The sequence below is a fragment of the Fundulus heteroclitus genome, chromosome 8 (genome assembly GCF_011125445.2).
Source record: "Fundulus heteroclitus isolate FHET01 chromosome 8, MU-UCD_Fhet_4.1, whole genome shotgun sequence".
NCBI lineage: Eukaryota > Metazoa > Chordata > Actinopteri > Cyprinodontiformes > Fundulidae > Fundulus > Fundulus heteroclitus.
Genome location: NC_046368.1, coordinates 27,922,809 through 27,993,344, shown reverse-complemented (window position 1 = coordinate 27,993,344; position 70,536 = coordinate 27,922,809). Strand labels below are relative to the sequence as shown.

The 70,536-nt window shown below is 42.6% G+C and overlaps 4 protein-coding genes across 8 annotated transcripts in view; 2 read left to right on the top strand and 2 right to left on the bottom strand.

Moving 5' to 3' along the window:
- LOC118563969 (calponin homology domain-containing protein DDB_G0272472-like) overlaps positions 1-1,142 on the top strand; it is a 3,581-nt gene extending 2,439 nt beyond the window's left edge. Inside the window, exon 2 of the mRNA XM_036140509.1 lies at positions 1-1,142. This exon is cut by the window's left edge and continues 819 nt beyond it. Coding sequence (XP_035996402.1) covers positions 1-821 — 821 coding nt within the window. The 3' untranslated portion in view covers positions 822-1,142.
- Positions 1,143-11,611: 10,469 nt separating this feature from the next.
- LOC105931110 (glucosaminyl (N-acetyl) transferase 4) lies at positions 11,612-27,274 on the bottom strand. Its single transcript, XM_021320095.2, has 2 exons — positions 26,849-27,274; positions 11,612-13,345 (listed from the first exon to the last, which is right to left on the bottom strand). The coding sequence occupies exons 1-2, from the start codon at positions 26,884-26,886 to the stop codon at positions 12,046-12,048; spliced, it is 1,338 nt and encodes a 445-aa protein (XP_021175770.1). The 5' UTR covers positions 26,887-27,274; the 3' UTR covers positions 11,612-12,045.
- A 6,784-nt stretch (positions 27,275-34,058) lies between these two features.
- LOC105931109 (3-hydroxy-3-methylglutaryl-coenzyme A reductase) lies at positions 34,059-42,983 on the top strand. 2 transcript variants are annotated; one of them, XM_012869642.3, is made up of 20 exons: positions 34,059-34,202; positions 34,480-34,683; positions 34,777-34,888; positions 35,070-35,157; positions 36,193-36,277; positions 36,367-36,472; positions 36,581-36,687; positions 36,781-36,900; positions 37,040-37,173; positions 37,284-37,558; positions 38,560-38,693; positions 38,779-38,973; positions 39,124-39,282; positions 39,369-39,526; positions 39,609-39,714; positions 39,938-40,108; positions 40,215-40,355; positions 41,613-41,771; positions 41,973-42,121; positions 42,198-42,983. In XM_012869642.3, exons 2-20 carry the CDS (start codon positions 34,522-34,524, stop codon positions 42,247-42,249), a joined length of 2,613 nt encoding a protein of 870 aa, XP_012725096.2. In that variant the 5' UTR covers positions 34,059-34,202; positions 34,480-34,521; the 3' UTR covers positions 42,250-42,983. The 2 variants fall into 2 exon arrangements, with proteins under 2 accessions (XP_012725096.2, XP_021175749.2); XM_021320074.2 differs by having other exon boundaries at positions 34,189-34,276.
- Positions 42,984-44,556: 1,573 nt separating this feature from the next.
- On the bottom strand, positions 44,557-70,042 carry LOC105931120 (ceramide transfer protein). Of its 4 annotated transcripts, none has more exons than XM_036140506.1 (18): positions 69,367-70,042; positions 66,252-66,386; positions 57,956-58,072; positions 57,725-57,790; positions 53,848-53,955; positions 52,949-53,084; positions 51,144-51,227; positions 49,318-49,466; positions 49,120-49,212; positions 48,949-49,040; positions 48,764-48,857; positions 48,240-48,335; positions 47,985-48,117; positions 47,832-47,902; positions 47,618-47,746; positions 47,402-47,531; positions 45,208-45,344; positions 44,557-45,089 (listed from the first exon to the last, which is right to left on the bottom strand). In XM_036140506.1, exons 1-17 carry the CDS (start codon positions 69,475-69,477, stop codon positions 45,217-45,219), a joined length of 1,872 nt encoding a protein of 623 aa, XP_035996399.1. In that variant the 5' UTR covers positions 69,478-70,042; the 3' UTR covers positions 44,557-45,089; positions 45,208-45,216. The 4 variants fall into 4 exon arrangements, with proteins under 4 accessions (XP_035996399.1, XP_012725112.3, XP_035996400.1 ...); XM_012869658.3 differs by having other exon boundaries at positions 48,764-48,856; positions 48,954-49,040; positions 69,367-70,041; XM_036140507.1 differs by lacking the exon at positions 57,725-57,790.
- Positions 70,043-70,536: the final 494 nt, after the last annotated feature.

The window sequence follows — 70,536 nt, the reverse complement described above, 5'->3', positions numbered from 1 at the left end:
GGACAGAGATAGTGTCTGATCAAATTGCTGAAATAAAACGACGCAACGCTGAGAGAGAAGAAAAATCCTTAGAGTTTGTTAAGAGTAAAGGCACAGAAGGACAACAGGAAAAACAAAGGGCAAGTAATAAATCAGAAACAAAAAAGCTGGATTCAGACCAATGTGAAGCAAAGGTTCTCCAGTCCCAGTTTTTAAAGTCTGGATTAAAAGACCAAACTCTGAGGATCTTTTTTGACTCAGAGGATCTTGCCGAGGAGACTTGGAATAGCAATGTTGATTCGCATGATTTCACCAAACTGTTCATCTCAGTGACAGAAGCCCAAGTGGGACACCCCAGTCCACCAACTAGGTTACCTACAAATGTTCAAACAACAAATTCGCCTTGTTCATCTGTTTCAGAAATCAGTGCCCAAGGGAGAGTCCCCAAACCTCCAAGTGGTAAACCTACATATGTCAATTCCAGAAAGTCTTCTCATCGATTAATTCTAGAGACAGATGCCAAAGTAACAGCCCCCAAACCTCAAAAACTAAAACCTATAATCATCCATAGCAAGAACTCCTCTTATCCATTCACTTCAGATAAAGATGCCCAAATGGGGCCACCAAAACTTCCCAGCATTAAACGTAGAAATGACGAAGGCAGAAACTCCTATCTTCGATATAATTCACCAAGAGATACCCAGGAGAGAAGCACAGAACTTCCAGCCATTACAATTAAGAAAGACCAAAATTTCCTTTCTTACCCTGTCAAACCCCGATACCTTGTCCTCCCTCCTATTATTAATAAGGTTAACATCATTTTTTCCAGCCAGTTCTGCTAAAAACTAAAAATTATTATTTTATTTTTTTCCTAATTCAAATTAAAGAAACACAATAATAGGCCAATATAAAAGCTAGCATGCACAGGTTCACCCTGTGTGTGGGCGGGTTCTCTCTGGGTGCTCCAGCTTCCCCGCAGTTCTCTCAGCTCAGCTCAAATTAGCAACACAATTCGAATTAAAGAAACACAATAATATCAGTAGTATGGAGACAAATTTCTGCCAAAACGTTGCACACAAAAAAAAGTTTTGCACACAAATAAAACTTGTTTTGCACACAAAAAGATGTGTTTCACACACAAAACAAATTGTTTTGCAAACTGTTCGCCAACCTTGCACTCAAAATATCATTTATAAGTTTTCCTCGAGTACAAAACGGTCTCTGCTCGAGTACGAAACAATCCCACCCCCGCTGCGGTAAATTTGTGCCAAAAGTCACGTGATGCATTGAGTTGTTGTTGTTGTTCAGACTTCCCGACAGCAGGGGGCGCACCCGAAAGAAACTGAAACGCGCCGGTTTGGCTGAGGAAGAAACGTGTGGTGTGCAGGAACCACTGAGCTATATAATACACTGGAGTGCTGATTTTGCCGAAAAACTGAAGTCACTGGTCGCCATCTTGCTCCTCCCTACTCTCACGGAATCCCATAGGATTTGGTTGCAACAACAAGCAGTTTTCTGGCTGTGTGAAAACGTTTCACAGGTAATTCTACAGTCAGTGGATGTACTAACACTATTAACTACTAGGAAATTAGGTGCTGAAATATTTTACATGTTATTCATATTAAATATATATATTAATGTATATATAAGTATGTGTATATGTATATATGTATATATATGTATACACATATGTAAATATGTTTTTGTATATTGTTATTTATATCTTTATAAATGTTAAAGATATATATTTAAATGAATAAAATGCAAAATATTTCAGCACATGACTTTCTCAGTACTTGATATTTTTAGAACATAACATAAAACTATATATGAAATTTGACATTTTAAAAGTCTTAAGCCCCCCTAAACATGAGAAAATCCTCGTTATTCGATGCTGTAGCGCACATATTCCCTAGTTACTGGGGGGAAATAGGGAGTACCAATATGGCGGCTGGTGGCTTCACAGCGACTCGTTCAAACAGACGGCGATTAGCACTCCAGTGTATTATATAGCTCAGTGGCAGGAACTAGCATATACAACAATGTGCTGCACTCAGGAGAGGACAACACTTTGCTTGACCTGTCAAACATGTTAGATAACTTTTGTTGTCACTATTTTTTTTGTCCTGAGACTACAACTAAGTTTTCACACCATCAGCAGTGGCTGGGATGACAATTCACTCAGAACTGAGGGGAATCTAACACACAGTCAGTTATGGGAGATGGGAAGCATCCAGCATGCTTGAAAAGTGCCTCAAAAAAGGGAAAAACCTCAAAGGTCACAAAAGTCAGCAGTCAGATTGGCCTCCTTCAGTCACCAAATCTGGGCCAAAACTGAACTTTTGACCAAAAAATAATCTTATGCCACTTTCCATAGGTTGGTGACACTATGAGTGGGTCATTTCTGGGCCTCCAACCTGGTCCTAGCAGGTTCAGAGTCTAGATGGCAAATGTCTCTCTCGGACACGGAGGGAACCCCTATTCAATCTTCTATGCATGCTCCAATAGACCCCTTGCATCTGACGTCACAGTCACGTGATCGGGGGTGCGCGCCTCCATCTCGGTGGGCACGCTAGCGTGACAGCCCACCACTGCACTGGCAAAGTTAGCTTATTACTCGCATGGCCGGCGGAGCGATTGTTCAATATGGTGTAAACCTGTTGCATTGTTGGTTGCGGGAATCGTGCTGGGAGGGACAAAAAGTCGTTCTATAGATTGCCTACCATAATAGACTGGCAGTGTGCTAACAACGGAACCGCAGGGTTTAAAAAGTTCACCGCTCACGATCTGTACGGCGCGACGCTCGGACGCGACCGGACTGCTCACACTGTACGTCGTGCCCCCTCTGGGACTGCTCGCTGTGGTGGCAGAGGCAGGCGAGCGACGGTGGGTGAACAGGGAACCAGAGCAGGGGGTCAAGCCCAGCTCACGCACCGCACCGGCAGCCGCGCGGCACGGCAGGTCGCCCTGCCCGCCCCGCGAGCGGAGGCGTGCCGAAACAGGCGGCCAGTGCGTCGCGCGGACCGGAGCGCTTGCCCTCCCCAACCCCTCCGCGAGCCGACCGACGTTCGGGTCCCGGGCCGGGGACGGAGAGGAGCGGAGGTCGCCCCCTCTTAGCTCTGCTTGAACAGCAGGATGCGCTCACGAAAACCTCACGACGGCCGACTGAACAATATTAAACTCACCCTTCCACGGACAACTGCTACATCATTCAGGTAACAAACAGACAGTTCACGTATCCATCCGGCAGTGAACTGTTTGTGCGCTTCCAAACTCTTGTACGCCTTCATCTGATCACCACTGTACGTTGGGGTGGGTGACAACACAAGGTAGTTCACCAGATCCGCATAGCAAACTGATGGCCAATCATCGGGATTGCTAGAAAAATCCATATCAGGAAGAGCCAAAGGGTCCGCATTACCGATCCTTGTACATTTAGCATAGTAAAATGCCTTATCAGAAGGCTGTAACTCATCCACATAAGGCTTGGATTGCATGTTGGTAAGGGTGGCTGCCAACCAATATGGCCGCCACGCAAGGGGTTCTGGGTAACGGAGTCACGTGGTTGCAAGGGGTCTATTGTTTGCATGCTGCCTCTCACTCTGCCCCAGAAAAACATTGCTTTTAAGCTTTTGATGAAAGAGAGTATTTACTCCCAACCTATGCCTAATAGAAAGCCTGAAAGGCCTCAGTCGTCATGTTAGGGTTGAGTTCTGGCACTTGCCAACAGGTTATGGAGAAAGGGGAGGTCTCGTTTTAATTGTTTATTCAGGATTTTCACAACTGTAACATGCACATCCAGATCGGAGCTTCCTAGCCGTAGCAGCCGGGTCAGACACACTCCCATTTCTGGTGTGTCAGTGAAGCACAGGAACCTTCCTACAGCTACTTCAGGTTAGCAACATGAAAGTCCTTAATGGCTAATGCGGTTGTATTCCGCATTACTAGGAGACACTACACCGTGAGATTAATCAAAATCCTCAACTGAGAAGTGCCTCGAAAAGGGGAAAAACCTGAAAGGTCACAAAAGGTCAGCAGTCAGACTGGCCTCCTTCAGTAACAAAAGCCTCACCAAGCCTTAGACAAAACTGAACTTTTGACCAAAAAGGGATCTAATGCCATTTTCTACAAGTTGGTGGCGGGTGGGTCATTTCTGAGCCTCCAACCCGGTCCTAACAGGTTCAGAAGTCAGACGGCAAATGTATCCCTCTGACATTGAGGGAACCCCTATTCAACCTTCTGTGCATGCTCCTATTGTTCACTTGCTGCCCTCCACTCAGCCCCAGAAAAAGATTGCTTTTAAGCTTTTGATGAAAGAGAGTATTTGCTTCCAGCCTATGCCTAATAGAAAGCCTCAAAGGGCTCAATCATAATTTTAGGGTTGAGTTCTGGCACTTGCAAATGGGTTATGGAGAAGGGGGAGGACTTGTTTTAATCATCTAATCAGGCTCTTCACAACAATACCACGTTTATCCAGATCCGATCTTCCTAGCCTTAACAACAGTGTCAAATACACTCCCATTTCTGGTATGTCAGTGTAGCACAGTACTGGACCATTCTGCAGGCTGTAGGATATAGTTAAAATGTCATGTATGAGCCAGTCTCTTTATCAACTCTTCCCCTACAAATGGTACAAGGCATTCCTGCAAAAACCTCTCCCACCTGCAGCAGGAAGGCAAAACAAGTGTTTCAAAATGGCAGATTTTCCCATGACTCCATTCAAAGATCTTGCTGGTATCACTTTAGGCCCTATATAAAATGACCTTGGGGACCAATTAATGCTTATTATGAGCAGATATTTAAGAAATCATAGTATATCTTGTTCCCTTCCTGTAAAGTAATAATTTTAATTTTGGATTCCTGAGTTTTAAAATTTTGGACAGTAGATTTCGCTGCTGTTTAAAATATGTGTAAAGAAGAATTGCTGTTATGATGAAATATATGACAGCCTCAGTTAAAATTATGACAACCCTTTTTCAATAAATTAATCAAAATGGGCTTTTTAGGACAGTACAACATGTTTATTCTGTATAAAGAAAATATTTTATGCCAATGATAACAACTAAATAAAAAATAATCTCACAGAAAAACTAAAAAGGAATCCTAATCAATATGCCCCTAGAATAAAAGTGAGTGCAAAGTCATGCCTGTTTTTACAGAAAACATCTCAGGCTTAAGTCTGAGCCAGCAACCACTGAGTGACCCCTCCCTGACCCTCAACTTTGCAACATTCACAACCTGCAGATGGCCCATCAAGCTATTATCCAATCAGAGTCATGCATGTGGATTCTGTAATGTGCAAGAGTAATTCATGCTGCAGATTAGGAACAACAGTTGTTAGGCTCTGCTAATGTCCACAAAAAATGCGTTGTTTCTAAAATAAACATTATTCAAAGTACAATGGATTATTTTGTTAAAATTATTAATTTATCAGGGGGTAATAAATCAGAGCCACACAACCTCAAGCTTTCATTTTTAGTACAGCATTGGTTTATTCTTCCGTGCCTTAATCAGTAAAACGTAAAAAAAAAAACATGTTTTTTTTTTTATCTTAAGTACATTTACTTCTTAATTACTTAAAATGTCAAAAAAGTTGGTTGAACTCCTCGATCCTCACACTGATGGTAAAAAAACTTTTTTGGTAATTTAATTCTCTTGCAAAATCTGAAGTGGTGTATTGTGTGTCACTCACTTTGTGAGTACTTTTAACCGTCCCTCAGTCCGTAGGTCTTACACGAATGTGTGTGTGTGTGTGTGTGTGTGTGTGTTTGTGTGTGCGTGTGTGTGTGTGCGTGCGCGCATGCATGCGTGCAAGGTAGCCTCCAAATCTGCCACCATTACATCAGGAAAGGGCAAATCAAAATTCCAGCAAATCATTGTAAGCTTGTGGATGGATGTCCAAAATATCTGACCCAAGTTTTATTGTTTAAAATGGGATTCTACCAAAAGTAGAAGAAAAAAATAATCTAAAAAACACCCCCTTAATTCTGGTATTAACCAAAGAGAAATAATTAAGGTAATTCTAATTGAACTATATGGGGAAAATGAATATAAGACATTGAGACAAATAAAGATTGGGTTCCAGCTGCCGGGCAATTTCATGAAATTGAGATCAGAAATCTATTAATGGAAGAGATACCTAAACGCTGCCACTCATGTATCGCCACCAAGTTTTATATCAGTGTGCCAGATACGCAATGTATTATTTTTATTTGTTTATTGCTCATTGGATATCTTGGGCCCGTTCTTCGTACGTTGCTAACTCAGTTAGCTGGATTTGATTGTTGACGATTTGGCATGATCTTGGATCGTTTGGTTCTTCGAAACTCATCTTGGACTTGTTGTCATAGCAACATGTGCGCCAGCTTAATCCTGCTCACGAGCAGGCTTATTTCATGTAAACAGGATTAGATCGCAGCTTTATAAGCGGAGGAGATAGGGAAGTCTGTCGTAGCCATGTCCATTTTTACGACGGTAACCTGTTGCGGAAGGTGCAAGAATAATTTCTGAGTTTTTCTAATTAATTGCGTATTGCGCAATAGACAAGATCCTTTAGCGCAGCGCGACAGTGTAATTGTAGAAAGATTTTTCTTGGTGGCTGTTATAAACAGACAAACATCATTTAACAGTGGCTTTTAAAGAGGAAAAAGTTGTGTTAGAGCCATAAATAGAAAATATTTAAGTTATTTGTATGATGGTTTGCTTTTTATTTTTATCATATTCAGTAAGAAGATTTGTTCAGGCCATTTTATTGTGAAGTTTAATTTTACTTTGAAAGGCTTGCTTCCTGTCAAGCCGTATATTGTATTAGAAAAAACTATGGATGGATTATCTAGACACGGAGCAATACAGTTTTACCGTGTAAACTGTGTACGACTTGGAAAAGGAAGAACTTCATTTTTTATAGATAAAGAATTTTTTTTTTTATAAAATTCCCAGTTTGCACGCGTCCTTTACTTCCAGTGTCTAAGGAATGACACCGAAATTTGGATCTCTTGACATAACAAGTGCCTTTTTAAAATAAAGTATAATAATTAAAGGCTACCATTTTGTAGAATATTCTTGTATTTCACTTTTACTTGTCCCCATGTTCTAGTGGGTCCCGTGGAGCCTCTGATATAAAAGAACAAAGTAAATATGAGATTATTAAAATGCAAAAATTCATACTGTAGAAAGTGATAGAAACATCTATCATGAACAGTATTTACGCATTAATTTGTCTGCTGCTTTTCCCCAGCCCTCTCTCCTGGCTTTAGCAGACTTTGAGGTGTTCCCTGTCGTTTTAATTAATGATTCAAATTCGGCATAACCTTTCATTAAAAGCTCGTGTTCTGCTTGAGAGAAAAACTGTGGGCATTCTTTGGCCTGGCAATGCTGAACAGCCAATAGCAGCGCTGCTGATCAATGTTTCTACTATCAATACATTTCCCCTTTTAAACAAACGCGTGAACGCGCAGTTGTCTCAGATAACTCAATCCAGCCATACTAATCGTAAACAACAGGTGTGTTCGAAGAACCCAATTAGCCGGATCATGATTAGCCGGATGAAATCATCTTGGATGTGTCATTTGATCTCAGATGTTTTGAGCAACGTACGAAGAACGGGCCCCTTGTCTTATAGTGCTGTTCACAGTAACAGTAAAAAGAGAAACTTCTGTTTCTTCACAAGTAGCTGGTATAACCACAACCAGAAATGTAGCACACACTTTCCATAAAAACTTTGATCAGGTCACAAAGAGGGTGCAAAGAATCAAACCAGACAGCGCTCAATAGGAGTAATATACTGTATGCATCCATATTTATTTGGGAGCAATAATAATAATAATAATAATAATAATAATAATAATAATAATAATAATAATAATAATAATAATAGACAGCTGGAGATAGGCACCAGCACCCCTTGCGACCCAAATAGGGAAAAGCATGTTAGAAAATAGATGAATGGATGAATAAGAACAATAATAATGATAATAACTAGGTTAATCAAAGTGCTTTACAGTGAGGAAAATAAAATAAATAAAACACTAGTAATAACACATTAAGATAAAAAACATAGCAATTAAAAAATACATGTAGAAAACATTACACTACTAGGTATTACAAATATCATCCTATGTAGATATGTCTTAGGTCTTGACTTGAAAAGGGCCACGTCATGGATACGTGAGTTTTCATTTAGCTGGGAATTTATTCCAAAGTGTAGGAGCTGCCGCAGCAATCACTCGATCCCTCCAATACTTATATTTAGAGTTAGACATAGACAGCCTTTATTGTCATCCAACATTCAATTTCAGTCAATGCACATTTGATCGAAATGTCATCGCACGGCTCAGAGCAAAAACAGAAGACAATAGAGAAACAAAGTATTTGTCATTTGTCAGGGTGGCAAACCAAAAGTGTAATTTTATATACACAGAAAAGTTGTGTGTTAGAACATATGAATAGTGCAATGTTGCAGCAGTATGTATCGCAGCAATGAACAAACCGTATGACCGTGCACAGGTTCACAATGTCCATGTGAAGTGACTAGTTTTGTATGTATGAGATGGGATGGGGGTATTGGGAGTTTAGCAGTCTTATGACGTGTGGAATGAAGCTGTTGTGGAACCTGGTTGTTCTGCATTTGAAGCTGCTGAACCAGGGTGAACAGTCCATAACGGGGGTGGGAGGCGTCTTTTCTGGTTGTGTCAGCCCTGTTTAGGCAGCGTCTGTGAGCGCTGTCATGGATCAAAGATTCGCTCCACTGTTCTCACCACTCTATCTACACATTTCCAGCCTGAGGCATTGCAGGCCCCAAACTGGACAGCGATGCAGCTCGTGAGTATGCTTTCTCTTCTCCTCAGTAGAAGTTGGTGAGGATCGGAGGGGGAGATTAGCTCTTCTCATCCAACACAGAAACTGCAGACCTGGGCTCTTCTAACTGTCGCTGAATTGAGGCAATCAAGACTCGGCCATACACACGAACAACGATCACACAGTTACAATGGAGCCAAACCTTTAGCTTTAAAAACAAGCATTAAAAGTTTTAAATCAACCTTAGACCAAACGGGGAATAAGTGAAGGGATTTAAGTACCGGTGTGATCATGTGGTCATGTTTTTTAGTGTTTGTTAAGGGAGCAGGGAGCAGAATTCTGTCTGGTTCAGAGGCGACATGGGTTAGACTCAATTTACTCCGAAACACAGGGAATAGCAGAAGTTCAGATGAGAAATTATGAAACATAAACAGCCTTTTCTAAAAGCATTACAGTTTAAAAACCTTTTGGCTTTCACTTACCCCGTTTACACTACCCTTTTTTAACCGAGCCGAGACCAGTCCGAGCTCGGTAACCGAGATAACTCTCGAGTGTAAATGGTAAGCAGACTGAACCGGACCGAGCTAGACATAACCGGACCGCGCTAAATGCAGACCAGTTCCTGGGTAGGTCTCGGCCTGTTGTTTTTTTTTGTCCCGGTTATCTGATAACGAAGAGCGCATGAGCAGACCGTGTCATCCCCTTACAGTCAGCTGACTGTCCGTGGTTTTTCCGGCATGTCTGGCTGCACGTCCCGATTCATACTCCATTCAGACAAAATTCAGACATTCATAATAATACTAGCTTCCTTACCATGCTACACGATTTCCAGAGATGATTCTTCTTAGCAGTGTGATGAACCTCAGTGTCTGTTGTTGCTTCCTGCGTCTGTAAATCCTTATTAGACGTTTGTTTGGCTTGGTTAACTGATGCAAGCTCGGACTGGTCCCGGCTTGGCTCGGTTTAAGGGTAGTGTAAATGGGGCTACTAAGTGCTGTAAGTAAAATAAACTCCTCCAAATCACAATTTTACCAAATTGAAAGTACATGCAAAGCGTTATTTACAAATCTAGTAACATGGCTTTATGTAAGCAGCTCATCAGAAACCAAATTACCTCACTAGCCACGACTCTCTAAGCACGACTGGGGCAGGTCAAGCTGAAAACCTACTGGAGTGCGATTCTTTTGGATCCAGGCAAATCTATTCTGTTTAAAAGATTGACATGAACCTTTGAAAGGAATGTTGTTGGTAAAATACGGACAAATAGCGCTTAAAAGGAGTATCGAAACTGCACTGAAAAGCCCGGGATGCAAGCCAACATTTCCGGATTGTTTTGAATGGCAGGAATTTTGCCTAATTTGCCTTTGGATATAGGGGCATATTTGCTGAGGCCAACAGCCGTTTCTCTTAAACCTTTTAAAGTTGTCTCCCTTCTTGTTTCTGATAAGTACTAGGCCAAAAAGACAAATATTCAGGGTGCATCTCTATTCATGTAAAAGACAAAAAGAAGTATATAACAGTTACTTTTCTCTTGACAATTATTGGTACCCCCAGGGTAATGATATGTGAAGCATGTGCAGCATAAAATGCTCCTACACTGAAGCATTCCGGAAAACCCGTTCTTTAATTTGACTACATTTACCAATAGGAGGAAAAAAAAAACTTTTGTTAGGGAAAACTCATCGTTGCCACAACAATTAGCATCGTTGAGAGTTCCTATAAAACAAACTGGAATTTTTTACTTTCTTACATTACTTTTATAAGCTGATCAGCATGATAACTTTTCCGTTAAATGACTCCCCGTCCACCCTGGGTGTAAATGTGAAGCAAAAAAAAGGCCCATTTCTGCTAGTTGCGCATCAAAATGGGAAAGACAAGAGAACGCGCCATTTGAGCAAGGCCAATGTGGTATGATCTAAGTGAGTCACGACAAAGCTACAAGAAAGTATCTACTCCCCTAAAAGTTCATTGATTTGGAACTGCAGCAAAAGGTAGCCTCTTGGGACACATCTTTACTAAGGTTCCTAGACTGTAGGGGACAAACAATAAATAGGGCCCTGTGAGTGCTGTGTGGTGGTAAATGTAGACTAAATCGCAGAATTCAACAAAGGAGAATCTACGGAAAAATAACTGACTCTTATAGAATTTGCTCATTTTGGTGCGAAAAGAAAGATATATAAAAGTTTCTTATGCATGTTGGCTGCTGCAGCCTCCTGTGTCTGTTGATACCCCTTCAGGCCAGGCTTAGGTGCTCTCTACACACAGAATTAACAATAAGTCAGTTAAGGCAAACAGGTTCACGGAAATAGTAAAGTCCTACCAAAACGTTTAGAATTTCAAAGATTAGCACAAAGTTTGGACAAGAATAATATACCCACTTTTTTTTTATTAATCTGGAGAACAACTTCTCTCTATGTATTGTCAGCAAATGATAAGACCATCAAGAACCACTTACAATCAAAGGGTCACATCAACAACATAGAGGAGAAGAAAGAAGCTAGTGTGAGCATGTCAAATTATATTCATTGGTAGCCACTAAATGTAACTTAATTTTAAGCTGTTTAACAAAACAATTCTTGTTATTTTCATATAGGAATTTTTGTTGCATAAGAATATTACCTTAAACTGTATTTGTGGTCTTTGCAGTCAACAGGACTGCAGGAAGCTATGTTCAGTTCTTCTTAATGCTTTCATAGGTCACAAAAGTACATTTTTGATCCAAGTACTGTATGTTGGATAATCTGATTAGACTAATCCAATTTCTTAAATATTAAGGCAAGGCACGTTTATTTATATAGCACTTTTAGTAACAAGACAATTCAAATGACAAAAACACTTCAGAACCAACTAAGATACTTTATTCTGATATTCATTAGTTTGCCATCACAGAATAATAATTTAAAGTTTTAAAATGTTTTTAAAACATTGCAAATATACTTCTGCTCAATCACTGCTCAGACTCATTTATTTAGAGTTCCTTCACTCTGTTATAAAGGTTTTTTTTTTATCTAAAAAGTTACAAAGTCCAAAATCACAATGATTTTTCTCTCCTTTGTTAAACAACAAATTCCTGAGTCATCTGAACAATTACAGAAACTTATCATTTAGGCAGAAAGGGTGGAGTGTTTCTTAAAAAAAAAAAAGAGGAACTACTTTTCTGGAGTCAGAAAAGTATAAAAGAACTAACTTAGAGTCCTGTAGTTGCATTTTTGCATATATGTCTAGGTTTCTGAACCCAAGTTAAAGAAAAGTCAATCTCCAGTCCTTTAGCTAACCTTTTGGACAAGTCAAACGTGTCCCTTCTTGAAATAACTTCTGTTTCTCTTCTAGTTTCTCCTCAAGGCACTGAATAAGAATGGGATCCACTTTGGGATCAAGCTTATTGGCAAACCAGTGACCATAGTTGAGCAACCAACGCAGTTCGGCTGCACCGAAAATGCAAACGCTGCGCACGTGCTGTCCAGAGCACGGTGGGTAAAGGTTCTCCTCCAGGTACTGCCATTTCACAAGCCTCGTCTTGCTCATCAGGTCTGTGATATCGGGCTCAGAGCTGGACACCTCCCCTGGAACGCCCGGCAGTCTCACAACTGTTGCCCAGAAGTGTTCGTCCGGTGAGTAAGTGTCTTCCGACCACGCCAAGATCTCCCTCACTACAACTGACGAGTTCATGAACTGAACAAACTCCCGTGACAACACGAAGTAGGCATTCCCAACAAAAATCTTTATGTCATACGGCGGTGGACTCTTTGGCTGCTGCGTTTTAACCGGAAGTTTTTTATACTCGAAACTGACATCCTGCAGCTCATGATGGAAAAGGAACCTCTGCTTCTTGAGCTCACTGGGTCGGCTCGTCTCCAGCATATTGGAGCCCTTCAACTCCTTCAGCTCAGACACCAGCTCCATGTTGGACTTTAGCGGGAAATCCTGGCCGCAAAGGTTGATGACATACTTCCACTTGACCTCTGAAATCAAAAGGTCGGACAGGCAGTTGAGATCGGCCTTCAGTCGGCTGATGCTTGCATAGTGAACAGTCTCCCGTTTGCTGGAGATGAAAACATTAGGGAGACAGCCAGCCAAACCCTCCATAGCAGAGATGAACTCAGCCGACGACTTCTGATCGTAGTGGATACAGTAGATATTATTGGGAGAGTACACTGCCCTGAGGAGTCTCTCCACCATCCATGCATTTTTATGGACAACCAAAGAATATGCAATGGGAAAATCTTTCTCTTCATCAGAAACACATAAATTGTCGTAACCTCTGATCTTCATGAAAGCGGGGCAGTTTCCTGTGAAGCTGATTAGACTTTCATCTTTGTCTTCCACGGTCCTTTCCCTTCTGATGACAAGGGATTTACCCACTTCCACCGGGTCCATGTCGTAAATAGCTTTACAGCTGATGTTGTGCTTGACAAACTGCTGACTGGTTGTGCCTTGTTCAACAGGCAGAGACTCGGGGAGGTAATTGTACTTAATGCAGACCAGCAGCAGGACAATTAACGTCAGCGCGGAGAGGAGGGAGGGAAGGAATCTTCTTCTAAGATTCAGCATGAAACGCCTTGCATTCATCCTGTGGGGAAGCAAAAAAAAAGTCACATTTGAGGAACAGAAACCAACATTTTGACACCCTATATTTGACTGAGTAGTGACCGAAAATCTAAAACGCATCAACGACGTGGAAGTTTTTTTTGTGTCTATTTTGACTATCCAACATCAGTCAGTAAAGTTCAGACAAGGCCATGTTTGACTCTGTGATGCATCAGCCTTTCTTCTAGCAGCACTGTTTGCATCTGGTAACCAGGCAGTGAACGGATTCAGTTTCGATAACAAACTGCTTCCCTGTCTTTCTTGCGTTCCTGTTGAAGACATTATTTGATTTATTTTAAATTCTGGCTTCTCTCTACCAGGCTGGAGGGAGCTTGGCCTCTGGTCAACTGAAATGGGGAGGGTGTTTCCTGAGGAAGACATCTGGGTGGGGCCCCTCAATATCTATAGATAGATTTAGTGGTAGGTTAAGGCTGGGTAATCTATGCAGTTTTACATATATACTATATATACACCCCAAAGTACATATAATTCATACTATACTTGAACCAATGTAAACACATTTCATGCCATTTTCTTTCTAGTGCAAGGGTTCCCAAATGTTACACTTTTCAGTCCAGAAACAACATTGGAAAAGTCTTGTCACCCAGACTATTTGTTGAGTGCACAAGTATTGCCAGTAAGTGGTTTTATATTAAAATGACACTATAGTTCTTGTCAAAGGAAACTCTACCTTGTGAAGGGCTATTCAGATTCTGTCAGCACCTCACTGTCTGGGATGTTAATGCAGCATAGTGTAATGAACCAGGATATGAAGATGAGTGTTTTTAGCTCGACGACATGTGTCCACATTTCAGAGTCTTATTTTAAAGTTTAAAACAAAGCAATTGTATTGTGTTGACGCTGAGGAAAATAAAATATATTGTTGGACTTGGTTACAAAAACAAAAAAGAAGCCTCCACCACTTCTAAACTGTTTTGCAATACTGTGGCTATTTGGTAACTGAATGAAGACACAATGACGGACAAGATACGTAGATAATAATAGCACTGTCAATACAGCAACTGGCTAACCATGAGCCGCTAATGACGCTAAAATGTTGCAAGATTTATAGCATAGATGTACGTTTTGAAATTCTCCTTTTCGTTTCTGTTTTATATCGCAATTTGAACTTTTAAAACCACTGGTCCAGTGTCCATCTGTCCCATACTGTGCTGTCTAGTTGCAGCTAGCAAAATCTTGTTTGGCTAAATCAGAACGTGAAAAAAACACATCTTTTAATCCATCTGTTTGGCAGTATGGTGGGTGCCAGTTAGAAAAATAACATAAATGGTGACAAAAGACATTTGTTTTTCTAAATGTTTTCAGAAAAGCTGGCTAAAGAGAATAAAGGCTGTTGCATACCAGCTGTTATTTCCTATTTCTTCCTCAAACCTGAACAAATTTTAGAGATTATTTTAATCATAATTTTTAAAAGTGTTCTATTAATGAAAATACACAAAAAATAATTCTAATGCTTTTTTTAGTGTCTAGACATGATACTAAAGTTATCATGGGATTTGAAGCCTCTTCATTGGTTCTGCAAGGCTATTTCAATTCAGTTTGATTACATTCGATTCAACTCAGTAATACTTTATACATTTCCAAGAGAAATGACATGCTGTAGCAGCTTTCATTAGCAAAGTTTCTTCAAACAATCATCGTCGATGGTAATAATTGTAGACAGGAAGGATCTCTTTTAATGGTTTGTGTTGCAGCAAATCTGAAGACACCTCTAAGAAAAGACAGTCTTCTGGACTAAAACTAAAATTTGTATGTATAAATATGTTGGTTCTATTTAAGCATCGTTAGTTACTTTAACAGTATTGTTTCATGCACTTAGAGAATGTAACAATATTGGGTAGATACTACATAATATGAAAACTTTGCACGTTAGCATGTTCAATATAACTTGATTGAAACAGAATTAATCAATTTAAGTTTACTAACAAAAATGTGACATTGTTACGTTATCTTGTGTACTGAGAGACAGACGTGACTTCATGTTCAAAAAGATGTTAAAGAACTAATCACAATTAATGCAATGAAAGAAATTCATTTTAATGAAATAAACTGTTACCCTGGTGGCACATAATACATTGTGGGTTCATGAGGGTTGTGTGCTTGCACTCAAGCGTATTCTCCTCACCAGTCTGCTATCCACTAAACTCAACATCACAATATGTTAGCCTAAAGAAGTCAGGGAAACCGAATATTTCAGGTAAAATAAATTTCACACAACTCGATTGCGATTCAAAGTCCAACAATGCCTTTTCTAATACAGAGTAAGGAGACACCTTTGCAAATCCACAGGTTGCAGGATCAAACCCAGTGAGGTTACCAGTTACTTAAAACCCCACCCTCGGTTTTAATTGATCAAATTGCTTTGGAGGGAAGTGATTGAGTAGCGTTGAAGTGAAGGGAGCAGTTCATTTTGAATTAACACAGCTGTGCTCGATTCCGGTCCTTAAGGGGTAGTGCCCTGCAACTTTTATTTGTTACCCTGCTTTAACACACCTGAGTCATCAGGTGTGTTAATCAGTCAATCAGGTCATCAGCAGGACTCTGGAGAACTGGACTGCATACTGAAGAGGTAATTCAGCTGTTTGATTCAGGTGTGTTGGACCAGGGACACGTCTAAATGCTGTAGGACACCGGCCCTTGAGCGCCACAATTGCGGACCACTGAATTAACACAACATTCTAGTGCTGCGAAAGCAAAGGTTGGTGTGCAACCAATGTCCACTGTTTATTCAAGGAAATCCAAAAGGGTTTTTTTTTTTCAGTTTGCAGTTCAATTTTTTTTTAAAACTTAGACTCATAAAACCTAAATATTTTTTCTGATGAGCAGAGATTTATTAAAATGCATTTTTACATAAAAAAAAATCCCAGTTACTTTTGGTATCAGGACCACCTGAGATGTGGCTCTTGATTTAACACTACTGTATTTCTGTAAGTCTAGCCTGAAATGCTGCTCAATACATATTAGATTCTTCTAAACAGATTATGGTCCATGGAAGCTATTACTCTTATCTGTAAACTAAATAAGAGTATTAAGAAAATAATATATGGAATTCCTTTATTGTCTTACAATGTGGAAATTTGGGTGCAACAGTGGCAAAGACACACAATTTATAGTAATGAAAAACAAGATTGTTTAATTTAAAATTGGTTCTAAAGCAACAGAAAATGTGTTTATCAGGCTAAAATAAAAGTAAAAATAAATACCAGAGTAATTATTGCACAATTATTGATAATACAGCCTACTGAAGTAAAAAAAAAAAGATGAAATATTCAGGTTAAACAAAGGAAAAACACCAGCCTATTTACACAACAATGTAAGAAAATATGCAAGATAGTACAGCAAAATCTCAGAGTGGCTAATCTATATCCAAGTGTACCTTATCACCTGTGAGAGACAAGTGGTAATCAGATAAGACGTGCAGTATTCCTTTACATGGAGGAAAATAAAGCAGTCGATTTACCCAACAATGTGAGAAAATATGCAGTATGCACGATTGCACAGCAACATGTTGGGGTAGCTAAGGCATATGCAGCATCTGAGAGACAGGGTAAATGATTGCTGATCAGATCATGTTGTAAATATTTATTGGGTCTGTTGTGAGCAGCAGAGATTAGCAATCCTTTGAGCATTTTGTGTGCAGTAGTCTGTCACTGAAAGAGCTCTCCAGCTCTGCAACAGCTCCAAGCATGGCGTGGGAGACATTGTCCATCAGGGATGTTATTTTTCTTACAGTTCCTTTGTCCCCCACCACCTTCGATGGGTCCCAGGGGGGCATCCTAGGACAGAGGTGCCCCCCCGATGAGTTTATCTAGCCGCTTCCTCTCAGCTACAGATAAGCTGCAGCTCCAACAGACCAGACCATAGAAGGTGATGATGTTGTCCTGCAGCTGCACCTCTATTTTTTTTTTCCTGTAGCTGTTATCCTTCTCTGATCTTCTTCCTTCGCATTCTGGTCACAACGGTGCGAATGATGTCACAGGCTGCTTTAGTAGATGGGGGCACATACGCCGCAATCACAATAACGTGCGAGAACTCTCGGAACCATGAAAGGCCTGAGCCCGACAGCTAGCAGTCCAATATCCTTAGTCAAAAGTGTCTCTTTAATTGGAATGTCTGTTAATAACAAACACGTGCATACCCCCTCCTCGCTTCTTACCGCTGTCACTTGTTCTGTTGGCTCTGATCAGATGGAAGCCGCCCATGTTTACACTGGATTATATTATTACTTAAATTATTACAATTAAATTATTACTGTACAATTATTCTAATTATATTATAAGGTATACAAAACAAAAGTCCATCTTGTCTCATTCTTGTGAAGCCAGAGGCCTGTACCGTCTTTTCTCCTGAGTTTGATGTTAACACTACACCCCTAATGTCACTGTTTATCTGTTTACGCTGTGTGACATAGGATATCACCCTTCCTTTTAAAACCAAGCCAGTTTTGCTTATTGTGTGCTGCGTATGGCCATATGCAGTGAATCATTACTTCTGTTCATTTCTTTTTTTGGCCTAAATATCTCTCTCGCATGTTTGTGGTAAAAACATAAGAGGAAATGAGTTAGCTTAACTTCCTTGTGACGGTTGTTGGTGTTTACAGTAACACAATCTTTATCCTTCTCGTCAGGATTGATTTCATGAGGTATGTTCTCTTTCTCTCCAACTAATTTAAAGTCATTCTTTCCATAAATGAGTCAGAATCATCCTGTAGTTTGTCCTAAAGTTAACGGATTTTATCAGCTTCAGAGGAGATTGAATCTAAGATTAATGAGATAGAAACGTTGAAGAAAATTCCATTGAAGGTACTTTTAAATCGATTTAACAACATACCAGGGTTGATAGCAGAACGAACCCCCTCATGCCCAGTTCATGGGAGAGATTACTATTGCTTTATAGCAAGTGGAAGTCCTAACTAAAACTGGGCCATGGCCCAGACATAGCAGTGCCAAGCTCTGACATATTTATAAAAACAATGAAATTTGGCAGCCGAGTTCAGGTACTGCATATTAAGGCGTCGCAGCATGCGGTGAATGACTCAGGTTGCACCAAGCAGAACAAGAAATATGTGAAATAAGACCTTATGGCCCAACTGGTTTGACACATTTACACCTCTGCACACTGCTATGGGAGACAAACAGATGGTTCGGTAACAGGTAGTGAAGAGACCAGGAGTTATGACACTATGCAAAGAGTGGGTTTCTTTAACAACAATATACTTCAATGCAAGTGCCGAGGGAGATTTGCGGCAATGAAATAAGCCGGTCAGGTTTCTAGTTAAAAGTAATGATTCAAAGCGTAACAGGGAGTTAGGACTGTCACAGCATGGACGACAAGAGATATGCTGTGGCGTGATCCTAAACAGGTTGAAAATCTTGAAAACCATTCAATGCGGTTCAATTACAACACCTACATTAAGAAAAAGTGACCCACAAATCCTCCACAGCAGTGGAAAAAATGGCATTCACAGTATTGTGAAATCAGCCAACAGGAAAACAACATAAGAGCAGACTCTAAGGCTGATCTAAGGCCACAATAATTGTAAGGGACTGCTGCAGTCAACCCTCTCAAGTGACTGTTCTCACAGCAGAGGGCCACAAACAAGGATCTTTTTCCCCCTGAGCCAGCCAGTTCCTTGCCCCTGGCCGGAGAAGCAGTTTCACCCTGGAGTAATTCACTGCAACAGGATGCCTAGTCGCCACAACCAGACAAAGGTAGAGGTTTGGCAGAGAAATGAACAGGGAAAGGTTAATCATTTAAGTGGTTTATTTTTTACGTGTTTTTACTGTTTGTTGAATGGTTTGAACAAAGTAAACCAACCTGCAGCTTACAGGCCGAGCTACCCATTAGCAACCTTTGATACAATGCTATGCTGATGTGTGTGGGTGTGTTTTACGGTAAGAACAAACTTTATTTCCATAAGGGCTTTATACATCGATGGGACATTAATGTTTGTGTTTTCCGGACCGCTCATTACGACAAAATAGAGCTTAAAAGTTTTTTAAGAAGCACCAAATGCTCCCGTTAGCATTAGCAGCATATTAGCTCCCCCGGATAACTTAAGGCTACCACCTAGAAAACGTAACTACGGCCTTTAGATCTAATGTTGATCTTCATCTCGCAGCACCCTCTCGCTTCCTGAGTTACCAATTTGAGTCTTAATTGTTTCCTAGAGAAATGATTGCATTGAACCAAGATTCACTGAATTATTCTTGTGATGATGGTTTTCAATTGTTTTGTCCTTTTGTGTGTACATAGTTAGCTTCTTGTTATCTTAATTTTGCTTAGTTGTTTAGTTACGTTTCACTAGCCTAGAGAGGATTTGTTGATTGAAACATAATGTTAATTCAGATGAACAGCATTCTATAGGGATGTTCTCTGGATGCTCATTTTATTTCTGTTAATAAATTATTATATTTCAAGAGAAGTTGTCACTCATTTATTCTATATGTGTGCAGAGTTTGCTGTTAAAAGAACGCCAGTGCTCAAATCATTCCTTTGAACTATAGTCCTAATATCAGTTGTTTCAGCTAGTATTCACCAGACAATACCTAACAGATGGAGAGAGTTATTTATTAAACATTAAATAACTTAAAAACATGCATAATGGCATACAAATCTTGATGGCACATTGGTCAGCCCCAAGACAAGCACAAAGGTTATCAGGTTCAGGGAGTAATCACTTTTTTTACATGGGGCCAGGTTGGTTTGGATAGCTTTCTGCTCTTAATAAATGAAATCATCATTTAATAACTGTCGTTAGTATTTACTCAAGTTATCTTTTTGACTGACACAAATTAATCATCAGAGACATTTAAGTATGACAAACAGAACCAAAAAGCAAACAGAACTTGACAAACCCATGGCAAATACGTTTTCACAAGGTGTGCAGTGTTTTTGTAGCCTTAAGGTGCATTCACATTGAGTGCAAATGTGACAAGCTGAGTGACAGATTTACATGAAATCCCAATGCGCAGGGGAGCCACGTGACCCTACGCAAAGCCACAGAGGCAATACTAGCACCGTAAAACACGGGATTTTGTCGATTACAGCGAAGCCAGAGTTACACAAAACCTGGGATCGATGTTAAGAGACAGTTGCTGGAGTTTAAAAAGCTGAACTTTTTTTTTCTATTGTTTGGCCGTGATAACCAATCAGGAACTGGATGTGGCTGTGACGTGGGGTGAAGGACTGCAGCGGAGACTAAGCAGTTTTCTTTCAACGTGGAAGTAAAACTGATAGTGGCGGTCTGTGGTCGGCTCGAGTTATATGACTCAACCGATTATTACTACACAGACAAGTCCAGGAAGGAGCAAGCCTGGAGAAGAGTCAGTGAGGAGGCTGGAGTGGCAGGGAAGTGAAAGCGTTACTAGATACACTGCCATTGTACTACTGTATTTTTGGCTTGTCGCTCGCCGTTTAATTGCTGATGTCTACAGTGTGTGAATGTGAAGGCACCTTTACAGAGCACAAAGTCTCAGTCATCTGGGGACAGTCACAACACTCAGTGATATATAGACCAGTAGACAATTTAGGGTTGAGTTCTTTTCCCAAGTGTACATCATGTGGTGAGGAAAGCTGGAGTCGAACTCAGGGTATTTGCAGTGAGCCTCAGCCAATCCTTTACTATGTAAAGTTAACAGAGGAAAACTGGCTTTTAAACAACAGGTCAGACAGGTAATTAAAATCCCCAAGCCTTGCCCAAAGTCTGACAGATTTAAGAATTTACTCACATCCGATAAGTGTTTACCCTTCCCTACACTGTAAGCCCAACAGTTAACCTGACTTATAAAGATAGAGGACATATCAGTTAAAAATTGGCGCAGAATTTAAACAATTTAAAACATTTTTGTTCTCTGAACAATACAGTGGTTCAGAAAAATGTTTTTGTCCCCATTCCTAATTTCTTATGTTTTGGAAGTCTGTCACTGTTAAGTGGTTCAGAACATCAAACATCTTTAAATTTTAGTTAAAGTCAACATAAGTAAAGACAAAATGCAGTTTTTAAAGGAAGGTTTTTATTATTAAGGGGAAAAAAATTCAAACCAACATAGCTTTGTGTGAAAAAGTGATTGTTCCTCCTGTTAAAACATAACTTGCATAACTGTGGTTTATCACACCAGAGTTCACCTTCTCTAGCCCCACCCAGGCCAGATTATTGCCACACCTTTTCTCTATCAAGAAATCACTTAAATAGGACATGGCTGACAAAGTGAAGCACACCAGAAGATCCTCAAAACCTAGACATCATCCTGACATCCAAAGAAGTATAAACAATAAGGTAAGTAATTGAGCTCTATCAGCCTGGAAAGAGTAACAATGCCATTTCTATAGCTTTAGGACTCCCAAGCACACACAGTGAAAGCCATTCTCCACAAAACATGGAACCTATAAATATGGAACAATGGTGAAACTTCCCAGAAGTGGTCAGTAAGCAAAGATTCTTCAAGAGAGCAGCGACAACTCATCCAAGAGGTCACAAAAGACAACCTCCAAAGAACTGCAGGCCTCACAGGCCTCAGTTAAGGTCAGAGTTTATGTCTCCACCATAAGAAAGTGACATGTACGGTGGCCCTGAGGTGCAAAGCGCTACAACTTTAAGGAAAGCACTCCAACATTAATGAAAGCGCTACAACAATAAGGAAAGCACTCCAACTTTAAGGAAAGCACTCCAACATTTACAAAAATATTACAACATTAACAAAAGCACTTCAACATTAATGAAAGCACTCCAACAATAACGAAAGCAAGCGCTACAACATTTAGGAAAGCGCTGCAACATTTAGGAAAGCGCTACAACATTAACAAACCGGAAGAGGTACGTCCCTGTGGGAGACCTAAGAAATCGCTGATTGGACTACAGCTCGTTTTTACTTTTGAACCGAAAGTATTTCTGGCTTTACTGTGTTTTTTAAAAACATGAATGTTCTCGGTGATCCAAACCGTAAGATGCAGTCTAAAACGCCACTTAGTCTGTTTATAAGTTTCGCTTTTATTAATTATGCTTTTTTTTTTTTTTTAACTACGTGCGCTTTGTTTCTGTACCTCAACGCTCTGGTCTGCTCCTCTCCCCTCCCTCCCCTCGGACCCAGGGGCTTTTATCAGCGGCAGCCTTATCACTACGTTTAATGTCTTTCCACTTCTACAAAAATGTCCTTATTTAAAATCAATAGGAGAGTACGTAGCTGTGTTTCATGCTATTTTCTTTTTAACGACACAGAACCAGTGGCGCTTCGGTGGGCGTGCTGCCTTGGCTTGAATTCAGGTGCGCAAAATTACGTAACATATAATTTAGGTGTGCACTTTTAAGGGTCATTTCAAAAAGCTTGTAACATCAGGAGCTTCACTTCAGACCCAATATTCATTCTCTTCCCTCTACTGCCCTATACAGTCTTTAGGGTAAAATAGAGCAGAGAAAAAAATCGGTTGCAGTTACAACACAACCATCATAATAACAAAGGTTGTGGAAATAAAATTATCGCGTCTACCTCTAATACCCCCCCCCCCCCCCCCCCCCCCCCCCCCAGAAGCAGATTGTATGTTATCGTAGTTGATAATGAAACTACAGCTTATCAATAATCTATCCATGTTGGTCTCATTTGTGAATGAGGCGGAGTTTGATCAAACCTAAAAGGTCCAACATTTTTCCCTCAGCTGTAACCCTTAAAGCATACAGGGCTGCGTCGTTCACGCTGCGTCTTTACGCATTATCCGCAGCTGCTCTATTTTACCCTGGTGCGCTGCGCGCGAGGGATAACAGTGGGGGAAAAGCATAAATAAAGACTGTATAGGGCTCCTTTAGAGGGAAGAGAATGAATATTGGGTCTGAAGTGAAGCTCCTGATGTTACAAGCTTCTTGAAATGACCCTTAAAAGTGCACACCTAAATTATATGTAACGTAATTTTGCGCACTTGAATTCAAGCCAAGGCAGCATGCCCACCGAAGCGCCACTGGTTCTGTGTCGTTAAAAAGAAAATAGCATGAAACACAGCTACGGACTCTCCTATTGATTTTAATTAGGACATTTTGGTAGGAGTGGAGAGACATTAAACGTAGTGATAAGGCTGCCGCTGATAAAAGCCCCTGGGTCCGAGGGGAGGGAGGGGAGAGGAGCAGACCAGAGCGTTGAGGTACAGAAACACAGCGCACGTAGTTAAAAAAAAGAAAAAGCATAATTAATAAAAGCGAAACTTATAAACAGACTAAGTGGCGTTTTAGACTGCATCTTACGGTTTGGATCACCGAGAACATTCATGTTTTTAAAAAACACAGTAAAGCCAGAATAACTTTCGGTTCAAAAGTAAAAACGAGCTGTAGTCCAATCAGCAATTTCTTAGGTCTCCCACTGGGACGTACCTCTTTCGGTTTGTTAATGTTGTAGCGCTTTCCTAAATGTTGCAGCGCTTTCGTTATTGTTGGAGTGCTTTCGTTAATGTTGAAGTGCTGTTGTTAATGTTGTAATATTTTTGTTAATGTTGGAATGCTTTCCTTATTGTTGTAGCGCTTTCCTAAATGTTGTAGCGCTTTCCTTATTGTTGTAGCGCTTTCATTAATGTTGGAGTGCTTTCCTTAAAGTTGTAGTGCTTTGCACCTCAGGGCCACCGTAGACATGGCATGGTAGAGGTCAACCAATGCTGAGCAAAAAGAACATTAAAGGTATATAGCCAAGTTATATGCTTTAAAAAAGACCACAAACTGTTATAATAAGGTTATATACACCAAGCCTCCATCCTGATAATGTTTTGATGGTTCTTTTTGTGAATAAAAATAGCCCCAGCACTGGGAGAGATTAGCAGATATAAACAGACGTGGCGCCATCTAGCGACAGTATCACATCACTACCATGATGCCGGTTAGCTTAATTAATAAATTGAAATTAAATAATGCCAGACCGAGCCTGAGCCTCTGAAATGCCAGCGTGTTTTCATATGATGTTTATATATGTTTTATTTGTTTTTCTTATCACGAGTCAAACCACTCATACAGTTCCCTTATAACTTTATTAAATAGTTAAAAAAAAATATTAAATGATGTGAATTTAGCACATGATTAACTGAAAGTAAATATAGCATAGATATTAAATACCACATTAAAAACCGCAAAATCAAAGCGTTTGCCCATAAACAGCAACAGAAGTGCGGCAGGCGGCCTGCCGGCTTAGTGACATCTTGTGGCAGCTGCATGCCACTGCAGCTGCCACAAGATGCCAGAGGATCTGCGATAGTAGTTACAGCAGCTTGACTGGCGGCGTTGTGACACCTTGTGGCAGGCCGCTGGCGAAAGTTCCACAAACTTATTGGAAATAATATCAATAAAACATGATTATTTGGGAGTAGTTATAGACTAACAGGCATCTATAACAAATCGTTTGCCCACGCACAGCAACAGGAATGCGGCAACAGCCGTGACACCTTCTTGGCAGTCGCATGCCAGTGAAAGTGCCACCAAAACTGCCACTACTAGGTGCAGCGGCCACCGGAAATGCCACTCTTTGCTGGAGCTGCCACAGGAAGTGCCACTATTACCTCCACCGAGAGTGTCACTATGAGCCGCCAGCTTTTATTGCAAATAATATAAATAAAATATGATTATTTGGAAGTAGTTATAGTCTAACTGGCGTCTATAACAAACAGTTTGCCTTAAAACAGAAACAGCAGTACGGGAAGAGCCGTGGCACCTTCTTGGCAGGAGCATGCCAGTGAAAGTTCCACCGTAAGTGCCAGTGTCAGATGCCGCTCACACAAATTGAGCTCGGCCCTACTGAAATTTTATAAACAGCTCAGAATTGCCGTGTAAACACTTGCTTAATTACTATTCTTGAGTAAATGATTTTTTTTCCATTCTGAGCCACGTGTGTTTACACGTTAAGTTTGCACAGCTCTATGAACTTAATCATTTGGATTAGACTTAATTTAATGGTGACAGTAAGCTCTTTTTGGGGACTCAGACTTCAAAACTCATCTGCTTACAGGGAGCACCTCGTCTGGATCCCAAGCTATTTTTCATATTTCCTTATTACGTTTCCATGTTGTTGATTATGCAATTCTGCATTTGCAATTTGATAAGAATTATTACTCAGGACACTGGAACTCTTTATCTGGATGAGGCATTTATATTTGTTTCATCAAACAACCAGCCGATCACTGTGTTCAGCTTCTTACAAAGTCCTGTATTCTATAATATCAAATACATCCCGCTAGTTGTAACAGCAGCTTCGCTCATGGTTTTGTCTGGCCACACCCAAGGCCAAAAGATACGGCAGTGAGGTTAAAGGGATCTGCACGAGCCGCCACCTCCTTCATGTACTTAATTAATTAACGCATGGACTCAACTTAAACATTTTAAGTTATCAAGCTATTTTTATCTAACAGTTTGCAGCACTTATTTAAAATGAGTATAAACAAGTTGATGAGAATTGTGTTCAGCTCACTTGAAGTTTTTTTATTCAACTGAATGTTGCGTTTTACAGTCAGTAAACCAGGACCTTCCTTATGGTTTAGCTTGTTGTAAAGTTGTGAGGATGTGGAATAAAATGTTTGAGGTTATGAATGTGCTGTGAACACCTTGGTTAGTCAGTTGATGTTCGCGTCCAATGTTTTTGAACAATTGCTGCTGTTCTAATTATTTTAACCAATTATCTTGCCAAATAACGTCCCTAGATATGAAGCCGGGGCTAAAATGGACTGGTTTAGATCAAACCAATGTCATTTCTTTGAAGGGCACAGTGAAAAGTTCAGACCAAAGTCAAATTGAGAGTGTGAGTCATGCAAGTAGCTGTTCATACTATGTCCATCCCATCTGACGGAGCTTAAGCAATTAAGCAATTACAAATAGGCAGTGATAGTAATAATTCAGCCGCCTTAGGCTCAAAGCTAGTACAGACACACCCCGTTATTATGCTCCTTCAATTGCAGCACAATTTACTGACTCTTAATGGCTAAATGTAAATTCCAGCCACATTTCTTTGATTTTTTATCTGCAGAAAAAAAAACTGAAGGTCATGTATCATTTTACAAATGATTCTCTACTTTGTTGTTCTAAAAATCCCCGTTAAATGCATAACATGTGGGAAAGCTCAATAATAGTAGAACTGCTCTCACTAGACGGCTGTTGCTTAGCTCACTGTTACATTGAACTGTTTGTTCTTGGATTACAGTCCCCACAGCTCATTCAGTCTCTCGGGAGGTGGTTTTATATAGACTACACATTCCTATTAGCTGGGAGATTTCAGATCCTTTTTCAGCTCTTTTCTGGAACATCAAACTTAACTGGAAACACGTGGGGCATCAAACATTCCCATTTCATCATTAATAATTACTGCTTTTAAACTTTTTTTTTTTTCGTAAGAGAAAAATATATTTCTTTCTGTACAGAAAGAAATATACTTTTCTCTTTCGAAAAAAAAAAAAGTCTACTCTACCCAAATACACCTTTGATGTGGCTTTTTGACCAAATAAAAACACCCACCTTGCTCCAGTGTGGCAGGCGCCACGCAAACGTCTCATCAAGTCATCCTGAAGCGCTGGTTCCGAATTGATTTAAACTTCCAGTTGTCTGCTGCCTGAAGCTTTGACACACGAAGAACCGGACCCTGGAGCTCACTAGCGTCGACGAGAAACACCAAAATTGGGCACATTTCCTCCCTGCGCTCCTACTTTTTTGGATCGCACTAAACTTAATCTGGAGCGTCGCTCCAGCGCGCAATTCGCCTCATTACCTTGAGCGAGAGAGAAACCCGGGAGGGAGACCTCAAGCTGTGGGTATATCTGCGATAAACCGAGAGGAGTGGATGACTATACCGGAAAGAGGGTGGGCTTAGTGGATCTGTAGCTGCAAGTTACGCAGCAGATGTCCTCGCTCGCTCGTAATGCGTGGCTAAACAATAAAAAAGGAACCAACTACTAAGAAACTACTGACTGACAGATGTGGGCTAAGGCAAGGAGATGTGCAAATGAAAAGGGAAACGTGTGATGTCAATACCTTCATTGTCTCTGCTCAAAATAAGCCGTGTGTGTGTGTGTGTGTGTGTGTGTGTGGGGGGGGGGGGGGTGGAAACTTAACAGCAGACTCAGAGGTATTACTGGGAGTATTACCTTGCACACACATCCAGGTGCACCTAAATAAATGAGATTACTGGAAAGTAAAGCGTTTGCCACAATTCAATTCATAAAGTGAAGTTTCATTCCACTGATTTGTAAACCTTAAAACACGTTTTGTGTGTAACTTCGGGTACCTGCAAATGTCTGCTCAAATCCACACCCAAATACTGAAAGACCTATGTCTGAAAAGCCACAACCACATGGTGGTTTTGTGTCTGTTTTTTTTTTTTTTTTTTTTTTTTTTGTAAAATTGCATTAACCATACTGCTTCCACTTTCTTGAAGCAGTGTTGCGTGGTTATGTTGCAAGATTTTGTTTAGTTTGACTGAGCGAATGTGGCATAATGGAGATACTGGGGAAATCAAACATCGTCCATAGCTTAACAGATCCGGGTAAAACACCACAACACACACACTGCAAAACATACTAAATAACTTTATGATCATTTGTGAAGAAGCCGGGGGGAGGGATCTCCAAATTTGTAATCATTTCTGCCTGGATGAAAAAAGAGGCTTCTTAGTATGTTGAACAGTGACAGGTAACCCTCTCCAGACAGAAATGGTTTAACCTTACTACTCAACAGCTAATGGGAAAAAAACGGCACAAATTATATCAAGACGTTGTCAACGTGCTGTAGACACGTTAACAACACATTAACAACATGTTTTCAACACGTCAACGTATGGAGCAGGTCACATACTGGAAAACAAGGCCATGATATTATAAGATATTTAAAAACAAACAAAATTATTTTAAATCAATCCCGAATGTGAACCAGTAGCCAGTGATTTGCTGCTAAAACTGGAGAAATGTGTTCTTGTTTTCTGGTAGCAGTTAAAAGAAGAGCAGCAGCGTTTTGAAGCAGCTGCAGTCAAACCACTAGAGTTTTTTTAAGCCCAGAGTAAAGTGGAGTGAGGTCATCTAAGCAAGTTGTAATTGAAGCATAGATTAAAATCTTTGGTTAGCTGTCTCAGTTTGAAAAAGCTGCACCAAACCACAGATTTTAACTGAGCATCAACTTTAAGATTATTCTCAAGTCTTATACCCAGGTCTGTAGCAGTCAGTGTCAGATACTGACTTTAAGGTTCCAGGTCAACACTGTTAGAGACATCAATGAGCCCAAACACCATAACATCCATGATTTCTGTAATGCCTTTGAGAAGTTTATTTTTAGAGCAACTGTTTTCCTTTTTACTGTCATAAAAGTCTGTCTGTCTTCTGCCTAAAAAAAGAAGGCTAAACAGTAACTGATCCCAAAGGGATGGGGTAAAGAGAGACGAGGAAGAGGCCAACAATGGAGCCTTGAGGCACTCCGCGTAAGTGGCACTCTTTAATAAAATACAATAAAAAAGCAGTTCTCCATTCTTAAAAAATGAGTGTAATAATACCGGCAATAACTTAAAACTACTTTATTACTTTATTTAGTGATTATTTGTACATTTGGGTTCTGTTTCATTTGATCCATTCATGCATGTCTGTCTTGAAACAAAACATATTTTACAAGAATAAAGCAGACAGCTGAAATGGACTCAGAAAGGTGGCGTTTTGGTTGCAGCAAATAGAATTTCTGGAGATGAGTGACAATCAGAACAAATGTGTTTTTTTTCGTCAGAAATCTGGAAATGACCACAGAGCCGTTTACTTGGTGAAAAGGTGCAATATTGAGCGCAAATGATGTGATTCTCCTCGTATTAGGCGGTCCTGGTATGTTAAAACAATCACAGGTAAACAGTTGTGTGTGTGTTTTTTTTTTGTTTTTTTTTCTGTTTTAACCCACTAGCTGAACAATAGTGTCGACTCTCCTCTTCACTAGTGGGTCAAAAATGAGACGGAGTTGACTGCTTCTGCTCCAGCGTCCAGTTGTTATGACTGTGAATACCCCCCACACCCCTCCTCCGCTGAAAATGTACATAATCTCACTCTTAACTTTCCATAAAAGTCAAGAGGTCTGTCCATCCGGTTGCGATTAAGTGCTCCTGGATGAAAGCTACCTGTTCAGGCCAGGAAGCAGCGAGCTCAGCGTGAAAGCCCTGGGATCCAGGCCTGGGTGAGCTTTACCTGGATCTCCAGTGGACTCTGCCCAGAGCTCTGGGGATCGTTTCCAGGCTTGTTGGGTTTTCGTGCGTAGCTTTACAGCTCCAGCTCCAACTGCTACTGTGGCTGAAAGCCTGTCCTTAAGAACCTGACACCTCTTTCAACACTGGCTTTAAAATCGAAAGTATGGATCAAAATAGACCCTTTGCAAACCTGTTGTAAAAATCAAATTAAATCTGTGAGAGACGCAGTTAAGATATCAACTGGGTCAAGTAGAACGAACTGCTTAGCCCAGAACAGCATGCCACACTTAGATAGCACCGGACACAAGGAGATGACTCAAATCTACCAGATAGCGTCCAGGAAGTGACACAGTTCCTCTACTGATGACACAGTTTGGATGTGTACGGCCCCTGCATGGTTGTGAACCTAAACTCCTTCACAATGCCCGTGTGGTCCGCAATCAGGGCTTCTTGCCCATCAGCGCTGATGTGTCTGCAACCCTGTCTCTGTCTTTAGTAGATAAAATATAACTTGAAGTATACTTTTCTGTTTCACGCGTCTTGCACCCAAAGTAATAAGTAAGTGGGGGTCACCTGAAGGGTAAAACGGGCTGGGTCCATCGAGGGTATTTCACCACTGGGTGCGGTAGCTCTTAACAAAGCCAATGTAACATTTGAAACTTAGACACGCTGAATTTAATGGCTTCCATCCCAAACAAATGATAATGATATGAGACTGATATCAATGCTGTGTTCTAATAATACATGAAAGTCAGATTGTTCCAAGTTTGCAGATGGAAATGCAACAAGAATGGTGCCTGATGGTAGAACTCTGACATGGAAAGTCGGAGGTCCAGGTTGGAGGAGTCCAACATCCCATATGCCTCCCATGCATATAAAGCATAGTGAAAGTTGCAAGTATAAACTAGTTATTCACATTTTTGATAACATGGTTTTCTAAGTAAATCAGATATATGCACAGTCTGGTACAAAGTCCATTTATGTCTGTGTTGAGTGCTTAGCAATTACAATAATATCCTACTAGCATTTTTACTTGGAAGTTGAAGGTGCTCAATGCAGGTGCATAGTAATTTCCAGATCTGAGCACTGACTGTCCAGGCCAACAGAACACAGCATAAGGCTTTGTAACAAATGTTCATCAAAAATATTTCTATTTTTTTTTTTAAATGGAAGAATGAGGCTAATGAAAGGACAATGTCTTATGCAACTGGCATTGCTGTTCTCATTAATCAACATTCAGTAATGAGTAGACACCGCTTTTATGCAAAGGAGAAGCAAATGAAGTATATAAAAGAAAGGGTGGAACATGTGGTCTCAGAGGGAGAATTTATGGCAGTTTCCCAGTCATAAGTTTTTAAATCCTCACAACTATTTTGCTTTTATTTCTTTGGTATTTTTGGAATGCAAATTACTTCATTTTAAATCTTTGAATGGATGATTTGTTGCTTACAGACATGAGTTTAATTGTTATTCTGTCAAAATGCTAATGCTTTTGGTAAGTTATGTAAAACTAATAAGCTTAAATGTTTTAGGTTTAAGAATAAAAAATACAAATAAAAAATACAAAAAATTTTCTGCAAATAATCTGATTTTTCAGACCAAACAGTGCTCCTCACAAGGAAGGGGGAGGAAAAATTCTGGGTTAGTTCAACACGAAACCTATTTAACAGAGAAGTGCCCAAGGCCGCAGTGCAACATTAACTTCTAAAAACAAAACATTTACCCACTGAGAAAATCTAAATGCACTGTCCTCTGTGGGTTACACTCAGCTGCATGACAGAGAAAGTCAAGTAAAGTTAAACTTTCAGCTAATGACAAAATAATACCTAAAAGCAATGGCTTAGACAACTCCACATTAGGAGCTTTGAGCACATTCCACGACATCAGAAGTCACTTTTAAAGGGGCCATGACAACAAATTAAAATTTTCTGAGGTTTTGGGGCTATAATATGGCCATTTCTTACTTTCATGTGACAGACGTACAATACTTATAGTAACTGAGAATTTGCGCAGGCGGGTATATTACCGCAGATTGCTGGTTGGAAAGCTGTTGTACTGATTTGAGCCACATGGTGTCAGTATTACTTAGAGCTCCTTTAAAGTAAAAGCAGCTTCAAACAGACAGAAAAACATAAAACGTGTCCCATTTTTAATTTTAGCATTTGTAATTTTTTTTAATCAGTCTAATACACACTACCTGGTAAAAGTATACATGTTCCTCTAAGTTTTGTTTTTCATGTTACAAACACAAACTAAGATGTTTTTATGGATTTGTATGCAACTAATTAATACACAGAAGAGCTTGTAAAGTGAAAGAAAAATTACAGTTATTTCAAAATCTTTTATAAAATATCTGAAAACCTTGGCATGAATTTGTTCTCAGCCTCCCCGAGTCTTCTCTTTGTGGAATTGCCTTTCGCTGCAAAGAGAGCTGCAAGTCTTTTAGAGCATGTCTCTTACCAACTTTACACATCTAGATAAATGCATTTTCCCATTGCGCTCAGTCTCATTTGAATAGGATGATGTGGACTTTGACTGGGCCTTTCCAACATTTGAATTTCCGTTATTTTAATCCATTCCATTCTAGTTCTAGCTGTACATTTAGGGTTGTTGTGGCACTTGAATCTCAAACCTTTGTCCCAAACTAAAAACCTGGAAGGCTCTTGACCTGTGGGGGACCTACATCTAAATATTATCTGAAGAGGAATAAAAGATGAATTCCTTCATGCCAGCTGCCTCCCACCGTCAAACAATCAGTAAAATTGTGCCCTGAAACCGATGTAGCATCAAGCAACACTTCAGAGCTGATCATTGAAGATTACATAATTGTTTTGTTTTTTTAAAGTTCCATCAACCTGTGTATGAATAACTGATCGCACAAAACTTTAATTTTACAACAAAGGGACCTTGAACCCACAAGGGATAGACGTGTTAGAAAATGGATGGATGGATGGACCTTGAACCCTCTAGTGGTCAAAATACTATAAATGCTATTTTCATTACCAAATTTAGTAGAAATGATGAAAGATATTTAAGTTCATACAAACGTTCTAAATATATAAAAACTGAAAGGTATACAATGTTCTGCCATATGTCATTTAATATTTGAGACAGTTTAAAGAAGAACTGGTGTATTTCTTGCAATGATTTTTCTCCAACAGCGGTTCACTTTTTAGAATAGTGCAAGCGGTGACTTTATTAGTGTTTCCCAACGCAAAACTAAATCTGAGCTGTTAATGGCGGTGAACTAAAATGTGTAGCAAGTGCACCTTTCATTTATTGTATTTGATCGGCTTTGTTTCAGATCAGTATGTAAATACTGTCTGAAAAATCTGACTTGTCTGAGTATGTGGTTACACCATTTTTAGTGCCTTTATTGAAAGATAATAGCTGGCTGTGCTTGAGAGAATCATTTGAATTGTTACTTATTTTTCTGGAGGACTCTGTGCTCTGTTTGTTTTTTCTTTATTGTCATCAACACTAAAAGGCTATAATTGAAGGGAACATAGAATAAAAATAATCCTCTTTTTTCATATTGTGGCATGTATTCCTCACCTGAAATCACTGCCCCTACATAGCAGTGTTTCCCACAACAGTCTCATCTGCGATAAAATAAAAATGGGATAATATTTTCTTTTTTAATTCTCATCCTTTTGTAAACTCATACTCAGTATGCTCTTCATCTGTATCATCTTTATTTTCTTGGTGAAATAAATATGTGGCTCAACACCTTCGAGACAGAAAGAAACAGCGCCACCCACAGTCAAGGAGAATAACGACAGAATGATCCTTGCAAAGACATTAGAAGTGGAACAATTTTTCATTTCAGTTTTTGTTAATTGAATTATTCTATGCATGAAAAGAAAGTCCGACCAAATTCAATTTCAGTACATCTGAGACAGTGGCAGAGTATACAACAGCACAAAAAGCTTGAATTTCATTTCAATCATAGATATATATATATATATATATATATATATATATATATATATATATATATATATATATATATATATATATATATATATATATATATAGATATAGATATAGATATATATATATATAGATAGATAGATAGATAGATAGATAGATAGATAGAATTTGTAGACAAAAATCAAATAATGCTTTTTTTATTTTATTTTTTGTGGTCATTGTTTGAATCTGATGATTAGATAAATAGTACAACATATTATGCAGATTAACAGAAACATTACGACGTAAGAAAGGCACCAGCACAGCTCATGCGATCCTGCAATGATCTAAGATCTAAGATCTAAGATCTAAAAAAACAAACCTTATTTATTTTTAATAGCATAACCCCAGTAACGTCAGCGGAGTGACGTTGCGTTTGCGTAAAAAGAAAACAAAAAAGACTCCGTTGTAACATATTTTCTTATTTAAAAAAAAAAAAAAAAAAAAAAAAAAAAAAAGAAAAAAACACACAACTGACCGTCTAAAACCGCTTTAAAAATAAAATAAATAAAAGGAAATAAAGTCGCAGGAAAACAGCTGACGTACCGGCGCCGCCCCGCGGTGACGACAGAGTGAGGTCAGGATTTCCCCGTCGCCATGTTGGTTTCGTGTTTCGTTACATCAGTCTGAGCAGCAGAGCTGTCACAAAATATGGAAGGCAGCCTCTGACCACGGGGAAACTCGCCATTTGAGGTACGTGGGAGTTATAATGGTGCCGAACCGGAAGGCTAACGTAGGTTGTGGGGCTGTAGGGTCAGCTTTCCCCGGTAAGAGGCTGTGTTAGATCGTCCGGGTGTGACAGCTAATGTTGCTAATGCTAACAGTCGCCTGTTGTCAGTGGCTCTGTCACACTTAGAGAGTAGACCCTGGTCTGTCTTCTATATGTCTTTGCGCAAAGCAAAGGCTCTATGGTTAGGTTAGTTGTAAACCTTCCGACGGACCTTTAATCTGTTGTTTTTCCGCGTCCCAGATGAAGAAGTGAGCCTCAGGTAGAAGGCACCCTGAGACCATCATGCTGGCCCGTCTCTTTCGGCTCCACGGCCTGCTGGTCGCCTCCCACCCCTGGGAGGTGATCGTGGGGACCCTGGCCGCCACCGTCTGTCTCATGAACATGAACAGCTCGTCGAGCAGCAGTCAGATGTGCAGCTGGAACAACTGTCCCAAGGTTAAAGAGGTGAGGCTGCTGTCAGTGGAGCATTTAGAATCTGTTTTTTTTCTTTTAGTCTTTTAGGCTAACAAGAGGGCATGTGTGTGTGTTTTGTTTCAGGAGGCCCCCAGCAGTGATATCATCATTCTGACCATCACTCGCTGCATGGCCATTATTTATATCTACTTCCAGTTTAAGAACCTCCTGCAGCTGGGATCCAAATATATTCTGGGTCAGTATGATGACAGGCGGCAGCAGTGGCCCGACACCTGCGTGAATAAATCACACGCGTTCTTGGTTTACTGTCTTCTGTGATCGTACCAATCCGGAGCTGTAGGCTTCACCCAATGAAACCAGCATCAAAGTAAAACTGTAAACATGAGATTTCTTTTCTTTTCTTTTTTTTTCTGCAGGTATCGCAGGATTGTTTACAGTGTTTTCCAGCTTTGTGTTCAGTACTGTGGTTATCCACTTCTTTGGGAAGGAGCTCACTGGTCTTAAGTAAGTGTTCTCTTTGAGATGCTTAAAAAAAAAAAAAAAAAAGCCCCCTGAACGTTTTGCCACGTTGTTATGTCTGATAGACCGGCGTAGAGTGATGGGTGGCTTTTAAACGTTCTTCTTTGCGAAGTGGAGCGAGCTCGGTCAGATTGGATGGCGAGCGCATCGTTTTTTTTTTGTTTTTTTTTTAAGGTTTCACTGAACGTTCTCAACTGGGCTTGGGCCTGTGGCGTTCCAACTCGTGGATGTGCTTCCATGGTAGCTGTGGCTGGATGTTTAGGCGTGTAAAAGTCAAATCTTTATCCTGGTTTCGTGTCTTTCACAGCCTCTGACAGGCTTTCTTCCAGGACAGCCCTGCGTTTCCCGTCAACTCTGCCCTAGCTAACGGGAAAGCCTCCCTGCAGCACCACTGGGTGCTTATGGCCATACACCTGACTCTATAACAAAACAACGCATCACTTTCCTTCTACTTTATAACTATATGCTGCTTTGCGTGGGTTTGTCACCTACAAAGTAACGTAAAATATATCGAAGTTTGTGGCTGTAATGTAATAAATCCGGCGATTGCCAAATTTAAGAGGTATACTTCTACAAGGGGAGGCCTTCTGCATATAGGGGAAAATTGTTCTGCTTTATATTTAGGGCTGTTGGTAGTTGATTTGTAGTTTTTGTGTGTTTGACATGTGCTGCAATGAAGCCAATCTATACTTAAAGAGCCCAGACCTCAGGAGGTCAGTTAAGTTGTTTAATGAGGCGTCAAGATATGATAATAGAGTTCTGTTTTAACGCTAATGCTTTGTAATATTTTAAAGAGAAATTGCCATGTTTCTTAACCAAGAGCATCAAGCCTAACGATAAACAATAAGTCAGTTGTAATCAGAGATAGTCTGATCAGCTTCCAACGCATGTTGTGCCGATCGCTGACCAACGGAGCATTGGCCGAATCTGATCTGTGGACAGTCGACCGGTGCGTCTCTAGCGTCCCGGTATGATGAGAATCTTACCCTGAACTGACCTTTGCCCTTTCTGTTCCTGCAGTGAGGCTCTGCCCTTCTTTCTGCTGCTCATTGACCTATCCAAAGCCTGCACTCTGGCTAAATTTGCCCTCAGCTCCAACTCCCAGGTAGTGTTGGCCGACGTGTCCGAGCCGTACCTTCGTTCAGGTGTAAAAAATAAATAAATAAAAATCTGCTCTTGTGACTTTTTGCGCAGGAGGAGGTGAGGGAGAACATCTCTAAGGGCATGGCCATCCTGGGCCCCACATTCACCCTCGACGCGCTCGTTGAGTGCCTGGTTATAGGGGTCGGAACCATGTCGGGTAACAATACTGTTTTTTTTTTTGTTGTTTTTTTTTACTTAAGCGCTGATGTCTGTTTGGAACATTTTGGTGGTGCCTAACAGAGGACCTGTTTTGATGCTTCTCCAGGCGTTCCTCAGCTGGAGATCATGTGCTGTTTTGGCTGCATGTCTGTTCTGGCCAATTACTTTGTCTTCATGACGTTCTTCCCGGCGTGTGTCTCTCTGGTCCTGGAGGTAAGCGTGAACTAAGAGCGTCCTGTAGAAACTGGGTCGGTCTACCGATGGGGGGGATCATTTCATTCTGTGTTTTTTTTTTTTTTATTCAAGCTGTCAAGGGAAAGTCGGGAAGGCCGTCCCATCTGGCAGATGAGCCATCTGGCTCATGTGCTGGCTGAGGAAGAGGATAACAAGCCCAACCCTGTGACCCAAAGGGTTAAAATCATCATGGTGAGAAACGTTGGCAGACCGAAGCGTTAGTTCTGTAGACCCACCGCAGTCTAAGGTTGACTCTGTATTACTTTGTCCACCTTAAGTGTGAGATCTTTATATTCTTACGCGCTCGCCTGTTTCACACGACATCTTTCAGTCTCTCGGTCTGGCCTTGGTTCACGCCCACACTCGGTTGACGGCCGAGCGTTCGGGTCACAATCGCACGGTAGAGGGACCCATAGCGGAGAGGCTGGAGTCATCGGGCACCGCGTGGCCTCAGAAGCCCACCAGGTAAAAGCCAGATGGGCTGCATGCACGTTCCCCATGTTCCCCCTGTTCTACGGCTAATTGTGCGCTGGGATGTCCGCTCACGCTCGCCGTCGTGTGTCTCCTCCCACCAGTGTGGCGCTGGAGCACGTGATTACCCTCAGCCTGGCGCTGCTCCTCGCTGTCAAGTACGTCTTCTTCGAGCAAGCGGACACAGAGTCCTCCCTGTCTCTCAGGAGTCCCATCAACGGCGCCTCCCTGACCCAGAAGCCTCGGGCAGCACACGACTGCTGCAGGAGGGACCAAGCGGCTCCCAAGTCCCAGAAAAGCTCCGCCGGCGTCCCGGCAACCAGCACGGCTTCCTCAGCAGACGTTAAACCGTCTTCTGAGGCAGATATTAACTTTAAAGGTGGGTGAGACTATGAGGCTGGTTTTATTTCCCCTCCCATTATTCTGTTTTAGTGCTGAAAACGTTAAAGTGGTTTTCAGGCACACGTAATAAAAAAGTATATTCTATTTTAGCTTTAATAAAACTCAATTATCATTCAATGTTTTTTGTTTTAGAAATCCAGACAATCTACATTAAATAGCCATTTTGATGCTAAAGTTTCAATTAGGACACAATGTCAGTTCAGTTTTAAACTCCTTAACTCTAAAACTGAACTGACTAATGCAATTATTTTATTTTTATACCTAAAATAAAATGCTCATCTGTTTCTTTTTCCACGTAGAGACATCTGATCTAGTCCTAAAATCTGACTATTTTTGTTTTAGATTAGCTGTAAAACAACAGAAAATGACTTTAGTTCTTTTAAAGAAACATATTTAATGTTTCCCAGCTTCTGCTTCCAGGCTGCTATGAATCTGGTTCTTAGCACACAATGTTGCAAAAAGGGACCGTAGCCGTTCTGTTTCAGATGTGATGGGCGCTGCGTACTGAGAAAACTCAGCCTGTCCTGATCTGGATACAAGCAGCTCAGGGTTATTTCTCAGTGGGAGAATTTGATATAATACAGAAGCTAATCTGAAGCTTTGGTTGTCTCAGAAAATATCCAAGGTTTATCATTTTCTGCCAGATTAAACCCGCGGCGGCTTTGATTAGGCAAAAATCCTCTTCAGGCCTGTTTTTAAAGCAACAGAAACATTTCTCTTTAGACTATCCTCAATTCTTGTCGATCAGTGGAAGTTTAAAACTGGAAAAGACACTATAATGTTTTTTTTTTTCTGAATGTGCAATTTTTAGGCCCAAGTACACGTTTCTCTCATTGCCTAGACTTGTAAAACATTTCCCAACATTTTCCCGTTTAAATTGCGTAAACTTGTATGAGTTATGTTAAGACTAACCCCACTTTGGATCCCATTTGCTACTTAATCTGGACAAAGTGACTAAAATGTTTCTTTCTGCTGTAGAAGTGACAAAGACCGCTTCAATGGAAGTCGAAGGCTGCGCCTCATTTTCCCAGAAGGCCTCTGCTCAGACATGCAGCTCTCCTCCAGAACCCCGCTCGCTGGAGGAGTGTATGGCCATCCTCTCGGATCCTCAGGTATGTTACCAGAACGCGTGGGTGGCATAAATATTTAGTTTATCTGTTTGTACGACGACGAGGAAAGACTTTGTGCCTTTTTTAGAGAGGTCCGAAAATGCTGACGGATGCGGAGGTGATAAACCTGGTCCGCTCATCTAAGATCCTGAACTACAAGCTGGAGTCCGTCCTGGAGACTCCAGAGAGGGGCGTGGCCATCAGGAGAGACATTTTGTCTCCCAAACTGCCCGTCAGCTCCGCATTGGCCCGCCTGCCCTACCAAGGCTACGACTATTCAAAGGTATTTTCGGAAGCTGCTGTGTTCGTTAGATTATCTCGTCCTTAAAGTATCTTTTACCCGAACTCATGCCTCCGTTATCTAATCAGCCTCCCGATTGCTCCTGCGTTTATCTCCGAGCTCCGTGTATCACCGCGTGTCCTCGCTCTGCAGGTGATGGGCGCCTGCTGTGAGAACGTCATCGGCTACATGCCCGTGCCGGTGGGAGTGGCCGGCCCTCTGCTGCTGGACGACGCGCAGTTTCACGTCCCCATGGCGACCACCGAAGGGTGCCTGGTGGCCAGCGCCAACAGAGGATGCAGGGCCATTTTTGTGAGTGTGGAGCCCGGGCGTCCTGTCCCCTGGCGGCTGTTTGTGCGCGTGTGCTCTGTGCTGACGGCGGTGCTCTTCCCCTTTAGCTGGCCGGGGGCTGCAGCAGCAGGATCCTGGCCGACAGCATGACCCGGGGTCCCGTGGTGAGGCTGCCCTCCGCGTGCCAGGCCGCAGAGGTCAAAATCTGGCTCGAGAGCCCGGACGGGTTCAGCATGGTCAAAGAAGCCTTCGACGAGACCAGCAGGTCAGAGAGAATCAAGACGAACGCGAGTTTCCTTTCAGCCGAAAGGCGCGGAGATCCAAAACGGGTGTTTTGCACTTTGCAGGTTTGCTCGTCTGGAGAAGCTGCTGGTGGCTGTGGCTGGAAGAAACCTCTATATTCGCTTCCAGTCTCAGACGGGGGACGCCATGGGGATGAACATGCTGTCTAAGGTACAACCCGACATTCACGTCCGGCTGAGGCTCCGCTATCACGATTCATTCCAAGTCCGAAGTTTAACTCATTGGTTTGTAAATAAATAAATTCCCAGTAAAATATCAATTATGTGGTGAAAAATGTTCAAGGATGTGAATGCTTTCGCGGTGAACCGCATGCAGCGTCCAGTACCGTAGACCAAGAGAGGTGTGTGTGTGTGTGTGTGTGTGTGTTGTTCAGGGGACTGAGCAGGCTCTGCATCGACTCAAGCAGCACTTTCCAGACATGGAGGTTCTGTCGGTCAGCGGCAACTACTGCACCGACAAGAAGGCTGCTGCCATTAACTGGATCTTGGGCCGGGGCAAGTCTGCCGTGTGTGAAGCCACCATCCCTGCCAAGGTGGTCAAGGAGGTAAGGAATGCAACAATAGAAATGTATGTGGAAATTTAAAAAACAGCACAGGTCATCCACAGTGCTGACAGACGGCTGTTTCAGAGCTGCTTTAAATGTGTTGTAGGTGCTGAAGAGCAGCACTGCTGCTCTGGTGGATCTGAACATCAGCAAGAACTTAGTGGGCTCAGCCATGGCCGGCAGCATAGGGGGCTTCAATGCTCACGCTGCCAACATCGTCGCAGCCATCTACATAGCCTGCGGGCAGGTAACGACGCTCAGCCTTGACTTGCTACATTTGTTTCTGCCGTTTAGCTGATTCACACCAGCTCTGAATGATAAGATGGCACATACTGTCGCTGGAACTCTTTGACATTGACATGTTGCCAGATAGCTTTCTTTGCTAAGGCACAATAGATAAGACAAAGGCAACATTTATTTTTTTATCAGATGGAGTTCAGGGAATAATGTTACGTTTATTTTAAGAACTCCCTCTTGTTCTCCTCCTTCCTGACAGTGTCTGGGTTTGTGTTTATCATGCTAAACAGCTGACCACTGTAATTACCAGCTATACTTTGATAGGGGACATTTGTATTTATGCTTTAATTCTTGAGCTAAGCAGGCCTCAAGTCTGCAAAAGTTGGCAATTTAGGCTACGTTGACACTGCAGGTCTTGATGCTCAATTCTGAGTTTTTGCTGAAATCGGATTTTTTGAGGTGGCCATTCATACTTAACCTGACTCCACCAGATAGATTTGCTCCGCATATCCATCTGGAAACCTTGCGTTGAAGTAATTTTGGGAAGGGGCTAAAATACTGATTAGCTGATTGGCCTATGTTGGTGATAGATGGGCCAAATAAACCAATCAGATCAACGAAGCATATGACGTACTAACAGCGACGACGAAAACACAACCACAAGCTCTGAAACCAGTCGGGAGAAGAGCAAAAACATCTTTTCCTCGGAGAAAAGCCTCCAGAGCAGTGTTTTGCTCTTCTTTCAGTGAAGAAATACTTTGTAATTCCGATAAAACTTGCTCGATAGCCACGCTAACGCTAGTTTCATCGGCTGAAGCCGCCATGTTGTTTAGACTGAACTGTCGCGCATCTCGTTGCGACACACCTCAATCCGCCTCAAAGCCAACGCTGATTGGACGTTCGTTTGGTGAACTGCTCCAAATTTTCTTTAACGGAGAGTAGCCAGACTGATCTGCGAGTGAAACCTTGAAAGCTCGCGAGATCAGGATGGTCTCACGAGGCTAATTCCATTGAATGTGACCGCCATCATACTTCTGTCTGAACGGCAAAACAGGGGGGTGAAAAGATCGGAATTGGGCCTTTCACACTGGCGTGAAAAAGACGGATACGGGTCGCATTTTCCTGCAGTATGAACGTAGCCTAAGACACGAAAAATGTGGAGGAAAAAATAAGCACATGGAGCCATTTGGGTAGTGGATAAAAACTAAAGCTTTGGACCTTGGCGTGGCCATCGCAGTTCCTCACTGATGCTAATGTCGCGCTTCAGGATCCAGCTCAGACGGTGGGGAGCTCCAACTGCATCACCCAGATGGAGGCTGCGGGTCCCAACGACGACGACCTGTACATCAGCTGCACCATGCCCTCCATAGAGCTGGGCACTGTGGGAGGAGGCACCAACCTGCCGCCTCAGCAGGCCTGTCTGCAGGTAGCACCGCTTTTACTTCACTTCATGACGTCTTTGTTAGATTTGAAACACTTTGTGTCCATTGCTTTCTTGCTGCTACCGTTAAAGCAGAGCAAATGTCGGTCAGAGCTTGATGCGTCAGTAGGCGGGGAGTCGCTCTGCTCTGTCCTCTCAGCAGCTCTCCTCCTGCTAAAACCTCTCCACCGTGCCTTCTCTCTGCAGATGCTTGGCGTTACGGGCTCCAAACAGCCGGGCGAGAACGCGCGGCAGCTGGCCCGCATAGTGTGCGCCACCGTCCTGGCGGGGGAGCTGTCTCTCATGTCCGCCCTGGCCGCCGGACACCTGGTCAAAAGTCACATGACTCACAACAGGTCGGTGTCGTCGCTTTGTGCTTCGTGCCGCCGCTCCGTCTCGGGCCATCTCTCACGTTGCGTCTCTCCCTCCTAGATCTAAAACCAACCTGTCAGAGATGGCTTTGTCCAAGCCCTCGGACAACTGATCCCTAAACGTTGCCGCCGGGCCCCGCTGCCGTTCCGACGGCTTTAAGCACAGCCAGCATTAGGTTGATCCACGCCCCGCCCGGCTGACAGCAAATCTTCATTATTTTGGGAGAAGTTAGTTATTAATGTGCCATTTCTTTGGATCCGACATATTTATCCTGATCTACTACGTCAATCGCAGCGCTGAGACCGGTTCTGGTGCCTCTTGAGTAAAAGGCCAAACGCTTCTGAGGAAGTACCTGCATGGTTGTTCCACGTTCGGGTTCATTTGCTGACGATGTGAGGTGATTCCTGGTGACGTCTGTGTTCCTGTCGGCGTTGGACGCTCTCACCGTGCCATCCTCCCTGCTAGAAGCGTGCTGCTGTATACCGTGTATACCGAGGAGAGGCCACGGCTGCCCGTCGTCTTGGATCCAAGGACAGAGCAGCGTTTGGTTCTCTTTCTGACCCACCGACTACTAGGTACCGGTGGGTCTCTTGTTTGGAGACAAGCAAGGCTTAAAGCAATATTTATTTTAGGCGTTTCCATGTTAAAGTATTAAGACTTCCTGGGGTGGGGAACGTTGAGAGAGTGGTTGTAATGTGTCAATGATCCTAATTATTGTATCGTCGTCCTCAGAAGTGGCCTTATGTATTGCCAGTGGAGCTTTAACATGCTTTAGGTAGAATATCCAATTCAAATTTCTTACACTTGCAACCGTATTAAAAAAAAGAAATAAACTCTAGCTTTCTACTTGGTGTGCTCATCTTTTTATTATGTTTAGCTTCCTTCAAAGGGAAGGAAACCTGATCTGATCTATGATCCAGTGTGCCATAAACAGCCTTGACATCCCCACATCATGATGCACCTGCCACCATGCTCCACCGTACGCTGTTTCAATCAAGCATTTGATTATTGTAACCTGTACAATCCTTTTTCTTAATAAGGGGGCTTGTTGCTAATTTCTTGGTGGAGTCCTCACAGGTAACTGAATTCAGCTTTATTTTTGAACGCACCTTTTAACTCAATGACTTCAGTTTACAGAAAAAGCCACATTCATGCCATGACTTGGTTTCCCATTACTCAACTGGGAAATGATTTGCTATGTAGAAATGGACAACCAAAAACGGCGATTAATGTGGTTAAGGATGTGTGTTATTTTGAGCAAACCTGCAAATAAGTGGGACAGAGTTTGTAAAAACTAGGAGGATAAACGGATTTATTTGACTTTCAAAACGGTACATTTACAGGCCGATCCCACAGCGTTAGTATGAACAACTTTACAAAAAGCCCAAGTACATTTCGGGTTGAACAGAAGACTAAAACTATACAGGACAGGGTTTGCTTTTAGACAAAAAGAGTCTAAGCCTGGCATTTTATTTCCCAACGAGCAGCAAGGCCGAGGGAACTTCTCCGTCGCGTCTTTCAGCAGGGACGCCTGAATCTAAAAGCTTTAGAATAGAAACAGCCAATGAAGCCCTAAAACGTTGGAGAAGGTAGAAGTAAAGCATCAGAGACAGAAAGAAATCAGTAATGCAAACTGAAATCTGTCGGTTAATCCTCCTTTACAACGGAGCGATGGATATTCTTCCATCGGATGAAAAAAACTGTCCTGGAAGAAAAAAACAACTGCAGTACAACTTTGAACATTTCTCAAAAGGACCTATTCGAATGGATCTCGATGTAACACGTTTCCAGAAATACTGACAGAAGTGGGCAGTGGCTCAACCAAAGCGACTCTGACACCTTAATACTAGAACTTAGAAATATGAATCCAGGTGTGGAAAAACAGCCCAAAAAAAAAAGATTTGAGTCGGACGATGAGACGAACACAGCCAAGAGGCACTTCCCCAACTGCAACCTTTACCCCATCTGAATCTACCTTTCCCCTGTAACACTAAGGCATCTGGGCTCAGGTCAAAGCTTTTTGCGAACCGTCGGCGGGAATCTTCGTGTAAACTATTTACAACAACTGCAACGTCCAAAAAAAAAAAAAAAAAAACACACAAGCGTCGCCGTGAGCGCAACAAGTCGGCATTTCTACTTGGTAAGCGTACAGACACCTCGGTGGCCTGCCGCTCCTCCTTCAAGCACCGGCATGCTGGTGGTTTCATTAGAGGAGCGGGAGCTTCTATCATAGGGCTCCGTGTGTGACGGACAGAACCCTCTGGAGGTCACGCTGAAGGAGAGGAACCCCCCCCCCCCCCCTCACATCACTTTGCTGCACAGAGAGCAGCCCAGAACAAAGCTCAACGTAAAAAGATTCAATTATCCTCACAAAAATAGTTGCTTAATTTTAATCTAAAAGCTAAGACTTTTCTTTTTCTTTTTTACAAACTTTATTTTAAGACCGTCCGTATGTTTAAATATATCTGTCCTAAAGAAAAAAGGAAGAAAAGCTACACCATCCGGAGCTACAGAGGCTGTTACCCCTCTGGGCGGCATTCCTTTTTTCTATGTCATTTAAATTTATGATTTCAGATTTCAAATATGCTTTTTTCAGTCAACTTGAAAATATTCTTTTACATGAATGTCCATTTGCCATCCTCCGTCATGGGCTGGTGGTCTTCCTTTGAGGTGCAGAAGGACCGCTGAGTTCGGTTCTTAGCTGGAGAAACGAGCTTCGCCTCCAGATCTCTGCCCTAAGATCTAAGACTCCCATCTGGAACAGTAGTGGGTATGGCTAGGTACGCTACGACTCTTTTAAACACCTGACCGCGTGTGACTTTGTTTTATGTGCGCACATCCTACTTTCTAGCTAACTGAGGGCAGAGATACAGAAACAAATTATCTTTTATCGGAGGGATGCCGTTTTTTTCAGATAGAGCCTTCAGGTGCAGTTCTGGCCTCCGGTCAGACCTAGAAAGATAAGAGCACCTTAATGTCTTCATTCTGCGACATCCATTCACAGCTAAAACCCTTTCAGAGGGTTAAAAAAAAAACAAAAAAAAAACAAGAGGAAACCGTCTCGTCTTACCTGCGAGTCTCAGAACAAAATGGGCTTGCCAGCAGTTTTTTCCTGCACATAGGAGGTGAAGCGCTTGAGGAACTTTGGGTACTCCCTCTTGGCTACGGCCCTGAGCACGGAGGCAGGAGCCCAGCCGCCTGGATTAACTGCACACAGACAACACAAGTAAACATTTACTTTGATTATACAGTCAAAACCATCAGAAAGATTTTAGGAGGAAAAAAAATAAATAAAAAGGTCCAAATAATGGGTCGGGTCTTCTCTAATTATGGGCTAATATAACGGCCCATGACGCCGTATTTCCATTTCCATTTCCATGTGAGAGGTTGGGCTCAGGTTCACTGCAATCGCGCATTTATCTTCACTAAAAGCTTTCCTTTAATAGTTTGTTTTTATTTGCATCTGACTGGTTGCCCTGCCACGCATATCTGCTTTGGACCAACCGTTTATATCAGAGCAGAGTTGGTTAGACGCTGATGGATAAAACCCATTTCTTATCAGTGACACCATGACATAGATTTTACTTCAAGTTAATATTTGTATTGATTACATGTTTAACTTAATATACATTAGAGTAACCATTTTATTTACGACGTTGTGGCACTGTTGGCCTTCCATACCATGGAGGCAAAACTGAATTTAATATGATGAACCACAGGCATCTAGGGAGAATGAAGGTCCTTTTTTTCCCTGAAGCTGAGAGGGCATTGTTTAGTTTCTGCTAATCTACATCACCCAAACACCACGGTGTCAACATCCCCATTCTCCTGGGGTTCGTTCTTCGTACGTCGCTAACTCAGTTAGCTGGATTTCATTGTTGACGATTTGGCATGATCTTGGATCTTTTGGTTCTTCGAAACTCATCCCGGACTTGCTGTCATAGCAACATGTGCGCAAAGTTGAGCCTGCTCCCGAGCAGGTTTATTTCATGTAAACAGGATTAGATCGCAGCGGAGGAGATAGGGAAGTCTGTGTCTAGCCAGCGCACTTGGACCACCCAGTGGCAAAGGAAGGGACAGAATTGTGGAACACCATTTTTTTTTATGTTCAATAAAAGACAAACAAATAATGCTTTGTTCCTCTCGTTTTATGTAAACAATTATTTATAAAGAAAAGTCAGTAAGTCATCTTTTGCCTGCAGTAAGAGATAGTTATGTAATACTACTATGTGTAAAATGGTGTATTAGAATTTACTCTGAAGGTCCTTTTGAAGCAACTCGATCTCTAGTGCAGTTTTTCTCCTTTTCTTGTTGTGGTGTTTAATTCCTCCTCTTAATTTTTTTTTTCAGGACAAAATACTTTTTCTTTTGTTGAAGATGCCGTTAATATAGGGAACAAATGGCACCTTGAGTCATTATGTGAAAAAAACAGAAAAAGGGTTAAACATGTAAAAGTAAAAAGAACCCGATTTGTTTCAGCCTTCTTATTGGTGGCTGTTAAAAACAGACAAACACATAATTTAACAGTGGCTTTTAAAAAAGAGGAAGAAGTTGCTTTTTAAAATACAGTATAATAATTAAAGGCTATCATTTTGTAGAATATTCTTGTATTTCACTCCCCCCCCCCCCCCATGTTCTAGTGGCTCCCATGGAGGCTCTGACATAAAAGAACTTAGTACTTATGAAATTATTAAAATGCAAAAATACATACTGTAGAAAGTGATAGAAACATCTATCATGGACAGTATTTACAATTTAATTTGTCTGCTGCTGTTTGCCAGCCCTCTCTCCTGGCTTTAGCAGACTTTGAGGTGTTACCTGTCGTTTTAATTGACTCAAATTCGGCATAAACTTCTTTTAAAAGCTCTTGTTCTGCTGGGGAAAAAAAACTGTGGGCGTTCTTTGGCAATGCTGAAGAGCCAATAGCAGCGTTGCTGATCAATGTTTCTACTATCGACACATTTCCCCTTTTAAACAAACGCATGAACGCGCAGTTGTCTCAGATAACTCAATCCAGCCATACTAATCATAAACAACAGATGTGTTGGAAGAACCCAGTTAGCCGGATCATGATTAGCCGGATGAAATCATCTTGGATGTCTCATTTGATCTCGGATGTTTTAAGCAACCTACGAAGAACGGACCCCTGGTGGGCCAACCTCATTCATTTGTTTATTTTAAAATGAGTTTATAAAGAGAGGAACCTGAACCGCGGCCTAACTTATGGAAATGGGCCGCAGCCAGAACTGCAGATGAACACGCACCATTGGCCACGTAGGTGATTCTACACAGGATGTTGTCCCTGCTGATCTCTTTGTCTCCCTCTGGTGGACTGACCAGGGTCTGGCAGATCATGCCGATGTTGATTTTGGCACGCACGCACCTGCTGCTTGGCTGGGAAAAAGGAAGAAAGGAGATGGTTATAGAGCAAGAATTCGGCGGTTTGATGTCTCCGACTTGGAGCCGGCCCGGTTTCTGACCTGAGCTTCGTCGTGATCCACGGAGAAGTTGCAGACCAGCCAGGTGTCGGGGTCGTTCTCGTTGTTGGCCAAAATCTTCCTCATGGCGGAAAGGTACAGCACATCCCTCTGAGATGCAGGCCAAACCCGCTGCAACACAGGTTACGTCAGGATGCTTCAGAGATGCAGCAGTAGGTGGGGGTGGGGGGACCTGCCATCCACTACAGGCTCTTACCTTATGTGTCTGGTAGATTATTGCTGCGTTGTCCGACAGTCTCTCCACCACATTGAAGTTTTCAATGGTAGCTGAGGAAAGAAGAAAGGAATGCTTTTGGTACGGTCTCAGGAAGCCGGTCGCCTGAACCTGATTGGGCTTCTAAAGACCTACTTTCCCAGTCGTTGCGGTACGCCGTGTCCCAGAAGTAGTGGCACACTTCATGACCCGTGACCCCCTTCACCGAGTGGGTGGCCTTCAAGGGATCCAACACGATCCCGTTTTCCTCCACCTCCCTCCTGTAAACCTGGACACGCGGAGGGAAGCCGTTTTATTCCGTGTACCAAACTTTGATTTGAATTCAGCCCTGAAGGACAAACATTTATTCAGGCTTTCTAGAATAACTACGGTTTCTCATGCGAAATTCACCTTCATCTCTCCCTCTTCCACAACCAGCTGCCAATTGGCGTCTCCACCGACATCCTGCAGCGAGTAGGTCATGTGATTCTGCACCATCTCCTCCACCTGCAACACAAGGCAAGGGGAAGGAAGAGCGAATGAATTATTCAGGATGTAAGCAGAGCTGCAGGCGGGCGGAGTCGCCAGGTGTTAAACAACAACTGATCCTGGATAAGACGAGAGCTGACGGCGGTCCGGAAACACAAGTCTTGTCTCATTGGTGCTCAGTTGGACCATCTTAGACAAATTAGACACTAGTTAGTACAAAGGCCTGGGCTGGCCTTCATTTAGGGGTGTTAGACTAAAGCAGACTGAACAAACAGGGTGTTTAGTCTAGACCGACTAAGACTTGGCAGTGGGTTCCCTGTGTGTCAAATCAGGAGGACATGTTCTGACTAACAAGCACTGATGCAACAGTGTTGATGGGAATTGAGCAACGAAACGGGGGAGGCGGGGATTAAAAGAGGACAAATGGAAGAGTACGGTCCCACAACCTTATCGTTGAATCTGTGCGTGCCGGAGGTGGAGTAGATGTCCTCGGGCGGCGGAGGGGTGGAGCGCTCCGTCCTCGTCTTCTCTGCCTGAGACTACAGCCAAAACAAGCACGGAGACTTTAGCTGTGTCCGCGATACAAACGGGAACAAATGACTTCTATTACAGCCGTAAAGGAAGACTTAGAGTCACCTGTTCTTCGATCTTATCCTGTCTGTCGAGGGCAGCTTCCACCGCGTCGAAAAACTCATCCTCGTTGATCAGACTGTTTGGACCTTCCTGCAAACGAGACGAGCATTAACTCCCACTCAATCAGCAGCTTCTGTTGCATAATGAAGGAATACTAGGATTATTGTACCTCATAGTCTGGACCTCCAAAGTGAGACTTCTTCTTCAGCTCGTTGAGGGCAGATTTGTAGCCTTCTTCTATTCTCCGTCTCTTTTCCATTTCCTACACATTCACAGGAGTTAGACTACAGTGGCAGTGAAGGAGCTCGGACAGCAGTTTGGTCAAACGCGGCCTTCTGGACTTCACAGCAGCCCGGGTGTTACAGACCTTGTCCAGTCTCTTCTGCCAGCTGTCCTCTCTCTTTACCATCAGGTCGATACAGTGGGACAGAGTGGCTAAGATCCCGGCGGTGGTGGCCTTGAATGTTATGGCCTCTCCCTTAAAGTCTATACCCTTTGGATTCAAGGACTGGAACACTGAGCAGAGGGCAGAGAAATAACAGTAAATGCTCCGGATGACAAAGTTAGAAATCGACCGACGTTAACTGTGGTCCATTTCTGAAGGGGAGGCACTCGCTCAAGCCGTTCCTGCAACGAACAGCAGTTAGAGCCATTTTCAAGAGACGGTTCAGGATTTTTGAAGTGACGTTCGGATAAACAGAAAACAGGTAATATCCTCCCTGCAGTAAATAACTGTCCTGATGTATCAGATCTGCATTTATACTTTAGTGTATAGTCAAAACATTTGGCCTCAAAGACCGGAGCTAAGGAGAGGGCCCGAGACCAAAGTCATCCTGTGTGAAACATGAACAAGTAAAGCTTCTGGTCAGAGTAACTCATCATTCCAAAAAAAGTAAAAAAAAACAAAGCAACTGGACTTGTTTTCTCAATTCAATTCAAAAAAAGCTTTTTCAATTTTTTCAATTGAGAAAGCTTCCTGGAGAGGAAGCGAAACGTCTTCAACTACGAAAAACAAGTCCAGTTGCTTTGTTTTTTACTTTTTTTTGGAATGACCATGACCTGGATGACTGAGAATCTTCACCAGAGTAACTCAACAGTTTTATTGAAACCCAATTACTACAGAAGCTTAAATAAATGCTGGTTTATCTTTCTTTATTATTTTTTTTTTTTTACATCGCTTCACTTTTCTAGCAGACAGGTAATCTGACCAAAAATTGTTTAAGTCTTCTGTTCTTAGTATACGTTTCACACAGGAGGATTATTTGTGCTGCACAGCCTCCAACCTCCATCGTTATGGATACGATGAGTATTTTTCTTTATAAATAACTGCCTAATACAAAGGTGATAACGGTTTATAAAATCATATTTGCAGCTTATTTTTTTAAGGATAGCAGGCGCCTTCGTTGTTGCCTCTTGTCGGACTAGCTTTGGGCTCCTGGACTAAATAATCTGGATTTATACTAAATGAAGATTCTCAAGAGCACATCTACTGCGCTTGAGATGACCACACAGAGGCTGGCTAGCTTACAAGTTGCCTTAACCTTTGTAAAACGGTAAAGAAAATGATGTTTGTCCTTTCTTCAGTTAGTTCTAATAAAGCCACGTCTCTTACACGCGCATGCCGTACAGATGCCAACATTTACATTTTAGTCATCAGGGCTGAGCAATCTATGGAGATTTTTTTAAAAGACACATATTTATCACGCAACATAGACCATCTCCATATAAACAATATAGTCTCATCTTATACTTTTATGTATTCCAGTAGGTTCTTTGTCAACTGTTTGTTAAAAATGTGCCTGAGAGATATTTTAAAAACGACTTCATGAAAAGGAAAACATATGGAGGTAAATATTAGCCTAACTATATCAAGGTATTATTTTCGGTCCATGCCGCCCAGCCCTAGGAGTCATTGTTTGGGGAAGAAACCTCGCTTGGTGAGCTTAGCTTGACTCCTCCATGAGAATTCCTGGGATTCTCCACATTAAGGTCGCTCTGACCGTAGTCTGCAGCGGGTCACTCCACACGTCCCCCTTTTCTTAGAACTGAACTATCCCTTTACACGTTAAAAATACACTCATTTTACAGCCCTCTCACTGTGATGTTATGAGTTCTCCATTGTATTTAAAACAAAACCATAACCGATAAAAACAGCCACGAAGGAGTTTTAAAGGAGAACTATGAGTTACTCACATTTTTCTTTGCTACCATTGTTGTTATGCAGAAACTCTCCGTCTGTGCGGGTGTTGGGAAAGTCGTCTTCATCGTCCTCCACAACTGAAACAAGACAGAACGATTAAAGCGGGGAGGTACAGACGCCACGCGGGGAACTGCTACACGAGCGTCTTTTCTAGTAAAAAGGTCGGGGTTTCTAGACAGGGCCACGGACTGTGGAGCGCAGACGACCAACAGGCTGACAGATCTCCGCTGCCCTGGACAACGTGACAATGGTCCGGTTTCATCCTCCGAATGGACCGAGAGTTGGTGAGGAAGACAGGGAGGGAGGTCAGGCGAACAAAAGCGGGGTTTTATTCATTGTGGCCGTCCAGGCGCAGACTGCCATGAGCAAATGTTAAGCCGGCCAAGATGGAGAAACAGTGAGGGGGCTTATAGGATCGCTGCCGTCTGAGTCACAGAACACATTCCACACAAGGCGTGCTGCTTGTAAATAGTAACACCTTCGCCGGTTTTAAAACCGTTGTTTGCTTCATTTGAAGCAACAACTCGTACCGATCTGCTCCTGCCACACTTTTGAATTAAAGTCTAATGAACGCATACTTAGATTATTGCGTAATTTATTGGTCAGCAGTCAGCTAATAGACAACAGAGAAAGGTTTTCACAGACTAACAGTTAATTAAAGCTTTTTTTTTATTACTGGTACCACTTTTAAAGGAGAGAATTTAGCTTCAACTTTATCATGGTTTCCTTTGGAACCAAATGTTTAACATTATTTGACGGAAAAAATAGAGTGTATATTATTGTTGCGGCGAACGCCCCTTTATGTCAGCCGTTTGAGCGGGATGCGTTGCCCTGCTGCTGCTGCAGAGAAGTGACAGACACCGGGACCATTCTGAGTGTTGCGGTGAACGCCCCTTTTACGTCAGCTGTTTGAGCGGGAGCGCGCAGCTTACCAGGTGAAATCGATCACAACAAGGTGAGACAAACTTCCTGGCTTGAGCAAAAGGACTGCAGCGAAAAATATAAAGTTTGCCATCCTACTCGGGCAAGAAAAAAGAGCTGTGTGAGGTTTGTGTCAAGGAAGCAAGGAACTGAACAGACAGCCGGTAAGCTCGTGTTTGATCCTTTTGTTGTTAATGCAAGGTATGCGCTGCTGCTGATGAGGCATTGAGATATGAGAAATGTTTGTTTGTAGCATGGTTAAACTGCTTTGAAATTTTTGATGCATTTTTATAATAAATAATGAAGTAGTTTTTCCTAACTTAAAGATAAAACCATAGTCTATTTTGATAAATGTATTTAATGATAAATTGTTCAGAACTGTTTCTTACACTGTGCAATATAGCAAATGTTTGTTCTTGTCTTTTAAGGTTTTTCACCTGCTACCAATAATTAATGATTAACTGTAAATAACACAAGAAGAAAAATAAATGGAAAAATGGAACAACAGTCTGGTCATTGAGTGGAATCCAGTTTAAAGTTCAACTTGGCACACCCTTCAAGTGTGGGAACAGCACAGCAAAGAAGTAAAACGCTTGACAATTATATACACACAAAAAGAGCATAGCATTTGACTTTGGAAATATTTCACGAATAAACAAAGTAGGAATAAATTATCAGGAGCATATCAAACAATCAAAGACTTATAAGCTTATATTTCACAAGGCATATTGATATGCTTTGAACAGAGGTTTACTGTAGGAAGGGGTTTTCACAGTCTGCCTTCCAGCGCTGGTGAATTTTGGGGCACTGCCAGTCACTGTGACCATCTACGGGTGTGTGTTAAAATCAGATGGACTTGGTTCTTTGCGGTTCTTACTTTTGTCTCTCTGCAGCTCGTCCTTGGACACATCTGCACAGCTATCAAAGTACTTCTGAAGCGTGTCCACCTGCCTGCACAGGATGTCTCGGAACGTCTCCATCTCGGCCAGCTTCTCTCGCAGACTGTGACCCTTCTGAAAGAAAAGAGAAAAGGCCACACGGCGTTTCTTCATTTTGTTTATTCATGGCCCACCAAACAGCTTTTTCTTTTAGCTTGGACGAAACAACAAACAGACCAACTTTATTTTAACGAAATTCTGCACATTTTGGAAACGCAACAATGACGATTTTTGCGGTCGATTTCCGATCTATTGCTTTTTGTAAAGCTTTCATGTGCCGATACTGACTTTAGCTAATTCCCAATTCTCTATAAGTGCTAGAATATGGGCGTCAGAAACAGCATTCAAAACACTGTTTCTGCCTTTCCTAGCTTCCTTTTTCTATATTAAGAGCATAGGTTATGTCCTGCAGCAGTGTGAAACTGTAAAATTAGAAAAAAAGACAATAATTATGCAGTTGACATATTAAACTTGTTTTGGCATCCTGTTACAAACCAGCATTAAATCCAAAAACTGCAGCTTCTGTTTGCTCATTATAAATGTAGCTCTGGGATTATCTTTTCATTATTCCTCAGCCTTCTTGTTACTGACCAAAAATCCCACTCTCACTCTTTCGTAGCCTTAATATGACGCAACTACAAATTGGAAAAAGACCTGCTGTTTGAGTTTAGGGTCAGCTGATCACAGATCAGGGCTGACAAAGCTGAAAAACCACCAGATCCGCGTCGGTAGCTGATTCCTGTATGGATGGCTGGGAAATATCCCGACTGCTCCTTGTGTCGTTGGCATACAAAACTAAATGCGGTTACTCACTTGAGAAGAGTAAATGACCCCTCACCTTGAAGGAGGACGTGGAGGTGGCAGAGTAGCCACTAGTGGCGGACGTGAGAGAGAGCATAGAACCATGCCTCCGCAAACTGGACTCCGAGCCATATCCGGAGTCAGCCTGAGGAAAAAACCCACAGGTGAAAATGTGGAAATAAAGGTGTGGAGCACAACAACAAAAAATAAATCTGACTTATAAAATGATTGGACTTTCAGAGTAGAGCCTTCAAATGCACAATGCAGAAACATTATGTATGAGGCTGGGAGAGACAGTGAGAGGCTGAATTTAAGTAACGCCTCTTGAACCCTATTTAGCATCTTTAGTTTTGGCAGACACATGAAATAATAATAATAAAAACAACACATTACCATGCAGGCATCAGATTTAAATCACGAGTTACTGCATTGCCGGCTTTAATTCTGTTTAAAATACAGTATTCCATTCGTTTCTGCATAGCTTACAGTTTCAACAATTGTATACAGCAAATTCTAAGTCCAGCATTAAATTCCAGTTTGCATTTGTTTTTTATGATAACAAAAAAAAACCTGCTAATCACATGGTGATGCTGCATTAACAGCTGACAGGATGCAGCCGTGTCAGCACCAACGGCCCTATCACAGCACAGCGACTGAAGCAGATTTCCTGTAAGGGCCTGCAGTGACCCTTCCCTCCTGAACAACGGCCAGCCTTTAACATCTGACAGCGCAGATATTGTAAAAAGGGCTGATGTAGAAAAACACAGCGCCTTCAGTCAGGGGCTTCTCCAGATCCGCTGTATAACGGCAGGAGATCCTTCCTTTCTTCTACAACCCGCTTAAAGAAACCCCCATGAGTTACGCCGGCCTTTCGTTTCCCTTTGGGATTAATAAAGGCTTGAATTAAGAGGCGCTGGCAAACTCTGCCACCAGGGGGCACGGCATGAAAGCGCACCACTGGGGTTTAGCTGAGGCAGAGGTAACTATCGGTCATTGACCAAAAGTAGCTCTGCCTGTGTCTGCATGCATTTCAGTCAGCGCTGCTCGCTCCTTCACCAACACGCTGTTCCCCTAGTGAGTGTTTGCGCCAAAGATCCCTAATCTATTAGACGACAGGTTAAATAAAGAAAAGAAAAAGGAAATGACTAATAACTCACGGCTAAATGTAACATTTATCACATGCTGAAAAGCTCCAACCCCGCAGCAACGCATGCGAACAGGCTGCATCAAAGCAGACGATGAGACTCAAGCGTAATGGCTGACAATCCCAGTTATGATCCCAACACGTCTCTCGTAATGGAAATGGGAAATACACAGGATTTAAGTTTCTGCACAAGATGACTGGGCATTATTGTGCCACGGCGGATCTAACAAACGGCCCATTAAATGCTGATCTAATCATCTTCGGCCTCCAGGGAACAGGCGTCACTTCCTACTTCCATGTATCGGGTTGCTCTGTTTGTTTGGTTGGCTGCGGTGTTTTGGGTCTCCCTGGCGACCCTGGCTGCTGTGAGTAATGTTGGCTGACAGGGGGGGGGAGAGAGAGGGGCCCTCCAGAAAGAAGAGCTGAGCGGTGACTCATGGCGGGTGGAACGAACGTGGACAGGATTCTCTGCTGCTGTTGAGTCACTGCTGCTGGGATCGGCGAGGAGGCGGAGGACCGAGAGGGATTTCCCCAAACCGGGGACCATATGAGGCCAGCATCAGTTTAAGACCACCCTCACTAGCTCTGTCAGACACACTGCATCCGCAATTTGGATTTTTTTATTTTTTTGTTGGACTGAGGTTTTGCCTTTTGGTTGGAAATAACTAGCCTCGTGAGACCATCCTGATCTCGCGAGCTTTCAAGGTTTCACTCGCAGATCAGTCTGGATACTCTCCGTTGAAGAAAATTTGGAGCCGTTCACCAAACGAACGTCCAATCAGCGTTGGCTTTGAGGCGGGTTGAGGTGTGACGCAACGGGAAGCGCGTCAGTTCAGTCTTAACAGCATGGCGGCTTCAGCCGATGAAACTAGCGTTAGCGTGGCTATCGAGCAAGTTTTATCGGAATTACAGAGTATTTCTTTGCTGAGCTAACGAGCCTTTACCTGCAGCAGCAAGAGTAGCTTGGCTTGTGGTTGTGTTTTCGTCGTCGCTCTGTTACGAGCGACGACGAATCTGATTGGTTCATTTGGCCCGTCTATCACCAACATAGGCCAATCAGCTAACCAGTATTTTCGCCCCTTCCCAAAATTACTTCAACGGAAGGTTTCCAGATGGATATGCGGAGCAAATCTATCTGGCGGAGTCAGGTAAGGAAATAACATCCAGTACCGGGGGAAAATTTTCACACTCCTGGAACCTTTTCCCCCCATTTGTCACAGCAGAGCTACGTTTATAACATCCCTCTTTTTAACGGAGAAAATTCTGAAGTGTGCTGTAACTTTTGTAGCGTGCCGGCACATAAAAACGGCACAACTGCGTCCATGTACACGGACGGGCCGTCCATCACCACCCGGATCACTCTCTCATGAACTGACTAAAGGTTGGTTCACACGGCAGGACAACTTTTTCTGCCCCGTCTTCCCCTTCCGACAGGCGCCGGCTATCGGCGTGGCTCTCCAGCTAACCTTAAGAGAATATCCCGCCATGTGAGGTGTTGTTAAGAGCGATCTGGTGCGCTCGGTGGAACGTCGGGACCGCTCCGACCTCAAATCGGGGATATTAAACGTGTTGGATCTTCTTGCCCTGATATCCTAGCGTGTGTGGTGTCCCCCTGAGGACAAATGGGCACGCGGCCTGTTGAATGTGGCGTGTGGCCAATCAGAAAGCGAGGCGAGGGACTCCCAGAGAGAGAGAGAAAGAAAACACCTCACCTCCACATCATAGTGCAGCAAACGTTTGCCCTGTCTCCACACGTTTACCCAACGCCTTTTCTTTGTCTTATGTCCTTTCATTGTTAAAAATCAGTCCCCAAACTGTCGCCACTGTTCCTCCTCGTCTGTCAGGTTTATTTACCCAGAGCTCACGTTTGATGTTGAGGTTTCTGAATGATCCCGAGTGAAATCTGTCTGTGTTTGGTGTGCTGTGCTCGCCGTCTGACCGAACTCCTCACACTGTACGAGCGAACCTGACTTATCTACGATTTATTTTTTTAATTGTTACGTGTGGCGTCTCTCACCTTACCAAGTGAACCAGGCTTAATCTAGTCTACAGAGGCAACTGCGGTAAACAGAGGATAACTCGTTTTACACGTCAGACAATTAAAAAGGGCATGTATGGGAAAGAAAGGACATAATATTCAGTTTCAAAACTTTAACAAGCAAGACCTGCTGCCTCATATTAATCATGGCACATCAGTGTTAAAGCCCTGACGTTTGTGGGTGTAACATGACGAAATGGAAAACATTTCAAGGGATATAAACTCTTTTACAAGGCACTTTAAATAAAGTGTTAGACACATAAAAACAGAAAGAAAATCAATCTGTGAAATGTTAGTCTTAATGTAAGAGTTGAGCCATCGGGTTTTTTTTTTTACAGAAGCTCTCCTCCATTTCACTAAGCTTGTCAACAATAGGAACCAGAATCTGCTCCTTTTGTCTACTGCCCTAAAAAAAAAAAAAAAGAAAAGATGGCAGCTCATGTCAGTCTTCCTTCTTCACGGGATGTTCCGCCCTTCACAGCAACGACGGACCTGCAGAACACTAGCGTCTCAGCTCCTGCTGCTTTGGCTTGGCCTTTTGCTGCAGGGCAAAAGCTGCAGGGCTGGCCACCTCACACCAGTCAAAACACGAGGATTAAACTGTTTAAACATAACACATGCTGATGCTGTTGGTCTTTTATTATTGTTATTAGTTGTTTTTTTTTTTTTTTAAATCAATCACACATGCTAAAAGACAGAACTCCTCCAATTCCACAGACTTGTCAAACGAACCAGTGGTGGAGGGATGATTATAGATGTCTGGATTCCTCCCTTCTGTCTCCTCCCTTCTCTGATACTCTAACAGAAAACACACACACGCACCAAATGAACACAACGCACACGTTTACAAATCCAACCATGTGTGAGACGACGCCGATTCGCCGTGAATGCGACCGGGCTCGGGTTTCTCTCGAGGCCGGCGCGTCATTGTCTGCGGTGCTTGTGTGCGCGCGCGTGGCTTACCCTGTGCAGCTCAATGAACTCGATCCATCGGTTCCTGCGCTCTGGGTCCTGCGCTCGCAGGTACCACACGCTGTCGTTGACGCTTATGTCCAGCCGGCACTCGTCGAACTCGTGCGGCTGAAAGAAGCGGACACAGGAGAAAAGGCGCAGGGAGCGGGTTAGGATGTTACAAACGAGGCCCGGTTAGGATGAGGTCTGTCATTACAAACAAATTAGGATGTCAGGAGGTACGGGGTATGGACACCGTCGTCTGCTGCAGTCTCCCTGCAGACATTTCCCTGCCACCCCCGCTGAAAAGTGTGCAGCAAAGCGCTGGGCGAGTAAGAGAGAGAGAGAGAGAGGGGGGCGAATGCCCTGCAGCAGCGCACGGTGTGCTGGTGCAGCCGAGGTTTACGGCTTCATGCTGCTGACCTGTGCATGTTGGGTTCTGTTCGTTTCGCACCGCTGCTGATACGTAGCAGCTTCTGCAAAAGTATTCACACACCCACTGAACTTTCTCTCTTTTTTTCTCCCCCAATACAACCACACACTTCAATGGCTCTTACGTGATACATTTATGTGACAATTGCAGCACCAGCCATTGCTTCGAAGGGGCTGGATGGAAAATGCTTGCCTAATTTTACAGGTGTCAGTTTTTTTTTTTTTTTGTAAAAAAGAAAGAAAAAGAACAAAAAAACTTTGTATTGTTTTCCTTATACATCAAATTTCTGCACTATTTTGTGATAGTCTATCACATACAACCTCATCGGAAGTGAAGTCTAAATGTAGAAAAGTTGAATAGAGAATATGTTTGCTTGTTGAATTAATAGCAGCACAAATGCTGACGAGAAGAAAAGCTCCATTACTCCAAGCCCAAGCTCTCTGCATTGGCTACCTGTACGTGTCTGAGTTGATTCGCTGGTCTTAGTCCCACTTATTGATCAGAAATGCTTTTGTTGCATACGCCCGCCAGATCCCACGGGTGTTATGGTAATGAGCAAAAATGAGAACAAAAACCCACAGTGAGACGTGGTTTTAATCTTTTGTCCCTCATCTGTGGACCAGCCATCTTTAAAAGCAGAAGGCCGTAGAGACCGCCGACGCCTTTCAAAGAAAACTTTTAGTCTGACTCTTAGCACCTGACCTTTACTACTACTTGAACTGTAAATTAAACCAATTATTCCTGTAGTTCCTATTGAACTTTTAACTTGATTTATATTGATTTTTAGCATTTCATTAACCGTTATAACATTTTAATAACATCCATCCATTCCATCCATCCATTTTCCAAACCACTTACTCCCTCATGGGGTCACGGGGGCTGCTGGTGCCTATCTCCAGCGTTCACCGGGTGAGAGGCGGGGTACACCCTGGACAGGTTGCCAGTCTGTCGCAGGGCAACACAGAGACAGACAGGACAAACAACCATTCACACACACACTCACACCTAAGGACAATTTGGAGAAGCCAACTAACCTAACAGTCATGTTTTTGGTCTGTGAGAGGAAGCCGGAGTACCCGGAGAGAACCCACGCATGCACAGGGAGAACATGCAAACTCCATGCAGAAAGACCCAGGGGTGTACTCGAACCCAGGACCTTCTTGCTGCAAGGAAACAGCGCTACCCACTGTTCCACTGTGCAGCCCCATTTTTAATAACATATTTTACTTATTTTTTTTACCTAGCTCTGACACTACAGTAAGCGTTTAGAATCTATGTTTCTTAGATAGTTAATGTATACCTTAGTGTCTCACCACCATCATCATCATCATCATCATCATCATCATCACCACCACTGTGTCTCCCTGGTCCTCTGTTAACTCAGTTTCTGTACGTTTTGTTTTCCCCTCCCCATGCTTACCCTCATTTAACTCTGTTTTTTCTTTCCTGTCATTTTTTGCTTTCATTTCCGCCTGTTTTTATCTTTTCTAAAGAACTTTGTGTTGCCCACTGCTCTATAAATAAAGGCTGACTGAATTACTGATTGATCTATTGAATGACTGATAAACAACAAATGGCCCCGCCTGTTTGTTTTATGTTTTTCAGAGAAACTATTCTGTACTACTGAATCCCACCCTGCCTTCTGTGTGCTGCAAACCAACGTTCCCAAACATCCCAGCAACTGCCTCCTATCCTCATGTAGGGCTGGGTGATATGGCTTAAAAATAACATGTAAAATTGTATTACACCAAATCTGATTGGTCGATTTTTTTTCCTCGTTTTCATTTCACAAAAAAAATTATAGAAAATATTTTAAAACTTGCTTTTATGTTGAGTTTTGTCTGGGAGTTGACCTGAATTCAAAGTGCAACTAAATACAAGCTGTGGAACATGCTTGTAAAACAAGATGGCGGCTCTGCTGTCTTAAACAATGAAAATCTAACTAAGCTTAAATGTTTTCCGCTAGTGATATTACACAATGAGCTAAGAACAGGCTTCACTTCACTTGTGTAACTTTAAACTAACTAAAAAAAAAAAAAAATTTTTTTTTACTAAACCTTTAAGGTTTTCTTTTTACAATATTTTGACACTATATTTCCCTAAACATATATTCAGCATTGTATGCTATTCTCTTCATGGATGCCCAATTAGTGCATTGTATAAATAAAATCCACATTTTCCAAATATTAAATCTTTAAAAAACTGTTGTAAATTCAAATGAATCGATTTAATTAATGTATGGCCCAGCCTCATCCTCAAGCTGGATGCAGGACATGGATCTCCGGCATTTTACTGACTTACACATCTTAGCAGCTTCTGCCAAACGACCTTTCTGTGCGTTTCACTGAGCATCTGAGATGTTTCTCTTTTTACACTGCTCCAACTGCCCCCCCCCCCCCCCCAAACCACTCAGGAGAGCTGAGGAAAGCAGACGTGGCAACAATTGTTTATCGCTAACTAAATTACACTGGAAAGGCTGGCTGCTAATATTCCCTTTGTGTGGGATGGATCAAGCATTGGTTTCTCACTTGGCTTTAACTGGAAGCACAAGAATCAACTAAATATTTCTGATGAAGCTTATCTGTGATCCTTACAGTGTTCTATTGAAGGAAACTTTCCAATAGCTGACCTGTCAAAGCGCATTTCTAAGTAGTGGGAATCTGTAAAGTCGGCGTGCGTGTGCAGGAGCCTTTCTCCATTCAGCATTCACAAAGACAACTGGGCTGTTTGAGAGGACACGTCTGGAGATAGCTCCAAGGTTAAACTGCTCTCTGGGTCAGATCCCAGCCACAGCGCGGGCTGATAAATGGGCGAGACCCTGACACGTTTGAGGACAGTCGAGGACACAGCGACAGAGGAAACGAGAACCGTAACATACTGAACAAACACACGCTCTAAAGCAGCTGCCAGCAAAAGAAATAACTGAAAAGACCTGCAACTGGAATCTATGCTTTAGCAATAATCGCCATAGCTAATAAAAAGACGGGAAAGAAAACAAAAAGCTTGTATTTAATTTAATTTCCATTTGTGTTCAATCACATGTGTTTAAACAGAAATGTTTAGCCTTAAGACTCTCAATCTAAGAAGAAGGCCACTATTATGACCGGTGCGTTTAATCATTGCAACCATCAGCTTGACATCTTGGCCAACCAGTAGAATATTGAGCAGAAAAAAAACATTGAAAGTATACTCCTACTTCCTCTAAAATGCTTTACGCTAAACACTGAAACACTAGACCGTGTGAGACAAGCAACCGTGAAACAAGCTCACTGGCTCTTCACCATATTCACCAAGCAGTCTGTGTCATTCTGTGCAGAGGTTTCCCCGACTCCCTGCTGCTGTCGCACTGGAGTTCATCAGCTAAACGATAAAATTCTCCCTCCGGTGTTTTTAGAAAAGGATCTCACAGCAGCGCAACGAGTCATTTGGTTGCCAGGTAAAAAAGGCGAACACATTTGTGATCCCTGACCATCTTGGGCTGACCGGGTGAAGACTTCACTAACTGAAGCTCTCGCTTTATCACTTAAAAACTTTGTATTCTCTCGTCTTATCCCTGACTAACGTTTAAATGTGTCCGTTGATCTGAAACCCTGCAGTGAGCCCAGCATGCGACTGCACAACACTTCTTCATACCACTGCATCCGGCGCCGACTGTTGATGCTCGTGGGTAAAAAGGAAGCGAGAGAAATGAGGAAGAAAAGTGAAGCAGGAAGTGACCCGTTAGGATTCCTAGTCAGACGTGCGTTACATTGTTAAGACGCAGTCTGCCCTGAAAAACTATGAATGAAACGGAGCAGATCGTGGCCCTCGGGGGGAAAAGCAATTTAATAAGACCAACGGCTGCCGCGAGCGTGGATGAGGCGCGTGGAAAACTCCTGCTTACTGGGACACTGGAGCAGACGCGTAGCAATGAGAGGGAAACCTCCACCAAGAGTTTTTTTATGTCACTAAATGATGCGTTATTTTCTGCTGTCGCTCCATGTCTTAGAAGTGTAAACAGAAACTGATACCGGGTCCTACGTTTTCAAACTGTGGGCTTTTTTACAGCAGGGAGTCAGGTTCAAGCTTTTTAATGAAAGCCTTCAGTATTAGTCGTACTCGGGTCTTAAGCGCGGGGAAGTAGCATGATGCAAAAAAAGAAAAACGATGAAGGTGGGCCAGCTCTGTTCTCTTCAGACATAAACTTCCTACTGGGCTTCAAAAGAAGCCCCTGCTGTCCTCTCCCTTGCAGCCGTGTACGTGTCTGCAGTCACAAACTGTCCAAGTAAATAAAGAGGAGAACAAGCTACACGGCTGAAAGCTGAGTGGCTAAAACGGTCACGGACCTCAGATGTGCTTAGATTTAAATAAGAAATCTAAACGGTATGATTGAATCTCTTCAACATAAAAACAGACAACTGGATGAAAATGTTCAAACGTCTTGAACTTTTCTCCACTTTCTCATATTGAAACCACAAACGTACAAAATATTTTATTGCCATTTTATGTGACAGACCAAAACAACATAGCACACAAAGGATACTAGATTTTTAAAACTTTTTAAGAAATAAAACAATCTAAAAAGCCATTTCCATTCATTGAAATTGGCTGCGGATCTTTTGGGGTACATCTTAGGGCTGGACGATAATTCAATAACGATATACATTGATCGATAGACGTATATCGATGATAGAAAAAAAGCGTCAATAAAAAGTTCAATAGCATAAAAGTTATCCTTCCTTATGCATTCTAGCCTATCATGTAGGTAGGTTAATATTAGTCGTTACATCCTCCCAACCAATCACAAACACATTTCCAGGAACGCTCTGTCACCAAGCTCCGCCCCCTTCAGAGTTCAGAGAACAGGCGTTCTCCACTGTCGCTTCATGCTTGTTCAGTATGAGGATTTGCTGCAAAGCCATGGACAATGCAGACGACTGTCCCTGTGCCTCTTTCAGGAGGAGTGAATGCTGCTTGGAGAGACTGGATGCAATCTGCTGGGTTTCCTTAGCCAGGAAATTTCACTTTTGCTACATTATGTTGGTTTATCACATAAAACCCCCAGTAAAATACGTTAAAGTTTGGGACTGTAATGCGACATGTGAAAAGTCAAATTCATCTGAATACTTTTTGCAAGGGACAGCATATTTTCCAAATCATTCAAAGTAATCCTTTTGACAGAGCATCAGCAATATAGTTCCCTCTTGTCCAGAAGTTGCAGATTTCTGAACAATGAAATGGCTCCACAGGAAGGAGCAACGAGTCACCCAGAGGTCAAAGTGAGAGACGGGCGACGGGAAGGCTACGTCGGTGAGGATGAATGGCCATGTCAGAGCAATCCCCACACACACACATTCAGACTGAAGGTTGCTTCTCTTCACCCTCCTCGTAACCCTCCGCTGTGAGGGAAGTCATGTGCAATGAGGAACCATCACATTTCCTGGTAGAAGGCACATTGCGAATTTCCTCAAAGCCCTGCACCGGTCCATCCGACTTCCATTTCTCTGATGTTAGTAACGAAAGGCTGACTTTTCACATTCCGCGCGTCTGCTTCAGAACAGTCGGACCAATCCAGGCCAGATCAGATGGACCCGGGCCGCGTTACTCACCAATTCCAGAGAGGGGAGGAATTAAAAGTAGGCCAGCGTGCTCCCATTAACAGCAGCTAAAAACGGCAGCTGTGGTTTAACACTTTGCAGGTGTGGTTTTAAAACCTTTTAAAAACAACAGGAAGGAGGAGTGGGTTTCTAGCAACATGATGCTGGGGCTCTGATCAGCGTGTCCTGATCCAGGCCTATCATACAGGCTTAGAATTAGTTTGCAGAAATGCTGCTAAACAGGGCACAATAAAGAGCTGACTCGCCGTTTCAAAGAGCTACAGTTCCGGCTTTAATCTCTGAATAATCTCATATTAACACTTGGACCACCGACTCACTCACTCATTTAAAAAGCTATTTCTTCTGCTTGTGTGACAGACAGGTCCGGACCTGGAAAAGTAAGAAAACAAAACTATTCACACTTCCCTCGCTAAACTTCAACCAAATAAAGCATTTACTAAACAAGTTCTTAGAAATAAATAAAAAAAGAGATAATCTTCAACAAAAAAAAAAGACATAAAAATGGGGTTTAACGCTTCAGTTTTTGTGCTGCCGACTGGTGCCAAGCGGAGCGAGGAGTCAGAACCACAGAGCACCCCGTGGGGGTTAATATTTACATATGCTGGGAATGGATAAAGGTGAACAAATACAGCTAACAGCAAAGCAGGAGCCCCAGTGCCTGGAAACAGTAACAGATTCATGTCCCGTGTCACCGTTTGGAGAAAAAAAAAAAAAGAGACCCTTTCTGGGCTTCTGTCGGGAAAACACAGAAACGCCCGATGTCCAGGAGCAAATACTGCTGACTAGTTTTCGGTAAGTTTTTGGATGCTTAGAAATGTAGGTCAGAAGCCATGGCAGGATAAACTGTGGGGCTTAGCCTGGATCACTACGTCATCCTAACGGCCTGCTGCTACATCTCCAGCTCTGTGCTACGCAGCATCGCAGCGCATCGACGGCTGTTTCCAAAGTGTTACCACATGTCACGCTGTGGGTCAGAGCCGCCGCCCGACGTGCTGCTGATCCTCGAGCAGAACTCGGGACTTAATCAAGATTTCAGTGGAAGAAAAAGGGGCCTTGATTAGCAGTTTGAGCGGCACCTCATTAGGGATTCAAGAGTTGGCACACCTGTGAAGGAACAATCTTCACTTCTAAAGATTCTGTTGGCTATATATAAATATAAAAATAAAAAAAACAAAGCAGACTTTGGCTTTATAATTTATTCATAATTGTGAGTTTTTATCCCTATGATAATCGGAAGTCGCCAAAGTGCTACGCTGCACAATATTAGAAATGCACTTGCCAAAACCTGCGATGACGCTATCCAAATTTGCTGAACTCGTTCCTTACTACACCATTACAGCCTGTCTCCAACACTTTGCATGAGCTTCAGCATCTCAGCCACTAAACATATCCATCAGCCATTAGGGGCAGTTTGAATCCATCTAACCGGCCAGATAGATTATCAATATTCAGAGCTTAAACACTTAATGCTAGAAATAAAACAGCGCAGCTAAGCGATCCTTTGCAACTGCGGCATTGCAAACAGGCTAGATGTCCGTAGTGCACACAATAGCCGGCCCGTCTATTCTCCCACCTGAGCTGATGATCTGTGCGGTTCCTCCAGAGTTACCATGGACCTCTTGCTGGCTTCTCCCATAAAGCTCTCCTAAGCCGGTCAGCCAGTTTAGGTGGACGGCTGTGTCTTGGCAGCGCTGCAGTTGTGCCATACTGCCCTTCCCAGATGATGGCTTGAAGAGAAGTTTATAACCCAACCATGTATGGAACTTCTCAACTTTCTCCCTCACCGGTCTGCCTCAGGGTTTGTGGTTGTATGGCTATTAAAATTTGAACTGAAAGTTAAAAATCGGTAAAAAAAAAGAAATAAATGTGGAGGGAATGGATGGCGCAGAGGCTGAAGAATCACTAACTCTTAATGGTACAGTCTCAAAAACTGCTTGTAAATAATGTAGAAGAGCAGAAAACAGGCTGCTATAACTTTAGAAAGCCTGATACGGTTGGATGGTGGAGTTATATATCCGCAGCAAACAGCAGCTGTTTCTGTCCACAGAGTGGGGTTCCACTTTAAAGGGCCAGGTATCAGGGGACACGGAGGCTATGACGACAGCAAGCGTTTATAGCGAAGACTGGACTAATCAACGATCAAGCGTGAGTTGAGTTCAAGACGTAACCTGTTCAGGAACAGCAGAGATGCAGACCACTGGGGCTGGGTTTGCACAGGTGTTACTGTATGGATGAGGACCGCCTCCTGCATGAATAGATTTAACGGCGCGGTGCTCACCGTGATCACAGCTTTGCTCAGGCAGAGGGAGCCCCGGCAGCCGTACTCCGTCTCATCCTGGGACTTGTAGTAGCTCAGTGTGTTGTTCTTCAGCACGACCCAGCGGTCCTGCCAGCCGTGGATGTAGTTCGTCCACTGAAGGAGGAAGACACAGAATGTATAGGTGATCACACGTCATGTTTGAAAACCGAGAACCAGGCTAGCTGACGGATAAACTGAAATACTCGTCGTTAAACAACTACTTTCCCTTTTTTTTTTTAAACCGTGATGAAACATAACACGAGTTCCCTGAGCGCGGCCCCCTAACGAGACGATTGGTACGTCGCAGCACATCTGGAAGGCGGACTCTTTGCAGCGCTCCAAAAAGTCTCACAGCTTTGTTTACACGTGACGTCTGTCTTACGTCACAACCATGAACGTCCACACGTGGTTTACTGGACGCAAAGCGGTGGGTGACGGGGAGGAAAATGATTGGTGGGCTTTCTGAGTTAATTTAGCCACTACATGCAAAGGGCATGTGGTCATTTCCTCAACTCAGGTAGTAGGGATGGCTAGTTATCGTATAGTTTTATCATTGTAATGAAAAATTTATTACTGTGATGAGAACTTGGCTTTATCATGACAACAATAAATTCCAATTAGTGGTGTCTGATAAACCCAAAAACGGTCAGTATTGTAATTTTTTACCATTTTTATCACTTTTGGTTCCTTGAGAGCAGTAAGAAATATCAATAAATCCAAAAAAGTCTAATTAACTGTAGGTACTTAGTGGGAATTTTTACATCACTAAACCCCACAATGAAGCTAGTGTCCTGATGAAGTCTATTTTGAATTTTGTTTTAATATGTTATATTAGTAAATGTATTTTTAAGCCCAACATTTGTGTTTCTGGCATGCAGTCGCAGCCCTACAGCGACAAAAAAAAAAAAAAAAAAAAAAGGCCACAAGATGCTATGAGTAGCCTTTTATCATAATCACAATAAAACCACATGATATTGTGATAAAATTCACAGTCTGTATCGCCCACCCCTGACAAGTAGTAGCGTGTGTTGAGCAGAACCAACGCTGCGCTTTCCTCTCTAAACACATCACTGCCAATGTGAAACACGGTGACAGGAGCATCACGCCGCGGCGAGGCTTAAAGACGATCAGAGTAGATGTGAAGCTGGATGATGCTGAACACAGGGAAACCCTGGAAGAAAACCTATTAAAGGCTGCAAAAGACTAATAAAAAAAGCCTTACAGCACGACAGCCATCCTTAACATACCGCCAGACTCACAACGCATTCACTTAAATCATACCACACCAACCGTGTGTTTAATTGAGAACCCACACCAAGACAGCAAGTATAAGAACAACCTGACCTGAAATGAGGGTACCGAGTTAGTTGCATGTCTGGGAAAATCCCGGGTGGACCTGTCGTGTGGGATTTCACCAACCCTTTAATCCTCGCCGTAGCCGTGACGTGTCCGGGGCTCACAATGATCAAACAGGTGAGCTTCACTAGATGTGGATTTGCTTAATCTCACAATTTGCTTGGTTAGCGGGGTCAGCGTGCAAGCTGTTCAGACATAATCGCTGTGACTGACACCGCTGTAGTTTCCTAACAGCTTATCACCTTAAACCGGTGGTCAGCCTGCAAAAAAAAAAAAAAAAAGAAGAAGAAGAAGAAGAAAAAAAAAGCCTACGTATATGTGGAGAAATCACATTGTTGCAAGTAAAATTACTGTAAATTCGCAAATAGTTGGACAAAACAAAGTTGATGATGCTCTGATGTACGAGCAAAACAATAATGAAGAGGAGGAGGAGAGGTATTTGTGCTTCATGGCCACCTCCCATGAGAACATGTCAGGACCAAAGTGACCGTAGGAGGCCATGCGCTGGTAGATGGGGGGGAAAAGAGGTTACTGCAACGCTGGCTAGCAGTGAGCCTAACAGTACGTCTGACACAGAAGAAAAATAAAAGAAATTGCTGTCGTTTTAACCATAATACTCACTCACTCACTCACCAAGCACAAGCGAGCGATTCCTTACAGCATCTCACCTACCACTCAGACCCCACAGGCCGGCCATCTACTCATGGCCAACAGCGCCGCTCGCTCCTCTCAGCTGTATTTAGGGCTGGCATGAGACAGAGTTGTGCAACAGATCTCCAATAAGCACCTTAAGCGGCACAGAGACCACATGATTAGCAAATATAAACCGATCCAGTCAGGTTTGGACACACCTTCTCATGCAGAGTAAACTTGGAGGCTTATCTTTGGTTTCTACCACTATTTTTTTTAGCTTTTTTCAATTGTTCGGCTAGAAAGTGCGCACAAAGTTGTTTAGGCCAACGTGATCGACCCTTTAACAACGGGTCACGTGCAAACGCTCTGCCTTGTCTTGAACTGCTGAGGTTGACGGACGTTGGACCACCATGTTGTCTTGGATCATTATAGGAAAAAAGTATTTGTGTTTCCAGACTACTACTCCCTGCCCCATTGACTAAACCTTTTATCCATCCATTCAATCAATGGATCTGTTCATCCTTAGATCCATCCATCTGGTTTTTCCTGTTATCCATCCGTCCAATTTGTCCATTATACGTACATCCATCCCTATGTTCAACATCCACCAATCTGTTCATTATCCATCAATTCATTCATTTTTCCATTCATCAATTTATCCATGGCACATCCATTTCCTCATTATCCATCCATCCCCATCTTAACTCGCTGCTTTTTGCATGTTCTATGAAATGCTCCAAAAGTGATCTTAGAAGCACCGAGAACTGAGGTTTTGTTTGTTTGTTTGTTTTTGTGTCTGTGAAAATGTGCTGGATCCCTGCTTAAGCAGAAGCTAAGGCGTTCCAGCACCGACGTCTGCGTACATGGACCGCTCATGCGTCCCTGTAAGGGCTCTGTTTTGGGATCAGTGGGGGATTAACCCGTCTGAGCGGTGCTGCTGCTGCAACTTCCAAATGTGGCTCCATGAGACGACCCAGCCCAGACGCAGGCATGCTAGGATACTGCTGACTTCATTTCACCCCCCCTTCGATGTGAACAGGAGCGTTACACGAACCCACAGCCGCCGATCGGACCGGCGGAACTGGACCGCGCAGGTTCGACTCACCTTACTGAGCACTCCGCTGAACTCCACCACGCCGACGGGGTGTCCGTAGTCCTCCCTGGGCTCCAGGTCCTCCTCGGAACCGGAGGAGTTCCAACTTTGGTTGTCGGACATTATTTCTGAAAACTTGACCACGAATAAAAACCCAAAGCAACGAGGCAGAAGCGGCGCTTCAAGAATTCATGCTGAAACCTTATCGACTGATTAATAGCTCCGAGTGCGCAGGAGAGTTAACCAAAATAGCCGAGGGATCGATGTGTATCCCTCCCTCCCTCGCTCCCTCCCTCCAACCGGGCAGCGTCCGCTAGCTTCAGAGGCTTCCAGCCATCCGGTGCTTAAACAGCGCAGGTTAAAAAATAAAATAAATAAAAAATAAAAATGAACCCTGGCTGAGCCCAAAACGCTAGCTGTCAACTCCGCTACACGGACTCCCCTCTTCTCTACGGCGAACTCCGACTCTCAGAGGAGGCGCAAACCGATAGAATTCCGGTAAATGCGTTGAAGGAGGCTTCGCTGGTGAGAAACGTTGCGTCGCGGCCTCTCGGTGGATCGCAGTGTGCCCTGGCAGCGTTATGTTTTGCTCCGTAAGCCACTGACAGCTCTACGCCATAACGGTCGGTGCTTCCCCCTTCGATGGCTTGAAGGAGCGCGTGTTCCAACTCGTGCGGTGCGCAGGGGCGCTGGCCTCCGAGTGACGTCACCAAATCCACTCCTAAATTGGAAGCAAGCTCCGCCCCCCTTGTTTATGGTTCCGCCAAGTAAAAGCCTGAGGCGTGCGGGAAAACGCCGAGGGTTACTGGAAAAGCCCCGGAGGAGGACAGGCAGTCATTCGAAGAGATAGAAGACTAAAATTAGTGAGAGGAGTGCATCATGGGCCACGTTTTTAGAAGTCTTTACGTGGAACTGGTGACGTTTTCCCCACTTCACTCACTTCACTTAGATTATCTCATTAATTCTGGCTGATTTAAAGTATTTTATATCAACCAAGAAATGGAATTTGCCTGTCTTCAATTTACGTTTAGAGCAGGTTTTTAAGGGTTGAATAAATAATAATAATAATAATAATAATAATAATAATAATAATAATAATAATAATATTAAAACACCAGATGTGTCTTGCTAAAGTATTAATTCCCCTTGAACTTTTCCAATTTTTGTCACATCACAACTCCT

Excerpts from the sequence above, each read along its gene's own strand:
- LOC105931110 (XM_021320095.2), bottom strand. The coding sequence starts at position 26,886 with ATGAGACGTTTGCGTGGCGCCTGCCACACTGGAGCAAG. Across the intron at positions 13,346-26,848 it reads GCCTGCCACACTGGAGCAAG|GATGAATGCAAGGCGTTTCA; the intron begins GTGGGTGTTTTT and ends GCTTCCCCACAG.
- LOC105931109 (XM_012869642.3), top strand. The coding sequence starts at position 34,522 with ATGCTGGCCCGTCTCTTTCGGCTCCACGGCCTGCTGGTCGCCTCCCAC. Across the intron at positions 34,684-34,776 it reads ACTGTCCCAAGGTTAAAGAG|GAGGCCCCCAGCAGTGATAT; the intron begins GTGAGGCTGCTG and ends GTTTTGTTTCAG. Across the intron at positions 40,109-40,214 it reads CTGCCAAGGTGGTCAAGGAG|GTGCTGAAGAGCAGCACTGC; the intron begins GTAAGGAATGCA and ends AATGTGTTGTAG.
- LOC105931120 (XM_036140506.1), bottom strand. The coding sequence starts at position 69,477 with ATGTCCGACAACCAAAGTTGGAACTCCTCCGGTTCCGAGGAGGACCTG. Across the intron at positions 58,073-66,251 it reads TGAGCAAAGCTGTGATCACG|CCGCACGAGTTCGACGAGTG; the intron begins GTGAGCACCGCG and ends CGCTTCTTTCAG. Across the intron at positions 47,903-47,984 it reads GTACCGCAACGACTGGGAAA|CTACCATTGAAAACTTCAAT; the intron begins GTAGGTCTTTAG and ends TTCTTTCCTCAG.